The sequence below is a fragment of the Triticum urartu genome, chromosome 2 (genome assembly GCF_003073215.2).
Source record: "Triticum urartu cultivar G1812 chromosome 2, Tu2.1, whole genome shotgun sequence".
Taxonomy (NCBI): Eukaryota; Viridiplantae; Streptophyta; class Magnoliopsida; order Poales; family Poaceae; genus Triticum; species Triticum urartu.
Genome location: NC_053023.1, coordinates 317,645,553 through 317,717,134, shown reverse-complemented (window position 1 = coordinate 317,717,134; position 71,582 = coordinate 317,645,553). Strand labels below are relative to the sequence as shown.

At 47.3% G+C, this 71,582-nt stretch overlaps 2 protein-coding genes and 1 non-coding gene across 9 annotated transcripts; 1 reads left to right on the top strand and 2 right to left on the bottom strand.

Annotated features, from left to right (window-relative positions):
* Positions 1-35,196: 35,196 nt before the first annotated feature.
* LOC125537150 (probable carboxylesterase 15) lies at positions 35,197-37,289 on the bottom strand. Of its 2 annotated transcripts, XR_007295645.1 has the most exons (2): positions 36,013-37,289; positions 35,197-35,266 (listed from the first exon to the last, which is right to left on the bottom strand). XR_007295645.1 is itself a non-coding variant. In XM_048700455.1 (1 exon), exon 1 carries the CDS (start codon positions 37,234-37,236, stop codon positions 36,103-36,105), a length of 1,134 nt encoding a protein of 377 aa, XP_048556412.1. In that variant the 5' UTR covers positions 37,237-37,289; the 3' UTR covers positions 35,938-36,102. The 2 variants fall into 2 exon arrangements, 1 of the variants encoding a protein (XP_048556412.1); XM_048700455.1 differs by lacking the exon at positions 35,197-35,266 and having other exon boundaries at positions 35,938-37,289.
* Positions 37,290-37,481: 192 nt separating this feature from the next.
* Positions 37,482-56,514, bottom strand: LOC125537149 (D-lactate dehydrogenase [cytochrome], mitochondrial-like). Of its 6 annotated transcripts, XM_048700450.1 has the most exons (19): positions 56,237-56,514; positions 56,028-56,121; positions 55,775-55,875; positions 55,631-55,679; positions 53,022-53,114; positions 52,657-52,771; positions 51,871-51,931; positions 51,663-51,699; positions 51,519-51,580; positions 51,239-51,335; positions 50,899-51,123; positions 48,445-48,519; positions 40,534-40,642; positions 39,530-39,639; positions 39,276-39,338; positions 38,705-38,784; positions 38,284-38,462; positions 37,845-38,160; positions 37,482-37,677 (listed from the first exon to the last, which is right to left on the bottom strand). In XM_048700450.1, exons 1-18 carry the CDS (start codon positions 56,455-56,457, stop codon positions 37,862-37,864), a joined length of 2,070 nt encoding a protein of 689 aa, XP_048556407.1. In that variant the 5' UTR covers positions 56,458-56,514; the 3' UTR covers positions 37,482-37,677; positions 37,845-37,861. The 6 variants fall into 6 exon arrangements, with proteins under 6 accessions (XP_048556407.1, XP_048556406.1, XP_048556408.1 ...); XM_048700449.1 differs by having other exon boundaries at positions 37,482-38,160; XM_048700451.1 differs by having other exon boundaries at positions 37,482-38,160; positions 38,288-38,462.
* An 81-nt stretch (positions 56,515-56,595) lies between these two features.
* Positions 56,596-56,667, top strand: TRNAG-UCC. The gene has a single exon. It is a non-coding gene; the product is annotated as a tRNA-Gly (tRNA).
* The last annotated feature ends 14,915 nt before the right edge of the window (positions 56,668-71,582 follow it).

Below are 71,582 nucleotides of genomic sequence, written 5' to 3'. Positions count from 1 at the left end.
TCAACACAATTGCTGAAAGTCTTTGGCCCGTTAGCAAGGAACTGGTTGAGTGTAGCAGAGTGATTCTGATTGTTGCCTTGGTTCCCTTGGTTGCGCTCTTGGAGAATTTGCATGATCAACTGTGTGTTTGCATTGGTAGCGGCCATCACAGCTTGCCATGCCTCCGGAGGAGGTGGAGGTGGTGGCGGATCTTGATTCTGATTCTGACTGGTGCTCTTAGCGGGAGCCATCCTGAAGAGGTTGACCACCGTTAGCACATAGACAGATAAAATGAAGCTGAATCCAACGGAATGAAAATTGCAACATATAGTCTTCACATCTGAACAAAATGAACGAATGCATTCCTCTTGAAATGGTCACATATCCTTAAATTAAGAATCCACGTAGAATTAAGGTAGAGAAATAAATCAACAAGGTACAGATCAAGAACGAATAATTGGTAAGAAATCCCAATCTCAAACCAACATCCGTGGAAGAAGAACTAGAGCTACGAGAATTCCCACCTATGAAACTCCCGAACCTTTCCGGTTATGCAATTAGGTGTTGGGGATACAGGGGAAGCATAATATCTCACCCAATTCTAGCAAATCCTACATCCAGCTGTATCCATCCTTCAACACATAACCGAGAAAAACTTCGGAAACCATCTACCTCAACCTTCAAAAAGCATCCGTTATACAAGTTATGGCGATACTCCCAAACCACCGCCCCAGTACTAGGTGGCGTCGAGGTTATCTCACCAACGAACTGCATAAAAGAGATTTTCGATGTCGGCGTACTAAACTCAGGTATTCCAGAACTGCAACGATAAAATTATGACGACAACACCTCAGAGCTCAACTCACCGGGACACTTCCACAAAACCCCTGACAGGAGGCACCAAGACAATGTTCTCATCATAAAACCATCGGAACGATTCCAAGATACCCGCGTGATCCTAAAAAAAAATTAGTGAAATTTGAGAAGAGAAGAGTCAAAACTCTACGTCAGGATGCCTTACCAGAGCGATGAGGAGACTGGGAAGTAAAAAGAATTCCTAACTCTCCGATATATAATTCCTAAATGACTCAAAACATTTTTCTAGACACAACTCGGCTGCTAAAAACGATCAAGCAATGGGGCTCCTAAGGTTGGGGAAGGCTCTGATTACCAACTTGTCACACCCTCGATGCGACTATAGCTCCCACGTGTCGAGGCACCCTCGATGCGACTATAGCTCCCACGTGTCGAGGCACGACTTAGAGACATAATCGCATTGAAGGCATATGTCGCAAGTAAGGTAATCTTCACAACATCCCATGTAAATAATAAAGGGGAGATAACATAGTTGGCTTACACTCGCCACGACATCAATCAAGGACATAAATAACATTACATCATCCAAACACTCATGGCCCGACTACGGCGCCAAAATAAAAGATAACCCAACATGCGACACGGTCCCAATCCCCCAACTGGGCACCACTACTGATCATCAGGAAAGGAAACATAGTAACATTGAGAGTCCTCGTCGAACTCCCACTTGAGCTCAAGCGCGTCACCTGGAGCGGAATCATCAGGCCCTGCATCTGGTGTAATAGTAATCTGTGAGCCACAGGGACTCAGCAATCTCGCACCCTCGCGATCAAGACTATTTAAGCTTATAGGTAAGGCAAGGTAAAATATGTGGAGCTGCAGCAAGCGACTAGCATATATGGTGGCTAACCTATTCGCAAAAGAGAGCGAGAAGAGGAGGCAAAGCGCGAGCGAGAAACTAGAGACAACCTGCGCAAGCATTACTCCAACACCGTGTCCACTTCCCGGACTCCGCCGAGAAGCCATCACGGTAACACACTCAGTTGATTCATTTTAATTAAGTTAAGGTTCAAGTTATCTACAACCGGACATTAACAAATTCCCATCTGCCCATAACCGCGGGCACGGCTTTCGAAAGTTCAAATCCCTGCAGGGGAGTCCCAACTTAGCCCATGACAAGCTCTCACGGTCAACGAAGGAATAGACCTCCTCCCAAGACGTTCCGATCAGACTCGGTATCTCGGTTCTCAAGACACTTCGACAGGTTAAAACAAGACCAGCAACACCGCCCGAATGTGCCGACAAATCCCGATAGGAGCTGCACATATCTCTCTCAGGGCACACTCAGATTGAAACTTCCGGTAGGCCAGCCCAGAGTTGCCCCTGGTAGCCACCGGCGCTCGGTGGACCAACACTCAGAGGAGCACTGGCCCTGGGGGGGGTTAAAATAAAGATGACCCTCGGCTCCGGAAACCCAAGGGAAAAAGGCTAGGTGGCAAATGGTAAAACCAAGGTTGGGCATTGCTGGAAAAGCTTTAATCAAGGCGAACTATCAAGGGGTTCCCATTATAACCCAACCGCGTAAGGAACGCAAAATCCGGGAACATAACACCGATATGACGGAAACTAGGGCGGCAAGAGTGGAACAAAACACTAGGCGAGAGGCCGAGCCTTCCACCCTTTACCAAGTATATAGATGCATTAAGATAACAAGATAATATAATGATATCCCAACAAGTAAATAATGTTCCAACAAGGAACGGTCTCCAATCTTCACCTGCAACTAGCAACGCTATAAGAGGGGCTGAGCAAAGCGGTAACATAGCCAATCAACGGTTTGCTAGGACATGGTGGGTTAGAGGTTTGACATGGCAATTTGGGAGGCTTGAAAGCAAGTGGTAAGCATCGTAGCATTGGCATAGCAAAAGAGCGAGAAAATCTAGCATAGCAAAGATGATAGTGATTTCGAGGGTATGATCATCTTGCCTGCAAAGTTGTCAGAGTTGACTAGATCCTCGAAAGCAAACTCAACGGGCTCCTCGTTAGCGAACTCGTCTCCCGGCTCTACCCAAACAAGAGAAACAAACAACAAGGGCACAATCAACCACGTGCAAGGATCAACCAATATGATGATGCGATGCGGGATGCATATGCAAGATGTGACAGGAAAAGCAAGATCCTGGCCTCAACTTGGAAATCCAAGTGTGCCACTAGAAATATGAGATGAAATCGCTTGAAAACGATATAAGGAACGTCAGAATCGGAGTTACGGTTTGGAAATGGCAAGCAAAACAAATATGACACCGGTCTGCGATTTACAGCAAGTAACCATCTAAATGCAATGAGATGAACATGCTATAGCACCCAAACATGACAAAAAAATACATGGTAGGGATGGACTCAAGATGCTTAACAAAAGTCTAGCACTGAGCTACGGCCAAATCATCCATTAACAGGTTCAAACAAGCATGGCAAAAATGCATATGGCAAACAGATCTCAGACTTAGTGAAATTAACACTTGTCTGGAATTTCAGATCAGGTAGCCCTCTTCGGAGCAACAAAACTACATGCTACAGGACCTGAACATGGCAAAGTAAAGCATGGCATGGAGCTACTCAAAGAGCTTAACAAAAGTCCCTTAGTGACCTTGAGCCAAAAGGGATCAGAAAATACAATTGCAAGCATGTGAACATGGCAAAAACATAATCAGATCACAGACTTAGTGAAAACTGGAGCATGCTGAAAACAGATATCAAGTAGGCATGTTTACGAGCTCGATGCACTCACTACGGAGCAAGTCATGACAAGCTAAGCATACACCCATCAAGAACACACAAAATTCAAGCTAGACATGGCAAGAACAATAGCATAGCATGCACGGATCAACTACAACATCATCGGCAAAATTGCAAACAAGTTGACAATCTGCCCAGATTCACAAAGTAGCAAAAGTAGAGCTCGATTGACTCAAGCTAGGGTGCTCCATAATTGCAAACAAAGACATGGATGGATAGAGCACTACAAGATTAACAAAACATCCTTACTGATCATCCTCAAAAGAGGCACGGATCACTAGGAAACAACATGAACATATGGCCATATGAAATAAACAGATCAAGGACTTAGTGGAATTGCTAAGTCCCTGAAATCAGCACTACCAAGTGCCTCACTTCGCAAGCTTGTGCTAGTCACCACACACATCACAAAAATACATGGGTTGCACCTCTGGAAAGATGGCAAAACCCTTAACAAAACATATGTAGAGCTCATGGGCATATCATGCACACAATAATCATGGCAAAAATGACAAATATGCAAATGGAGTAGCAGATCTGACAATTATCTCAAGTAGCCCTCTTCTAACAGCATTTCGGGCATCAAGATGAACTCAAATGAAAATGATGCAATGGAAGAAATGATGTACTCTCTGAGATGAACATTTTGATATGCTACATGCCCAAAACGGAGATACGGATGCAAAGTTACGATGCGATGAACATAGAGCACATGGACGGATGCAAAGTTAAGATGCGATGAACAGGAGCACATGGATTAGGGTTAGGGATAAAAAGTCAACCGAGAGGGAGTTCCAGATCTGGATCCGGCCCGGAACACTGTAGCGGCTCGGCTCCCGTGGAACGACGGCGCCGGAGTTGGAGGTCGCCGGCGAGGTGGAAGCCCCGATCCGGCGAGGGGGACGCTGGATCCCGTGCGGCAGGACGGCACCGGCGCGGGGCGGCGGTCGAGGTGGCCGGCGACGAGCTCGAGCAGGGCGGCGGGCGGCTCGGCTTGCTCCGGCGTCGAGCTTGGCGGCGCGGGGCGGCGGCTGCTCACCGGAGCGCGAAGGAACGGGGCGGCGCGGGCGGCTGCGCGGAGGAGGACGAAGGCGGGCGGCGGCGCGGTGGACTGGGCCTCGGGGGCCGGCTGCGGGCCTCCCGGGCCGGAGCGGTGGGCGGCGGCGCAGGGCCACGTGGCTGCTCCTGAGTGGTAGCGGCGATGTGTCCGGCGGCCCGCGGACGTGTCCGACCGCGCGGAGAGGAGCGGGGCTAGGGTTAGGGGTGGAATGACCCGAAAATTTCGGGGGAGATGCTATTTTATAGGTAGAGGGAGCTAGGAGAGTCCAAATGAGGTGTGGTTTTCGGCCACGTGATCGTGATCGAACGCTCTAGATGATGGAGCAGGTTTAGGTGGGTTTTGGGCCAAATTGGAAGGGTGTTGGGCTGCAACACACACGAGGCCTTTTCGGTCCCTCGGTTAACCATTGGAGTATCCAACGAAGTCCAAATGATACGAAACTTGACAGGCGGTCTACCGATAGTAAACCAAGGCCGCTTGGCAAGTCTCGGTCCAATACGGAAATGTTTAATCCCCACACACGAAAGAAAGCTAGAAATGACCACCGGAGGAGAACGAAACGCCGGAATGCAAAACGGACAACGGGGAAAATGCTCAAATGCATGAGATGAACACGTATGCAAATGCAATGCACATGATGACATGATATGAGATGCATGACAACGATAACAACACACGGAGACAAAAACCCGAACCCGAGAAAATAAAATAACTTAAGGCCGGAAACGGCAAGAGTTGGAGTACAAATTGGGAAAGTTACATCCGGGGTGTTACAACAAGTTCGCTAGCATCGGGGAAGTTGGGCCAAGACAGGAGCTATACACGTGAAGAGATTTTTTGGTTGGAAGTGCTAGTATTATGTGGAGGACCGGAGGTTCAGTTGCGTACATTGGGGCATCACGTGCAAAGCTCGGATAATTTTTCACGGAGTCAGCCATACAAAGAACTATGGCACCATCGGTGTAACACCCCGGATGTAACTTTCCCAATTTGTACTCCAACTCTTGCCGTTTTCGGCGTTAAGTTATATTTATTTCCTCGGGTTTGGGTTCTTTGTCTCCGTGTGTTGTTGTCATTGTCATGCATCTCATATCATGTCATCATGTGCATTGCATCTGCATACGTGTTCGTCTCATGCATTCGAGCATTTTCCCCGTTGTCCATTTTGCATTCCGGCGCTTCGTTCTCCTTCGGTGGGCATTTCTAGCTTTCTTTCGTGTGTGAGGATTAAACATTTCCGGATTGGATCGAGACTTGCCAAGCGGCCTTGGTTTACTACCGGTAGACCGCCTGTCAAGTTTCGTACCATTTGGACTTCGTTTGATACTCCAACGGTTAACCGAGGGACCGAAAAGGCCTCGTGTGTGTTGCAGCCCAACACCCCTCCAATTTGGCCCAAAACCCACCAAACTCTGCTCCATCATCTAGAGCGTTCGATCACGATCGCGTGGCCGAAAACCGCACCTCATTTGGACTCTCCTAGCTCCCTCTATGCCTATTTAAAGACCCCTCCGAATCCGGATCTTCCTCTCCCCCTGAAACCCTAATTTCCCCTCGCGTGCCCGGACACGTCCGGCTGTCACCGGACAAAGTCGCCGCCACCCGCCCACGCCTATCAGGCGCCGCCACGTGGCACAGCAGCCGCCGCCGTCGCTCCGGCCTGGGAGGCCTAGCCGGGGCCCGCGAGGCCCATCTCCTCCGCGCCGCTGCCCGATCCCGCCGAGTCGCCCGCCGCCAGCCGCCGCCTCCCCGCCGGCGCGTGCCGCCGCACCCGGGCCGTCGCGGTCGCCGCCGCTCCGCCGCCACCTCGGCCCGGCCGCCCGCCGCCTTCGCGCTCCGCCGCCGCCGCCGACGCCGCCAAGTCCGGCCGGCCTCGCCTCTCCCTCACCTCCCCGCCGCCTTTTCGAGCTCGCCGGAGCCGCCGCCGCCTCGCCGAAGCTCCTCGGTTCGCGTGCCGATCCAGATCTGGGGCGAACCCTAGATCTCGGGGTGATTTTTTCTACTAAGTCCCGAAATTCTCAGTCCATATGCACATGTTCGTAGCCTCGTAACTTTGCATCCGTAGCTCCGATTCATGCATTTAGCATATCAAAATGTTCATCTCAGAGAGTACATCATTTCATTCCTTTGCATCATTTTCATTTGAGTTCATCTTGATGCCCGAAATGCTGTTAGAAGAGGGCTACTTGAGTTAATTGTCAGATTTGCTACTCCGTTTAGGTTTTTGTCATTTTTGCCATGATTAATGTGTGCATGATATGCCCTGATGCTCTACATGTGTTTTTTTAAGAGTTTTGTCATCTTTCCAGAGGTGCAACCCATGTATTTTTAGGATGTGTGTGGTGACTAGTGCAAGCTTGCAAAGTGGTGCACTTGCTAATTCTGTTTTCAGGGACTTAGTAATTTCACTAAGTCCTGGAGCTGTTTATCTCATGATGCCTTATGTTCATATTGTTTCCTAGTGATCCGTGCCTCTTTTGAGGATGATCAGTAAGGATGTTTTGTTAATATTGTAGTTCTATATACATCCATGTCTTTGTTTGCAATTACGGAGCACCCTAGCTTGAGTCAATCGAGCTCTACTTTTGCTACTTTGTGAATCTGGGCAGATTGTCAACTTGTTTGCAATTTTGCCGATGATGTTGTAGTTGATCCGTGCATGCTATGCCATTGTTCTTGCCATGTCTAGCTTGCATTTTGTGCCTTCTTGATGGTTGTATGCTTGTATTGCCATGACTTGCACCGTAGTAAGTGCATCGAGCTCGTAAACATGCCTACTTGAGTTATATTTCAGCATGTGTCAGTTTTTCACTAAGTCTGAAAACTGATTATATTTTTGCTATGTTCGCGTGCTTGCAATTGTATTTTCTGATCCCTTTTGGCTCAAGGTCACTAAGGGACTTTTGTTAAGCTCTTTCAGTATCTCCATGCCATGCTTTAATTTGCCATGTTCAGATCCTGTAGCATGTAGTTTTGCTGCTCCGAAGAGGGCTACCTGATCTGAAATTCCAGACAAGTGTTAATTTCACTAAGTCTGAGATCTGTTTGTCATATGCATTTTTACCATGCTTGTTTGAACCTGTTAATGGATGAATTGGCCGTAGCTCAGTGCTAGACTTTTGTTAAGCATCTTGTGTGCATCCCTGCCATGTATTTTGTTGTCATGTTTGGGTGCTGTAGCATGTTCTTTTCGTTGCATTTAGATGCCTACTTGCTGTAAATCGCAGACCGGTGCCATTTTTGAATCGCTTGCCATTTCCAAACCGTAACTCCGATTCCGGCGTTCTTTATATCGTTTTCCAGCAATTTCATCTCATATTTCCAGTGGCACACTTGGATTTCCAAGTTGAGGCCAGGTTCATGCATTTCCTATCATATCTTGCATTTTGCATCCCGCATCGCATCCCGCATAGCATATCATCTTTGCATTGTGTTGTTTGAGTTTGCACGTGGTTGATTGTGTCCTTGTTGCCTGTTTTTCTTGTTTGGGTAGAGCCGGGAAACGAGTTCGCTAACGAGGAGCCCGTTGAGTTTGCTTTCGAGGATCTAGTCAACTCTGACAACTGTGCAGGCAAGATGATCATACCCTCGAAATCACTACTATCTTTGCTATGCTAGTTTGCTCGCTATTTTTCTATGCCATTGCTACGATGCCTACCACTTGCTTTCAAGCCTCCCAAATTGTCATGTCAAACCTTCTAACCCACCATTGTCCTAGCAAACCGTTGATTGGCTATCTTACTGCTTTGCTCAGCCCCTCTTATAGCTTTGCTAGTTGCAGGTGAAGATTGAAGTTTGTTCCTTGTTGGAACATGGAGATTGTTCCTTATTGGAACATCGTTTATTTACTTGTTGGGATATCATTATATTGCTATGTTATCTTAATGCATCTATATACTTGGTAAAGGGTGGAAGGCTCGGCCTCTCGCCTAGTGTTTTGTTCCACTCTTGCCGCCCTAGTTTCCGTCATATCGGTGTTATGTTCCCGGATTTTGCATTCCTTACGCGGTTGGGTTATACTGGGAACCCCTTGATAGTTCGCCTTGATTAAAGCTTTTCCAGCAATGTCCAACCTTGGTTTTACCATTTTCCACCTAGCCCTTTTCTTTCCCTTGGGTTCTGCAGACTCAAGGGTCATCATTATTTTAACCCCCCCCCCCCCCCCCGGGCAGTGCTCCTCTGAGTGTTGGTCCACCTGTCAGCTACCGGTGGCCACCAGGGGCAACTCTGGGCTGGCCTACCCGTACCTAGGACAATCTGAGTGTGCCCTGAGAAAGAGATATGTGCAGCTCCTATCGGGATTTGTCGGCACATTCGGGCGGTGTTGCTGGTCTTGTTTTAACCTGTCGAAGTGTCTTCAATTACCGAGATACCGAGTCTGATCGGAACGTCTTGGGAGGAGGTCTATTCCTTCGTTGACCGTGAGAGCTTGTCATGGGCTAAGTTGGGACTCCCCTGCAGGGATTTGAACTTTCGAAAGCCGTGCCCGTGGTTATGGGCAGATGGGAATTTGTTAATGTCCGGTTGTAGATAACTTGAACCTTAACTTAACTAAAATGAATCAACTGAGTGTGTTACCGTGATGGCCTCTTCTCGGCGGAGTCCGGGAAGTGGGACACGGTGTTGGAGTAATGTTTGCGCAGGTTGCTCTCTAGTTTCACGCTCGCGCTTTGCCTCCTCTTCTCGCTCTCTTTTGCGAATAAGTTAGCCACCATACTTGCTAGTCGCTTGCTGCAGCTCCACTTATATTTACCTTGCCTTACCTACAAGCTTAAATAGTCTTGATCGCGAGGGTGCGAGATTGCTGAGTCCCTGTGGCTCACAGATTACTATTACCCCAGATGCAGGGCCTGATGATTCCGCTCCAGCACACGCGTATGAGCTCAAGTGGGAGTTCGACGAAGACTCTCAACGTTACTATGTTTCCTTTCCCGATGATCAGTAGTGGTGCCCAGTTGGGGGTGATTGGGACCGTTGTCGCATGTTGGGTTCTCTTTTTATTTTGGTGCCGTAGTCGGGCCATGAGTGTTTGGATGATGTAATGTTAATTATGTACTTGATTGACGTGGCGAGTGTAAGCCAACTATGTTATCTCCCCTTTATTATTTATATTACATGGGATGTTGTGAAGATTGCCTAACTTGCGACATATGCCTTCAATGCGATTATGCCTCTAAGTTGTGCCTCGACACGTGGGAGATATAGTCGCATCGAGGGTGTTACAATCGGGTACCAGGTTTGAGGTGGAGAAGTTCAACGGAACTGGAAGCTTTGGGTTATGGCAGACAAGGGTGAAAGATTTGTTGGCACAATAGGGATGCTTGAAGGCGTTGTTGCAGGATGCCAAGCCAGCTAAGATGGAGGCTGATGACTGGGAGGAGTTACAGTTGAAAGCAGCCGGGACTATACGGTTGTGTCTGTCAGACCAGGTTATTTATCATGTGATGGATGAGAATTCGCCGAAGAAGATCTGGGAGAAGCTGGAAAGTCAGTTTATGTCCAAGACTGCGACGACCAAGGTGTATCTAAAGCAAAAGTTGTATGGGATGAGGATGCAGGAGGGGTCAGATCTTGTGGAGTATATGAACGCCTTTAAGCAAGTCGTGACGGATCTAGCACGCTTGGGTGCGACGGTTGACGACGAGGATAGGGCAATTCTGCTTCTTTGTTCGTTGCCATCATCCTATGACCATTTGATCACTACTTTGACACACGGCAAGGAGACCGTCAAGAATGAGGATATTACTACAGCATTGCTATCTTATGATATGAGAAAGAAGAACGCGGTGGAAGTCTCTCATGGTGAAGGTTTGCTAGTCAAGGGTGAGCAGTGACGGAAGGGATATGAGGCTGGGAAGAACAAGAAAAATAAAAAGAATATACAGTGTCACAAGTGTAAGCAGTGGGGACATATGAGAAAGGACTGTCCAGAACTCAATGGTGGGGCCAGTGCTAATAAGGCAACTCATGGTGATGACTCAGACAGCAGTAGTGATGTTCTCATAGTATCAGACAGGCGGTCAACCAAAGGTGAAGCGTGGATGTTGGATTCGGCTTGCTCTTTTCATGCGACACCCAACAGGGAGTGGTTCTCTTCGTACAAGTTTGGTGAGTTTGGTTTAGCCTATGTGGGCGATGACACAGGTTATCGTGTTGCTGGAGTAGGTGACATCAAAATCAAGATGTTTGACGGAGTTGAGCGGATGCTTCGGGGAGTCAGGCATGTGCCGGGGCTAAGGAGGAATCTAATTTCGCTTGGTGTTCTTCATGATGGTGGTATGGTATTCCGTTGTGATCGGGATAGGAAGACCATGAGAATCATGGAAGATGAGGTGACCGTGATGATTGGAGAGAGGACAGCTTCGCATCTTTACAAGTTGCAAGGAAGCACTATTGCAGGTGGAGTCACGGAAGACTAGAGTTGCTGGAGTAGCAGCGGGGTTGGTATGAGGCACCCCACGTTGTAACCCATGCCAACATAATAGCACAGGCGCGCAAGGGGGAGCCGGCGGCGTGTGCCGGCGCCCGGGTGGCTGGGTGCGGTATTGTGACGGTGTCACGGGGAGGAACGCCCGTAGTCAAGCCTCGGGGATGTAGCCATATCGGTGAACCTCGTTAACAAATCTTGGTGTCGTACTCGTGTGATTGCTTGGTCCTCGGATGATCGACGGAGTGCCTCGGATTTATTCTAACAGGTAGCCCCACGTTATCCTGGCCATGACCTAGATAGGTAACCACCATAGCCGCCATCAATCCTAGAGCTCCTCGCATGTCATCGCTGCCGCCGGCTATGGTGGCAAGGATCAACGGGGAGAGGAAACAAGGAGTATGTCGTTGGCCAGAATGCCGACGAGGAGGCATCATGGACGTGATCCGACAAGGTGCTAATTATTCATGACGCCATGGCCGTGATCAGGCACGAATTCTTCACGGGTGTTGTGGTCGTGATCCGCCGAGGTCGACGAGGGACGGAAGAGCACACACGTGTCGATGATCGTGAGCGCGACCATTAGTGATCCCAATTATCTCAGCATACTGATCTCCTCACCGCCGTCGCTCTCCCCATCCGTGCAACACCACTCACGACAAGATTGGCACCTTTATTCCATGGTGACATGGAGACATCCCTCTGCACAGTGCCCTTGTTTGAGTTGGCGTCGTCTCTTATGCTTCTTGCCATCTACACCACCGGTTTCTTGACGTATGTACATCCGAAGTGGGAATGTGGTGCCTCATTGTCACAGATGCAATGCTTCAGCATGTGTATTAGGATTCCTAGTGCCTATGTACACATGTCAATGTGTGACATGATTCCAACTTGTGTATAATATGGTTTCAAGTATTTACAGGATTGCTTCCTTCTTTTTAAACAACCATGGCATTGACAATGCTTCGGTACTAGTATTTTAGTCCGGCTTTGACAATTATAAACCACTAGTCAATGTGTACGTGCAATGCACATTAATTTGGAAGTATATTAAGTGTATGCGGATATTAAATATGATATTATTTGCGTGTTATTATGTGATTAGCACTATATTTGACATGAAATTAACTACACGCTAAACGTGTTGAGCGCTCGACATTGAAGCGGTCTAGGTCGTTGGATTGACATGATTTGATGGCCGAGATTAATTGGATCAGCCCATTTGAGTCTTTTTATATTGGTATAGATATAGATATAGATGTTTCCGATGTCTCACCAAAACATAAAATGCATCAATATCGTAAGTGTCATGCTTGAACCATCAATAAATTGTGCTTCGCAATACAAGAACATGAGAATCGTGATGCATGGTTTGTAATGTTGGAAGCACGTTTATATTACCATGGAAACAAGTATGAAATGAAAGGAGGGATGTGTGATTATATGGACCTGGGGTGAATATCCAGATCATATACAGCAGCGTGATCAAAGTAAGTTTGCGATTATTTGAAGCATATTTCTATAGAATTGAAGCAAATTTTCATTGCATCAGAATCACCTTTGATCACGCCCAAGTAATTAATTAATTTCCTTAAAATATGCAACAATTTGTTTCCATAAAATCAGCACCTAAGAGTGATTGCCTGAACCTAGCACCCAAATGCATGGTAAGCCCACGTACGCTGATTGATTTGTAGTTTGGAAAGTCCTACGCAGATGGACAGCATGCAGCCTTGCTGCATCCACCATTCATTCAAGATTGCATCCAACGGCCTATGACCGGTCTGATAAGAAGCAAAAAAAACAGTAGTCTGATGCCTAGGTGCTCCCAAAATATTAACATCTACAATATTGAAGTTATACAATATGAAAACTGAATTCATGACACATCTAATGATATTGATTCTGTATAGTAAATGTTGATATTTTTTTATAAAGTTGGTCAAACTTTACAAAGTTTGACTTCAGACAAATTTTATATGCAGTATAAAAATGACCGGAGGGAGTAAGGTCTCGCCCTCCATGTTCCCTGTGACATGAGTTGTATTCTTTGGAAAAAAACTTGACCCCTGTGTTTACATTACAGATTAGAAAAACTGCAGGAGAAGAAGCGAAGGCAGAAGGAGGCTAATTGTCCAAATTAGCACTGAAACTGCAGCGGCACAAATTAGCTCCGGTTCTCTCTCATGGGTTTAATTATGAATGGTACTCTAAATGCGTATACAGTTCCTTTTTTATGGATCCTCTTTGCGGGGTCTGCTCGACCGCTTCCTGCGACGGCCCGTAAATTAGTAATTTGCATTTCAATTTCGGGCATGAAAATACATTTCTTTACTTCTTTATTTTCTTTGAAGGCATTGCATACATAATAATTCATCAAATCTTTACTAGAATAGCATGACCAAAGAAAATAAGAACCACAATTAGGCATTTTAGAAGGTATCCAACTTCCATAACTGCTCCCGCTAGCTGGACCAACATCTTCTCCATGCATTCATTATTGATCTGCGGATTCTTGATATTGCATTCTTCATTCTTCTTTTTTGATTTTAAAGAAGTAGACGTTGCTTCCCCTCTAATGTAACGCCCCAAGACCGGAGCTGCAGATGCCTTCCAGGGTTTCCGGGTTTCGTTGTGTGTTTTGTTTCGTCTGTTGCATTCATCTTTGCATCGTGTGCATTGCATCATGTCATCATGCCATCATGTCATTTCTTTTCTTAACTCAACTAAATAAACCGTATGGATCTTCGATCCATTTAAACCGAGGGAATTCACATGGTGATTCTCTTTACAACATATCCTCTCGATATTTAGAGAGCTATAGTAATTATTCCATTTATTTGGAATTAACCATAACACACTTGCAAATATCCCATGCCTTTGTTATCTCAATTCTTGGTCTCCAAACTTTGCCCATAAATTCTTTCGTCATTTTCCGGAGCTCCACAAAATCCGAACATTTTTGGACCTTCCTAACCCTCACTTCCTATTCAACCATTTGATTTTAAATCAAATGAGTTTGAATTTTTTAAAACTTTAAAAATGCCCAGTCCATTTTTGCTAGTCCGGGAATATTATCCGCATGCCCAAATTCTTAATCTAACCTTCTCTTCTCTCTTTTCCTTTCTTTTTTTCTATTATTTAAAAGAAAGGAAATAGCAGAGAGAAAAGAGAGACCAGCAGGCCGGCCTCTAGGGTCCATCCCTAGGCCCAACCAGCCGCCGGCCACCCTAGGTCAACTCCTGGGCCAGCTCCAAGGCCAAAGCCCACCTAAGCATCCTAACCCTAGCCCGCACCATCGCTCCTCCTCACTCTCCCCTCGTTCGTCTTGTCCCTCCCGAGCGCCGTCACGCAGGGAGAGGGCAGCGCCAACCCCTCTCCCGATCCACCTCTCTCCCCCCCGTTTCCCTCGCGCCTCTTGACGCCGTCCAGGCCAGGGCTCCCTCGCCACCGGAGCGGAGCTGCTCCTCATGCCAGGAGCCCTGCACGCCCGACGCCGGCCTCTGCCAGCGCCTTCTCCATGGCGCCACCGCCGGCGAGCCCTGCCAGTTCCTTCGGCCTCACCGCCCTCTCCTTCACCTCCTCGCGCCCGCGCCTCCTCCTCCCTCCGTTCGGCTTCAAGCTCGCCGCCTCCCTGCCATGGCGTCCGTGTTATATCGTCGCGCCGGCGACCACGATCAGCATCGTGCCTCTGCCGTCGCCGCACCACGTTCCTGCTCCAACGCCATCTGCCTCCCCCTCGCTGTTTTGCCAGCCATGGCCCCTCTGCAACCCGCACGTCGCCCCGGCAAGTCTGCCGCCTTCTCCTTTTTCGGGTTCCTTTCCAGCGCCGCTCGACACTGCTCTACCCTGCACGTGACCCTGCGGCTCGAGCTCCTGTGGTCTTCTGTGTTGGGGTTTGCTCCCGAGCTCCACCGTCAAACCCCGCCTCCTGCCTCCATCGAAGGCCGACACGTCAAGCTCGACCCCGAATAGGGAATAACGCCAAGTACCAGACGCGGGGACCGTCAAGTTCGTCACCGCCGTCAAGTGAACGAGACCGGCAAGTTCGAAGACCCCAAGTACCTCTTCGAAACGACCGAGTACCACTACCGTCGACCCTCGAAGACCCGTGGACGTCAAGTTCCGTGTCGTTGACCCCGAACCTCTACGAAAACGTGTACGACTACTTCCGTGGCCGAAGACCCGTGTACAACTACCGTCGCCGAAGGCCGTCGAGTGAACGTCTACCCACATCGTGTATTTGACCAAGTTCGATGACGACCTCCGAAGAACTCGGATTCACCAAGTTCCACTACCGTCGCCTTCGGAAACCTCGGATGCGTCAAGTACCTTTAAAACGACGTGTACCACTACCGGCGAGGACCAATTGTACCACTACTTCTTCTACCATCGCGGAACGACTACTTCCCGACGAACTCGAACCGTCCGTTTGCACGCTTTGAAGGTATAACCCGAGACGACGCCCGTGAACGAATGTTGTGTGATGTATGAGATGCCGTTTGCACCGTGTCCGAATTGTCACTCGTTTCCATGCCACTAACCCGTGGGAACCCGGTAGTCGGGAGCACCCCACCATCTCTAGCATGTTTCGCACATCCGCACGCTTCCTTTTGCACCGGTATCTCCATGAGCTACCGGAACCGATATGTTGCCGTGGCATCATTTTCGGATTCGTTGCCGTGGCACCCCTTTCTTCCACCACGGTGACAAATGCTTCATAACATGCTCATGTCAACATTTTCATAAAATTGCTTAAAACTTGCATATGTCATTCGCATCAATAACAACATTTAAAATTATATTGTTGTTTCATAATTTGCTAAATGCATATGGGGATTTACCGGATTTGTTGTTTGTTATATCCGGCCCCATTTAAATTGTTTAGATGTATAGTTTTGTTATGCTTCACCTCTTGCCATGCTAACAACATTTAATATTGTTGGGTACATAAACGAGAGAGAACTAAATAGATGTGGTGTTCTGTCAATATGCAACTCCGTTGCATATTGAGCTCCACTTAATTTGTAGGGTTTGTGCACTTTGCCATGCCATGCCTCATTAAACCGGACATGCATCATACTTGGTTGTGCATCATGCCTGTTATGTGGTGGTTGTTTACTATGTTGTTGCTTCTTTCCGGTGTTGCTTCTTCGGGTTGGTTCCGTAACGTCGCGTTTGTGAGGAACCGTTCGACTACGTCCGTTTGTCTTCTTCATGGACTCGTTCTTCTTCCTTGCGGGATTTCAGGCAGATGACCATACCCTCGAAATCACTTCTATCTTTGCTTGCTAGTTGCTCGCTCTTTTGCTATGCCTATGCTGCGATACCGACCACTTGCTTATCATGCCTCCCATATTGTTAAACCAAGCCTCTAACCCACCTTGTCCTAGCAAACCGTTGTTTGTCTATGTTACCGCTTTGCTCAGCCCCTTTTATAGCGTTGTTAGTTGCAGGTGAAGATTGAAGCTTGTTAGATGTTGGAACATGGATATTTTGTTGGGATATCACGATATATCTTATTTAATTAATGCATCTATATACTTGGTAAAGGGTGGAAGGCTCGCCTTATGCCTGGTGTTTTGTCCACTCTTGCCACCCTAGTTTCCGTCATATCGGTGTTATGTTCCCGGATTTTTGCGTTCCTTACGTAGATGGGTTATGATGGGAACCCCTTGACAGTTCACCTTGAATAAAACTCCTCCAGCAAGGCCCAACATTGGTTTTACCATTCGCCACCTAGCCTCTTTCCTTGGGTTAGGCCAGCCCAAGGGTCATCTTTATTTTAACCCCCCCCGGGCCAGTGCTTGTCTAAGTGTTGGTCCGAAATGGGCAGCCTGCGGGGCCACCTCGGGGAAACTTGAGGGCTGGTTTTACTCGTAGCTTGACCTATCCGGTGTTGCCCTGATAACGAGATATGTGCAGCTCCCATCAGGATGTCGGCGCATCGGGCGGTTTTGTTGGACTTGTTTTACCATTGTCGAGGATGTCTTGTAGAACCGGGATACCGAATCTGATCGGAATGTCTCGGGAGGAGGTCTATTCCTTCGTTGACCGTGAGAGCTTGTCATGGGCTAAGTTGGGACACCCCTACAGGGATTTGAACTTTCGAAAGCCGTGCCCGCGGTTATGGGCAGATGGGAATTTGTTAATGTCTGGTTATAGAAAACCTGAACTTGACCTTAACTAAAATGAATCAACTGCGTGTGTAACCGTGATGGTCTCTTTCCGGCGGAGTCCGGGAAGTGAACACGGTGTTAGAGTTATGCTTGACGTAGGTTGTTCTAGGATCACTTCTTGATCATAGTTTCACGATCGTGCTTTGCCTCCTCTTCTCGCTCTCTTTTGCAAACAGGTTAGCCACCAGATATGGTAGTCGCTTGCTGCAGCTCCACTTCATACCTTTACCTTACCCATAAGCTTAAATAGTCTTGATCGCGAGGGTGCGAGATTGCTGAGTCCCCGTGACTCACAGGTACTTCCAAAACCAGCTTGCAGGTGCCGATGAGTCCGTGCAGATGACGCAACCAAGCTCAAGGAGGACGATGAAGATCTTGTCTTTTGTGCTGTTTCGTTCTAGTTGATCAGTAGTGGAGCCCTGTTGGGGTCGATCGGGGACCTTTGTCGCTTTTGGGGTTCTTCTTTTATTTTGGTTCCGTAGTCAGACCTTGATTGTATTGGATGTTGTAATGCTTTATTCATATATTTGTGTGAAGTGGCGATTGTAAGCCAACTATGTATTTATTTCCCTTATGTATTACATGGGTTGTGTGAAGATTACCTCACTTGCGACATTGCTTTCAATGCGGTTATGCCTCTAAGTCTTGCTTCGACGCATGGGAGATATAGCCGCATCGAGGGCGTGACAAGTTGGTATCAGAGCCTTCCCCGACCTTAGGAGCCCCCATTGCTTGATCGTTTTTAGCAGCCAAGTTGTGTCTAGAACATGTTTTGAGTCATTTAGGAATTATATATCGGAGAGTTTAGGAATTCTTTTTACTTCCCAGACTCCTCATCGCTCTGGTAAGGCATCCTGATGTAGAGTTTTGACTCTTCTCTTCTCAAATTTCACTAAAAAAATTTAGGATCACGCGGGTATCTTGAAATCATTCCGATGGTTTTATGATGAGAACATTGTCTTGGTGCCTCCTGTCAGGGGTTTTGTGGAAGTGTCCCGGGGAGTTGAGCTCTGAGGTGTTGTCATCATAATTTTATCGTTGCAATTCTGGAATACCTGAGTTTAGTACGCCGACATCGAAAATCTCTTTTATGCAGTTCGTTGGTGAGATAACCTCGACGCCACCCAGTACTGGGGCGGGAGTTCGGGAGTATCGCCATAACTTGTATAACGGATGCTTTTCGAAGGTTGAGGTAGATGATTTCCGAAGGTTTCTTGGTTATGTGTTGAAGGATGGATATAGCTGGATGTAGGATTTGCTAGTTTGGGTGAGATATTATGCTTCCCCTGTATCCCCAACACTTGATTGCATAACCAGAAAATTTTGGGAGTTTCATAGGTGGGAATTCAAGTAGCTCTTAGGATATCTTTCTGACGGATATATGATATGAAATTGGGGTTCGACGTCTAGTGGTCCGCCTATTCACGGTCGATTTTACAGTGATCTCGTTGTGTCTTAAAGAGTCCTTGGCTATGCCGACTCAGGGACGCTTCGTATGTCATGTGCACTGCCTTGTACATGATGATGCTGTACAATCGAGCCCGTGTAGGCCCCACCACGAAAACTTCGGACGAAATCTCTATCATATGTTTGTTCCGGCTTATTCTGCAAGCCAATCCTTTGTTTTTGTTTTGAGTTGTGGTATTCGAGTTGCTTCAAAGTCAAATGTTGATTCCATATCTTTCTAAGTGGTGTTCTCATATTCCTATGTGAATACTAATCCTTCTCGTTTATTGAGATTGTCATGTCAATTCTTCTCACCGGCGTGTCTCTCTTCAAGTGGATCCGTTCATTTTCCACATCCGCAAGATTCAATCTCAGTTTTCTCAACGGTGTTCATTACTTCCGTCTCCAAGTTGCCTTTGTTTTTCCCACCCTCCCTCCCTTTGTTTTCTTCAAGGACTCAGATTTCTTAATCAAGTATCTTTTTATTCGTGTGAAGTCTCTCCATTCTTTTCGTCAATGTTCTTATCCGGTGATTCTCAAGAAGATACTAACGGAGCTTCAAGTTATCATTATTCGTTCTTTTTCTTCTCCGGTGGAACCAATTCAAGCCTTGTTGATCATATCATTTCCTCGTTTCAAATACCTTCTCTTGCCGGTGCACCTCATATTCAGTCATTTCTCGCTATTCAATTGTTCCGGAGTGCTCAAGATATCTCGAAGATTCGTGTTTCCCACTCTACTGATGTGTCCCGATGTTTCGATGAGATGGTGGCTATCGTTTTCTGTGGGAGTCGACCTTGATGATCCGACTACGAACATGCGAGACGTCGCGCCTTAGCAATCGCTAAACCAACTTCCGAGGGTTATTGACCACGCCGGAGCACGATCAACCTGACCACGAGGGTCTGTTTCCTGCGAGCAAACGAAGAACAAGCAAGAAACTGAGATTGCAATCGGGATATTGCGAATATAAGATGAAATCTTTATTGATCAAGGTGGGGTTCTGTGACGTCTTGGTCTGGTCGTTGGACACAAACGAAGTACGTGAAGTTGCAGCTATGGCGAACGTTTAATCTAAACAAAACCCAAAGTCTAAACTACGCCCTAAGGGCTGTATATATGGAGGAAGAGGGGGGAATTTCGTAGCCCTTGAGGGTGGGGTCCGAAACCAACCCTAACTCTTGTTTCCCCACACATACGGACTCTAAAAATAGCCTATACTTAACTATTTCGAAATTACATGAGCCTGGCCCATTAATAAGGTGACGCAGCACCTAGAATAGCCTATGGACGAATATTATGAAGTGGCATCTTGTATATTTCGTCCAAGGCTTCATGCACTCCTTATGGCGGCTTCAAAGTCCTGAAATCATCACTTGTAACTCTGTTCTTGATCCCCTTGCGCATGCCATCAACTCCATGTGTGTTCTTGCTCCAATGTTCATCCTTCTCCAAGCTAGGCCCTTCATTTGTAAGCAAAACAAATGTATCCAATTTAGGCAGCATCATAATCTCATGAACATTAGAATCATTACCAAGAAACGAAACTACCTGGTAATTTAATTGGCGTGCGCGAGCTCTAGTAATTGGTCCAGTATATGTAACAGTAGGAGCTGTGGGTGTAACAATGGTATTGATGTCCTCATCATCCTCCCCTTCTTGAAATGAAGTCGTCCTCGACGGAAGCGCATCTTCCTCACCCAAATAAGGCTTCAAATCTGCAATGTTAAAAGTGGGACTAACCCCAAAATCTACAGGTAGCTCAAGTTTATATGCATTATCATTTATTTTCTCTAACACCTTAAAAGGACCATCAGCACGTGGCATTAGCTTTGATTTGCGCAGATTAGGAAATCTATCTTTACGCAAATGTAACCAAACAAGATCTCCAGGCGCAAACACAACATGTTTTCTACCCTTATCTCCAGCAAGTTTATATTTAGCATTCATACGCTCAATGGTTTCCTTAGTTAACTCATGCATTTTTAAAATCAATTCAGAACGTTCTTTAGCATCAAAATTAACCTTCTCTGAAGATGGAAGAGGCAACAAATCAATAGGTGCACGAGGTAGGAAACCATACACAATTTCAAAAGGGCACATCTTAGTAGTAGAATGCAATGAACGATTATAAGCAAATTCAATATGAGGCAAGCATTCTTCCCACATTTTCTTGTTATTCTTCAAAACAGCCCTAAGCATAGTAGACAATGTTCGATTGACTACTTCAGTTTGTCCATCAGTTTGGGGGTGACAAGTAGTACTAAAAAGCAGCTTAGTCCCCAACTTAGCCCATAAACATCTCCAAAAGTGGCTAAGAAATTTAGTATCACGATCTGAAACAATAGTATTTGGCACACCATGTAAGCGAATAATTTCACGAAAGAACAAATCAGCAACATTAACAGCATCATCACTTTTATGACATGGTATAAAGTGTGCCATTTTCGAGAACCTATCCACGACAACAAATATGCTATCCCTCCCCTTCTTTGTTCGAGGTAAACCTAAAACAAAGTCCATAGATATATCCTCCCAAGGAACACTAGGTACAGGCAAAGGCATATATAAACCATGAGGATTGAGTCGTGACTTAGCTCTTTGACATGTAGTGCAGCGAGCAACAAAACGCTCAACATCCCGTCTCATCTTTGGCCAAAAGAAATGTGTAGCAAGTATATCCTCCGTCTTCTTGACGCCAAAGTGTCCCATTAATCCTCCTCCATGCGCCTCCTGCAACAACAAAAGACAAACGGAGCTAGCTGAAATGCATAGCTTGTTAGCACAAAACACAAATCCATCGTTAAGAACGAACTTGTTCCAAGTTCTCCCTTCCTTACAATTCTGCAATACATCTTTAAATTCAGCATCATGAACATATTGATCTTTGATGGTCTCCAAACCAAATATTTTAAAGTCAAGTTGTGAAAGCATAGTATAATGACGAGACAAGGCATCAGCAATAACATTTTCTTTACCCTTCTTGTGTTTAATGACATAAGGGAAAGTCTCAATGAATTCAACCCATTTAGCATGTCTACGGTTCAGTTTTGCTTGACTTTTAATGTGTTTCAAAGATTCATGATCAGAATGTATAACAAATTCCTTGGGCCATAAATAGTGTTGCCATGTTTTCTAAGGTCCGAACAAGAGCATATAATTCTTTATCATAAGTAGAATAGTTCAGACTAGGCCCACTCAATTTTTCAGAAAAGTATGCAACAGGTTTTCCATCTTGTAATAACACACCTCCTAATCCAATTCCACTAGCATCACATTCAAGCTCAAAAGTCTTATTGAAATTAGGAAGTTGGAGTAAAGGAGCATGTGTCAACTTATCTTTCAATACCGTGAAGGCTTCTTCCTGTGCGGTACCCCAAACAAAAGGCACATCCTTCTTTGTAAGCTCATTGAGAGGTGCAGCAATGGTGCTGAAATCTCTCACAAAACGCCTATAGAAACCAGCGAGGCCAAGGAAACTCCTCACTTGTGTGACCGTTTTGGGCTGCGGCCAACTCTCAATAGCTTCAATCTTGGCTTTATCAACTTCAATTCCCTGTGGAGTAACAACATTGCCAAGAAAAGATACTCGGTCGGTGCAAAAGGTGCACTTTCCAAGGTTTCCAAACAAACGTGCATCATGTAGAGCAATAAAAACAGCACGTAAATGTTCCAAATGTTCCTCCAAAGATTTGCTATAAATCAATATGTCATCAAAGTAAACTACCACAAATCGTCCAATGAAAGCACGTAAAACTTCGTTCATTAACCTCATGAAAGTACTAGGTGCATTAGTTAACCCAAAAGGCATGACTAACCACTCATATAATCCAAACTTAGTTTTAAATGCTGTTTTCCATTCATCACCCAACTTCATACGAATTTGATGGTATCCACTACGCAAATCAACTTTGGAGAATATTGTAGAGCCACTCAATTCATCAAGCATATCATCTAGCCTAGGAATAGGATGACGATAACGAATAGTAATATTATTAATGCCTCTACAATCAACGCACATACGCGACGTACCATCCTTTTTCGGCACTAAAATGATAGGAACAGCACCAGGACTAAGGGATTCGCGTATATAACCTTTGTCGAGCAGTTCTTGTACTTGACGCATAATCTCCTTCGTCTCCTCTGGATTGGTACGGTATGGTGCACGGTTGGGTAGCGAAGCACCGGGAATTAAGTCAATTTGATGCTCAATCCCTCGAATAGGTGGTAATCCCGGTGGCACGTCTTGTGGAAAGACATCAGCGAACTCCTGCAAAATGTTAGTGACAGCAGGGGGCAAAGAGGAAGGCACGTCCTCGAATGAAAATAATGCCTCTTTGCACACAAAAGCATAGCAAACAGATTTGCTAAAATCTAGCTCATCAATATCAGATTTGGTGGCAAGTAAACATGCACTTTTCAATTTATTTTCAGAAACAACAGTAGATGGTTTATTATTAGGCTTCATTTGGTGCTCAAATTCTTTTGCCACAATCTGATTTTCACTCTTATTTGTCTCCTGTTTTGCTTTATTAGCTCTATTAATATCATCTTTCAAAATGGAATCAGGAGTCATAGGAAGCAAAGTAATATTTTTATCGTTATGAACAAGAGTATACTGATTGTTTCTACCATGGTGTACAGAATTTTTATCAAATTGCCATGGTCTACCAAGTAATAAGGAACATGCTTGCATAGGTACCACATCACAATCAACATAATCAGCATATGTAGAGATACTAAAATGCACACAAACAGTACGTGTTACCTTAACCTTGCCGCTGTTGTTGAACCATTGGATGTAGTAAGGATGTGGATGTGGTCTTGTGGTGAGAGATAGCTTCTCCACCATCTCCATGCTAGCCAAGTTATTGCAGCTCCCTCCATCTATGATCACGCGAACAGAACATTCCTTCACAACTCCCTTTGTATGGAACAAATTATGCCTCTGATTTTGCTCAGCTTGTGTAACCTGCACACTCAAAACACGTTGAGCAACTAAACATTCATACCTGTCAGCATCTTCAGGAGCCATGTATTGCGTCTCATGATCAGAACCGTCTCCACCGTGTTCTTCACGTGTAATAAGAGCCAAAGTCTCCTCATCATAGTCACTAGCGGACTCATACCCACCATCCTCAGTAACAATCATCACACGCTTAGATGGGCATTCTCTCGCATAATGACCTCCAGCCTTGCAACGTCGACAAATAATATCATGTGTTTGCCCCGTTGATGCCATGGATAAAGAAGAGCTCTTTGCAGGCCCAGAAGGTGTGCTCTTGGCAGATAGTGGTGATTGTGCCTGCTTTATTGTATCACGGTTGGAGGTGGCAGCCGACGGAGGCGCCGGTGTAGCAGAACGTGTGGAAGTAGATGATGCACGTGGTGTCCATGATGAAGGTCGACCTGCAGAAAAGTTAGTCCGCGCCAATGCCTGTCGATCCTGCACTTCACGTTTAGCTTTACAAGCAAGATGGAATAAACGAGTGATATTAGTATACTCCTTATACTCTAGAATCGTCTGAATCTCTCTATTTAATCCACCCATAAAACGTGCAAGCATAGCTTCATTCTCCTCAACAATACCACATCTAATCATGCCAGTTTGTAATTCCTGATAATATTCTTCTACAGAATTTTTCCCTGTCTTAAGCGCTGCAATTTTTGAAGTAATTCACGTTGATAATATGGTGGAACCCAACGAGTACGCATGGCAGTTTTCAAAGCAGCCCAAGTAGCCGGAATAGGATATAATCTACAATGCTCAGACCACCAAACACATGCAAAACTAGTGAAAGCACAAACAGCAGCAGGAACACGTCTCTCCTCGGAATATTGTAAACATGTAAATCGTTGTTCAGTTTCTAACTCCCAAGTAAGATATATATCAGGAACATATCTACCCTCAAATGGTGGAATATTCAATTTTAGTTTAGGGAGATGGTCATGATCTCGTACCTGAGGGTGAGCCCTACCATTGCCATTATTTGCATGTGGACGACCTGGTGGTTGCTGTGCTGGTGGTGGCACGTAGTTATGATTTTGATCAACCTCATCCTCATAATCTCCCACATAATCATCCTCCTCCACATCAGCAGTAGGAGCCACAGAAGTATCAACAGCAGCACCAGCAGTTTGGCCCGACTGAAGAGGGACACGGCTCGCTCGGCGGAGGGCTGTTTCCCGACGTGGAGGTAGTCGGTGTTGTTGCTGTTGTTGCAGAGGTGCGGCAGGAGCAGCCGGTGGTGGTGGTGGAAAACGCGAAAGCAATTCAGCAAACTTGTTATCGAGCTTTGTTTCAAACGTCTTCTCCATGCCATCTATCTTCTCCATGGCCTCTTCAAATCTGTTTATCACATCTTGCACCTGTACACTCATCATTTGCTGAAACGTATCATGAAGCTCCTTGTTCGTCAAATTCTCCCAGTCAGTCTCGTCGGCTTGTGATCCTGGCATGGTTAGCAGCAATAGAAACACACAAGAAGATGATCCTACAGACTACTAACAAGTGGTGGTGGTGGCGGGTGTCACAAATCCGTCAAGCAAATCTCAAATTCATACCAGTTCTTACCCAGCAGCAGGCGGTGATCGGCAACCGTTGTAGTCAAAACTCTCAAAAGCTTGGATAGAGCGATTGCCAGGGAGAGTCAAACGCACGACGTAGATGTATGTGGAGCTGGGAAGGCTTATAGTATGGTAGCAAAAAGGGTCAGCAATAATCAATTCAGAGATGCAAAGTTGAATAAACGTTCAACGATGGTACTGTGCTGGTCCTAGGCTAGACCGTGCTAGAGACGCGAGCCTAGAACACTAACAAAATCACGGCGCTGCACGTAAATAAGGGAAAAGCACACTCTGGAACTCTTTTTTTTCGCTCTTTTTTTTGCGCTCCTTTTTTTGCGCTCCTCTTTTTTTTTTGCGCTCCTTTTTTTTGCGCTCCTCTTTTTTTTGTGAAAAATCACTATAATGGCGAGTGTCTCAAAACTCTTCCCTCGTCAAACTGATAGGATGGGCACGAAATTTTTTTTTCACTTTTTTTTCAGAAATCAGGGCAGCGATGACGAAGAAGTGCGACAAAAAATCACTATGATGGCACGTGGCTCAAAAGACTCAGAAAAGCCTAAAATAGGATAGGGAAAAAAATTGCCCGTGAAAATTTTGGCCTAAAAACTGCCCGGGGGTCTCCAGACTCTTTTTTTTTCCGAGACCTACGCAGGCAAGGAAACACGAATCAGAATTTAGATTGATCTCAAGAACAAACCTAATATGAGAAGAACTCGGATTGGTGGTGGATATATGGTTGTGGTATATGGCAGCGGTGGTGGTATATGGTAGCGGTGGTGGTATATGGATACGGATTGGTGGTGGTATATGGATATGGATTCAGAGCGGTGGCGGATAAGCAAAAGTGGTAGATGGCAAGGCGATGATGATGGTGCGGCGGCGGCGTGACAACTTATGACCAGAACTCGAAACTCTAAAGACTAGACTCTAAGACCAGCAACTTGACACGACGATGCAACCGCAAATTCAACAAAGCAAAAACCCTAAAAAGATTATGCAAAGGCTCAGATTGGTTCGGATATGATGAACTAACCCTAATTTTTTTTTCTGGCTTTTTCGTGGACTGTAGGTATGAAGAACAGACTCGATCTAATCTACGAAAAACTGTAAAATCTCACCGAGCAACCTGGAAATCTGATACCACTTGATAGAGGCTAAGGTGTCCCGATGTTTCAATGAGATGGTGGCTATCGTTTTCTGTGGGAGTCGACCTTGACGATCCGACTACGAACGTGCGAGACGTCGCGCCTTAGCAATCGCTAAACCAACTTCCGAGGGTTATTGACCACGCCAGAGCACGATCAACCTGACCACGAGGGTCTGTTTCCTGCGAGCAAACGAAGAACAAGCAAGAAACTGAGATTGCAATCGGGATATTGCGAATATAAGATGAAAGCTTTATTGATCAAGGTGGGGTTCTGTGACGTCTTGGTCTGGTCGTTGGACACAAACGAAGTACGCGAAGTTGCAGCTATGGCGAACGTTTAATCTAAACAAAACCCAAAGTCTAAACTACGCCCTAAGGGTTGTATATATGGAGGAAGAGGGGGAAATTTTGTGGCCCTTGAGGGTGGGGTCCGAAACCAACCCTAACTCTTGTTTCCCCACACATACGGACTCTAGAAATAGCCTATACTTAAGTATTTCGAAATTACATGGGCCTGGCCCATTAATAAGGTGACGCAGCACCTAGAATAGCCTATGGACGAATATTATGAAGTGGCATCTTGTATATTTCGTCCAAGGCTTCATGCACTCCTTATGGCGGCTTCAAAGTCCTGAAATCATCACTTGTAACTCCGTTCTTGATCCCCTTGCGCATGCCATCAACTCCATGCGTGTTCTTGCTCCAATGTTCATCCTTCTCCAAGCTAGGCCCTTCATTTGTAAGCAAAACAAATGTATCCAATTTAGGCAGCATCATAATCTCATGAACATTAGAATCATTACCAAGAAACGAAAGTACCTGGTAATTTAATTGGCGTGCGCGAGCTCTAGTAATTGGTCCAGTATATGTAACAGTAGGGACTGTGGGTGTAACAATGGTATTGATGTCCTCATCATCTACATTCGTTCAATCTCTTTCGAGGATGTTATCTCATTCAAGCCATTTATTTCAACCGGTGAAATCTCTCTTTTAAATCGTTCTACGGTGTTTCTTTTGAGTGGGCCCTAACCCACAGGTTTTTTTCCCAGGATCTTACCTGACTCTTCTAATTCTCCCGGAGATATCCGTAAAATTCTTTTCGAAGTTTGACGTAAGAATGAACTGTCATCAGTCAAATGTTTTTTGCCAAGATCTTTCAAATTCTTTTCATCATTGGTTCAACCTTTCCAATTTTAATTCCGGAGTACCTCACTAATTCATGGTGGTGTTTCAGTCGTCATTCTCAGATTTTGAAGACCGAAGAAGAATTTCTTTTAAATCTTGCCCCATTCTCTGCCATCCTCTCATAGTTGTTTTGATTGTGAGAATTCTTTTCACCTATCCGGAGCAATTCAAGAGTCTTCTCAGTGTGTTATCCGGAGTCCACCAATTCAGTTTTATTCATTCTCAGCTGTCAGTTATCATTCTCCAATCTTACCGGTGCATCATTCAATATTCTCTAATCAGTTCATGATCTCTTCATTCTCATGTATCTAAATCCTAGCAAGAATCTTCGTTCATTTGCTAATTCTTCCCGGTGTTCCTTTATTTTTTCTTCGTCCATTTTAAATTCTTGCGGTGGTTCTTCCAAGATTCTTCTTCCTTCGTTTATCATATCAATGCATTCGTGCTTTCCAAATTCTACCGGTGGATCGTTGAAGACCTTCTCAAGTTGAGCTATATCTAACTTCATCCTTGCTACGAGAATAGTAGTATGTCAAATCCACTGCTTGTCATCAATTTAAATTGGTGAAGGATAAGCATAACATAATTCTTATTCTTGTTCATCCAAGTGATTAATTCCTTAGTCCGAAGGTTCATTGAAAAATTCTCGGTTTCTTTGTTTCATCTTCTATTTTTCCCGGAGTTCCAACCTTTTTCAACTACTTCACCACGGAGATTCATTTAAATCGGTACAAGGATTCACCTTGTGTTTTCAACTTCTCTTTCTTTTCGTTTGATCAGTCTTTTATTACCGGAGTTCTTCGAGAGTTTCTTCATGGTGTCTCATCAAGGAGTTAATTCATTCTCAAAGTGTTCATCGAGATTCTTTTCAGAGGAGTTCAAGCTTTCTTCTTGCAATCCGGAGTGCAATTCCTTCTACCGTATCAGTTGAGGGTGTGTTATGTCATTCTTGATAATTTGAGTTCATGTCTCATGATTCACATGTTGTTAAGAATGAGGTATTTAAAACCCATCAATCGCGTCATGGGAGTTATCTTGGGTTATAGTTCACCTAAAGCCTTCCCTAAGGATTGTTGCTATTATGGTGCTCATAAATGACTCAAGTTCGTTTATCCTCCCGGTGAAATAGCTTCTCGTCTCCTTGTAATATAAATCCAATCAAATCTTTTCCATGAGTGGCAGGTTGTCACCTCATAATTTGAGATGTACTCCATAAGACCATATCAAGCTTATTCTTTTCGTTGTTGGCTTTCCAATAACTCCGTTCGACCCTTCTCCTAAGGATGCCTTCTCAAGCTCTTTTGTGGCAGAAGTTGGCATTTTCTTCTCAATTCTTCTATTTCAATTATCTATCTTCTATTCTTCCGTTCCGGAGGCATTGTGATGTTGCTCACCTCAGTCCATCTTCTCGGACTGTCAGGACCATGTTTTGATCATGCTTATCCTTTTAACCGGAGTATTGTGTCCCTTTGCTCAAGCTCTTTCATTTTATCAAGTTTTTCATCTCTTTTAAACCGGAGTGCTGTCCAAGATCTTTCTTACCCATTGTGCCATTCTTTCAATAGTTCCGGAGGCAGTGTATTGTTGTTTTCATCAAGTATCCCCTAATCTTGTCAAATTCATGTTCAGTTCCTTCCATTTTCACTCGAAGTGCTGCCCAAATTATACCATTCTTTTCCCCTCTATCTTGTTTTAACCGGAGTGTCATACGAATTTGTTCTTCCTTGTTCCTCTTCCCTACCGGAGTGCTTTCAACTTTGTTCTACTTCGTTGCATTCTTACTTTCAAGTTGTTCAACTTCTGAAGGTTCTTTGGTTTCACTCGCTTGTCAAAGGAGCAACTTAGTTTTACCTCTTCTCTTCCTCTTCTTTTCCCTCCGGTGCCATCCTAAATCTCGGGACAAGATCCTCTCGTAGTGGTGGAGTGTTGTAACGCCCCAAGACCGGAGCTGCAGATGCCTTCCAGGGTTTCCAGGTTTCGTTGTGTGTTTTGTTTCGTCTGTTGCATTCATCTTTGCATCGTGTGCATTGCATCATGTCATCATGCCATCATGTCATTTCTTTTCTTAACTCAACTAAATAAACCGTATGGATCTTCGATCCATTTAAACCGAGGGAATTCACATGGTGATTCTCTTTACAACATATCCTCTCGATATTTAGAGAGCTATAGTAATTATTCCATTTATTTGGAATTAACCATAACACACTTGAAAATATCCCATGCCTTTTTTATCTCAATTCTTGGTCTCCAAACTTTGCCCATAAATTCTTTCGTCATTTTCCGGAGCTCCAACAAAAATCCGAACATTTTTTGGACCTTCCTAACCCTCACTTCCTTTTCACACCATTTGATTTTAAATCGAATGAGTTTGAATTTAAAACTTTAAAAATGCCCACTCCATTTTTCTTGGAACATGCGCATTTTTGCTAGTCCGGGAATATTATCCGCATGCCCAAATTCTTACTCTAACCTTCTCTTCTCTCTTTTCCTTTCTTTTTTCTGTTATTTAAAAGAAAGGAAATAGCAGAGAGAGGAGAGAGACCAGCAGGCCGGCCTCTAGGGTCCATCCCTAGGCCCAACCAGCCGCCGGCCTCCCTAGGTTAACTCCTGGGCCGGCTCCAAGGCCAAAGCCCACCTAAGCATCCTAACCCTAGCCCGCACCATCGCTCCTCCTCACTCTCCCCTCGTTCGTCTTGTCCCTCCCGAGCGCCATCACGCAGGGAGAGGGCAGCGCCAACCCCTCTCCCGATCCACCTCTCTCCCCCCCCCCCCCCTTTCCCCCCCCCCCCCCCCTCCCCCCCGTTTCCCTCGCGCCTCTTGACGCCGTCCAGGCCAGGGCTCCCTCGCCACCGGAGCGGAGCTGCTCCTCATGCCAGGAGCCCTGCACGCCCGACACCGCCCTGCCGGCGACCTTCTCCATGGCGCCACCGCCGGCGAGCCCTGCCAGTTCCTTCGGCCTCACCGCCCTCTCCTTCACCTCCTCGCGCCCGCGCCTCCTCCTCCCTCCGTTCGGCTTCAAGCTCGCCGCCTCCCTGCCATGGCGTCCGTGTTATATCGTCGCGCCGGCGACCACGACCAACATCGTGCCTCTGCCGTCGCCGCACCACGTTCCTGCTCCGACGCCATCTGCCTCCCCCTCGCTGTTTCGCCAGCCATGGCCGCCTCTGCACCCGCACGTCGCCCCCGGCAAGCTCTGCCCGCCCTTCTCCTTTTTCGGGTTCGTTTCCAGCGCCGCTCGACCCTGCTCCCGCTTCCTGCACGTGACCCTGCGGCCTCGAGCTCCTGTGGTCTTCTGTGTTGGGGTTTGCTCCCGAGCTCCACCGTCAAACCCCGCTCCTGCCTCCATCGAAGGCCGACACGTCAAGCTCGACCCTGAATAGGGAATAACGCCAAGTACCAGGACGACGGGGACCGTCAAGTTCGTCCACCGCCGTCAAGTGAACGAGACCGGTAAGTCCGAAGACCCCAAGTACCTCTTCGAAACGACCGAGTACCACTACCGTCGACCCTCGAAGACCTCGTGGACGTCAAGTTCCGTGTCGTTGACCCTGAACCTCTATGAAAATGTGTACGACTACTTCCGTGGCCGAAGACCCGTGTACAACTACCATCTCCGAAGACGTCGAGTGAACGTCTACCCACATCGTGTATTTGACCAAGTTCGATGACGACCTCCGAGAAACTCGGATTCACCAAGTTCCACTACCGTCGCCTTCGGAAACCTCGGATGCGTCAAGTACCTCTTTAAAATGAACGTGTACCACTACCGGCAAGGACCAATTGTACCACTACTTCTTCTACCATCACGGAATGACTACTTCCCTCGACGAACTCGAACCGTCCTGTTTGCACGCTTTGAAGGTATAACCCGAGACGACGCCCGTGAACGAATGTTGTGTGATGTATGAGATGCACCGTTTGCACCGTGTCCGATTTGTCACTCGTTTTCCATGCCACTAACTCGTGGGAACCCGGTAGTCGGGATCACCCCACCATCTCTAGCATGTTTCGCACATCCGCACGCTTCCTTTTGCACCTGTATCTCCATGAGCTACCGGAACCGATATGTTGCCGTGGCATCATTTTCGGATTCGTTGCCGTGGCACCCCTTTATTCCACCACGGTGACAAATGCTTCATAACATGCTCATGTCAACATTTTCATAAAATTGCTTAAAACTTGCATATGTCATTCGCATCATAATAACAACATTTAAAATGATTATATTTGTTGTTTCCATCAATTTGCTAAATGCATATGGGGATTTACCGGATTTGTTGTTTGTTATATCCGGCCCCATTTAAATTGTTTAGATGGTATAGTTTTGTTATGTTTCACCTCTTGCCATGCTAACAACATTTAATATTGTTGGGTACATAAACGAGATTCGAACTAAATAATTGGTGTGGTGTTCCGTCAATATGCAACCCGTTGCATACTGTGCTCCACTTAATTTGTAGGGTTGCTTGTGCACTTTGCCATGCATGCCTCATTAAACCGGACATGCATCATACTTGGTTGTGCATCATGCTGTGTTGATGTGGTGGTTGTTTACTATGTTGTCTGCTTCTTTCCGGTGTGCTTCTTCGGGTTGTTTCCGGTAACGTCGCGTTTGTGAGGAACCGTTCGACTACGTCCATTTGTCTGCTTCATGGACTCGTTCTTCTTCCTTGCGGGATTTCAGGCAAGATGATCATACCCTCGAAATCACTTCTATCTTTGCTTGCTTAGTTGCTCGCTCTTTTGCTATGCGTATGCTGCGATACCTACCACTTGCTTATCATGCCTCCTATATTGTTGAACAAAGCCTCTAACCCACCTTGTCCTAGCAAACCGTTGATTGGCTATGTTACCGCTTTGCTCAGCCCTCTTATAGCGTTGTTAGTTGCAGGTGAAGATTGAAGTTTTGTTCCTCGTTGGAACATGGAGATGTTGTTCCTTGTTGGAACATGTTTACTTGTTGGGATATCACAATATATCTTATTTAATTAATGCATCTATATACTTGGTAAAGGGTGGAAGGCTCGGCCTTATGCCTGGTGTTTTGTTCCACTCTTGTCGCCCTAGTTTCCGTCATATCGGTGTTATGTTCCCGGATTTTGCGTTCCTTACGCGGTTGGGTTATAATGGGAACCCCTTGACAGTTCGCTTTGAATAAAACTCCTCCAGCAAGGCCCAACCTTGGTTTTACCATTCGCCACCTAGCCTCTTTTTCCCTTGGGTTAAGCCAGCCCAAGGGTCATCTTTATTTTAACCCCCCCCCCCCCGGGCCAGTGCTTGTCTAAGTGTTGGTCCAAAATGGGCAGCCTGCGGGGCCACCTCGGGGAAACTTGAGGGCTGGTTTTACTCGTAGCTTGACCTATCCGGTGTTGCCCTGATAACGAGATATGTGCAGCTCCCATCAGGATGTCGGCACATCGGGCGGTTTTGCTAGACTTGTTTTACCATTGTCGAGGATGTCTTGTAGAACCGGGATACCGAGTCTGATCGGAATGTCTCGGGAGGAGGTCTATTCCTTCGTTGACCATGAGAGCTTGTCATGGGCTAAGTTGGGACACCCCCGCAGGGATTTGAACTTTCGAAAGCCGTGCCCGCGGTTATGGGCAGATGGGAATTTGTTAATGTCCGGTTGTAGAAAACCTGAACTTGACCTTAATTAAAATGAATCAACTGCGTGTGTAACCGTGATGGTCTCTTTCCAGCGGAGTCCAGGAAGTGAACACGGTGTTGGAGTTATGCTTGACGTAGGTTGTTCTAGGATCACTTCTTGATCATAGTTTCACGATCGTGCTTTGCCTCCTCTTCTCACTCTCTTTTGCAAACAGGTTAGCCACCAGATATGCTAGTCGCTTGCTGCAGCTCCACTTCATACCTTTACCTTACCCATAAGCTTAAATAGTCTTGATCGCGAGGGTGCGAGATTGCTGAGTCCCCGTGACTCACAGGTACTTCCAAAACCAGCTTGCAGGTGTCGATGAGTCCGTGCAGATGACGTAACCAAGCTCAAGGAGGAGCTTGATGAAGATCTTGTCTTTTGTGCTGTTTCGTTCTAGTTGATCAGTAGTGGAGCCCAGTTGGGGTCAATCGGGGACCCTTGTCGCTTTTGGGGTTCTTCTTTTATTTTGGTTCCGTAGTCGGACCTTGATTGTATTGGATGTTGTAATGCTTTATTCATGTATTTGTGTGAAGTGGCGATTGTAAGCCAACTATGTATCTCTTTCCCTTATGTATTACATGGGTTGTGTGAAGATTACCTCACTTGCGACATTGCTTTCAATGTGGTTATGCCTCTAAGTCGTGCTTCGACACGTGAGAGATATAGCCGCATCGAGGGCGTGACATCTAATTTCTTCTCTAATTGCACATGCAGCCGCATCATTAGCCTCAATTCTACCAACTAGTGCACGGACGTCTATTAAGTTTCTTTCTATCAATAAGTTGATGTATTTTTCTTCCCAAAACCAAAATAAGCATCCGTCTTCGTGCACGCATGACCATCTCAATAAGCTATTGAAATTGAACCGAATAGGTTGACAAAGCCGAATGAAAACAAGAACATACCTCGTCGTTCTCGCATTTGAAGAATACCCATCCGGGGTGTTTCGACGTGCTAAATGTTAGCTGCACCACTTTCTGCATGCAGTCGTCGCACTGTATGAGCGGCGTCGGCGAGCCGGCTAGCCGCTGCGCGAGCGCCGAGCCCGGGCGACAACCGGCCGACTACTTGCTAGCAAACCAACGATGACGGCTAGAGGACGGACTAGTACCTGCATGCGGCGCTAGGGCTTTGTCGGGGCTGTGCGGGGTGCTCCCCGACCAATCCATGGCTTGGTGTAGCCACCGGTGGCCGAAAACGCCAAATCCGGGGGCCAAGGCAAACAGTCGCCGATCTGCAACTATCCGGTCGCACGAGGTAGGAGGAAGTGGTAGAGGACAATCTCGGGCGAATCTCGGGCGTGTGGCGGCCCGTCGGTGTGATCCCGCCAGCTGGTATGGCCGGAATTGTGGGCGGCGGTGGGTGGGGGAAAAGCGCGGGCTGAAATGCCTCCCCCCCCAACCGCTATCGCTATATACAGGGCACCGACGGGGCGAGGGGGAGTACCCGCGTTTTCGCGGGTTGGGGCGGGACTTTTGCCGCGCCCCGCAAAAAAATTTACGGGTCGAACGCGTTTGCGGTATCTGATCGGGCAGCATTTTCCGTGCGGACCCGTATTTTGACAGTTATTTTACAGGTCAGGGCATTATACGGGGTCCGCTAAAGATGCTCTAGCAACATGAAACCTGTGTGGCGTTGCACCATCTTGTGTCCAGGTTGTATGCTCTAGTTGGTAGATTGTAAACTTTGTTGCATTTTGACCTAAGTATTTGAATCATGGCAGAGCCAGTCAACTAGTTGTCCTTTTAGTTCTCCAGATGCTTAATTATCTCCAGCCTAATTTTTGTTCTGTTTTGCTTGGAACAGTGATGCCGCATGTTCAGTGTTGTGGTGATGTAGGTTTGCTTCTCCGGTGTTTAGCCGTATGTTCCAGTAAATCTTGTGTAATCTCTCGATCTACAGCTTTGAAAGCAAACATGAGTACATTCCATGGGTCTTTGAGAAAATCTGAAACAAGACGATATATTTGTTCCGTGTGGGAGCTTATCTTTTGCCTCGGTGTAATTTCAGGCAAAAACTATAAATTTGACATGTAGATAAAAAGAATTCACAAAGTAAATTGTTGTTAGAAAAAATTCACTCCGCTGACCTTTTTGTGTAGCGCCCGACAGCCAGGCGCCACACTACACTGTGCAGCGCCTGATTGACAGACACTACACGTCTAATCTGTATCACACCTTGAAATGCCTGAAAATTTTTAAGTCAGCGTGCAACGCCTAAGAATTAAACGCTACACTATATAGTGCAGCGCTAGAGTCTAGGCGCTGCACTAACAGCTATACAAGGGACAAAGCAAAACCTTGTACGGACGCACTACACGCAACCGACGGATCACCAAACCACGTGCATGCATGCCGTGTGCGTGCATGCGTGGCCACAGCCTCGTAGGGCCTACAGCAACGTACTGCATGCATGAGCGTCGTGTGCTTGTTTGGATCTTTCGTGCTGCTTAATGCGAATCTTTTTACTAATTAACTGGACATCAGTGTAGCGCCTAGGTGCTAGACGCTGCACTGTATAATGTAGCATCTAGCCCTTAGACGTTGCACATTAACTTAGAATTTTCAGGCAGTTTAGGTTTGAACGCTGGTTAGGTGTATAGCGTCTGTCAGTCAGGCGTTGCACTGTGTAGTGTGATGCCTTGTTGTTGGGCGCTACATGAAAGGGTCAGTGGAGTAAAAAAATTTCAAGAACAGTTTATTTTGTGAATTCTTTTTGTCTACAGGTCAAATTTATCATTTTTGCCGCAATTTCATGAGTTTTGGTATTGCAATGCCATCTGTAGACTTGGTAAAGCAGCAGAAAGACATAGACTGAGGAGTCGGAGGCGATGGAACGGATCTAGTCGAAGCGCCCGTCGGTGTCGATGAAGCGCTTGAGCGCGCGCATGAGCTCCGCAGACGCGGCGGACCATGGGTCGATGGTGAAGAAGCCGTGCTGCTGCCCCTCGAACTCCCTCACCCCCACCGGCTTCCCCATCGCCCGCAGCCTCGCGGCGTAGTCCACGGCCCTGTCACGGAGGATGTCGCGGCCTCCGACCACCACCAGCGTCGGGGCCAGCTCCACCGCCTCCAGCGCCGGGCTGTCCGGCCCGAACGGGTTGGAGGCCGGGTGGTCGACCGTGGCGCCGGGAGGCAGCGAGAGGCGCCAGTAGCGGTCGTTGAGCGGGCGGTTGAGGAACGCGTCGTCGGGGCACTCCGCCTCGGACCTCGTCCGTTCCGTGCCGCCGAAGAAGGGCATGAGTTGGACGTAGCCCCTGACGCGTACGTTGCCCAGCTCAGAGCGCCCGGCCGCGGAGCCGAAACGCACGGCCAGGTGGTGGGCAATGGTGCCTCCCGCGGAGTCACCAGAGATAAACACCCGAGTAAAGTCGGCGGCCTCGGTCAGCCATGTGTCACCGGCGGGGCCGGCCTGCGAAGCAAACCAGAGGAGGGCGGCGGCGCCGTCGTCGATGGCCGCGGGGAGGCGGTTCTCGGGGGCGAGGCGGTAGTCCGGGGCGACCACGACGGCGCCGAGCTCGGCGGCGAGGCGGAGGCAGTAGTTCTGGCAGTTGGGCCAGGTGCGCGAGCCGATGCAGAAGCCGCCGCCGTGGTAGTAGAAGAAGACCGGTAGGAGCTGGTTCCGCTGGCACGGCCTGTAGAGCCGGAGTCCCAGCCCGCGGGGCGCGTCGAACTCGGCGTCCTTCCACTCCACGGTGCCGTCGTCCCGCACCGGCGTGGCGAAGCTCGGCCCATCCCTGCGCACCACGGCCCCGTCGCTGTACACCAACAGCACGCCCCGGCAGTCGTCCACGACGACGGGCGCGGCAGAGTCCTCGGAAGCCATTATAGCAGTGAACCGTGGTGAGATGGGACTTGCCAGGTGCGAGGTGATGATATAGACCCGGTTCAGTGGAGTACGCGACGTGTGCGCTGCACCAGGTGGAGTTGTGTGTTTGTCGTCGTCATCTCGGCCGGCCGTGCTGGTGCAGGCCATCGACGGGGTCCGGCGGCCGGCACTAGGGGACAAGGCTTTGCCGTCACGCAATAAATACAGCGTCCATAGGTGGAGCTTGTAATACAAGTATTCCCTCAATTCACATATACTCCTACAAGATGTTGTAACTTTTTTGAATTAGATGTACACGTTTCATTTCAGTTTGTGTTTGGTACATATTCGAAATATCCAAAGCATCTCATATTTATGAACGGAGGGAATATATGACTGTTACAAGAAGAGTATAGAGCAAGAACGCTATTTTGTGAAACCAGGATGTAAACCACTCCCTCGTGTTTTGGAGGTATGTTAATATGTGAAGCAGGCCCAGTAAACGGTGCCATGCATGTATACTACTATTGGTACAAATAACACCAAGAGATAACAACGTCCTGGTCCTTTTATTCAGGCCCAGTTCTTTTGCCAGAATCTGGGGATTCTCCCAGAATCTGACCCCTACCCAGCTTCTCCTAGAATCTTTGAGCCCCATTTGTTTTACAACCCTGTCTAATTAAACCCTAACTAGATAGGATTGTGAAACAAATGGGGCTCAAAGATTCTAGGAGAAGCTGGGTAGGGGTCGGATTCTGGGAGAATCCCTAGATTCTGGCAAAAGAACTGGGCCTCAGTATGGCCGGGCCGGGCCGGGTACTGTAAGTTGTAACTTGTAACTCATGAAGTATGTGTTGGTGTCCTCGGGTAAGGCTGTAACAGATCCAAATGTTTCATGGACGTATTCAGTGGCGGCACCACGACAAACTTGAACAACCGAACCCACTGCCATGGAATCAGGCACTTGGTTGGTCAGATGCAGACGTGGGGTGGGATGAGCTTTCCTGGATTCATGATGTTGTTGGGATCCAGCGCGGCCTTTATCCTTTTCATCGTCCTCAGTGACTCCATCCCCAGCTCCTTCTCCAGGTACTGCCAATGCACACACCAAAGCACTTGTCACTTGTCACACTCATGGGTGCTGACTTGTTGATGACTCATGTGGAAATTCGAAACAAATCACGGCCTTGATAAGATAAAGAGGTCATAGGTCACCTGCCTTCATTTTCCCTGTGCCAACACCATGCTCTCCTGTGCATGTACCTTCCATGGACAGAGCAGTATGAACCATGAAATGGTTTAGTCTCTCTGCTTCCCTTCGCTCTTCCTCCTGGCTTGGATCAAATAGGATAATTGTGTGGAAATTTCCGTCACCGGCATGGGCGATAACCAAACTGAAAACATGCACAAGTCAGAGAGAAGGTCCTCCTGGATAATTAAAAGGATAGCATACTGTACTGTCATGCTGGAGCTGCGGTAAGAATCGCATGCTACTTCATCAAGAGTTCGAATTTTCAAACTGCCCTGCTCTCCTATAAATACAAATCTAATACAAAAGAGATGGCCATGGCTTTCCTAGCTACAACAGATAACAAAGTGGGAAAAACCTAGGTACTGCGTAAGGGAGAATATGTACCAAGTCAATGGTGACGCATCAAGTAGTTGCTTAGATACAGATATGCATTCTGCAAGTCTAGACAATGGAACACAAACGTCCTGCATGAACAACAATTGGGGCGGCATTAGAATTTACAAGACTTGATGCAGTTCATCCACTGAAAACCGACAGATAATAAGGCTACAATAATCATAATGACCATTGGCCGATCTCTGTGAGCAGATGAGATTAAAAAAATTATGAAGCTGACAAGATCTGCATTTACCACCAAGGGACAAAAAAGCCATATGTTGATTCAAACAAAGAGAAGAGAGCGGCACCAGTTACCCTTTAGGCCTTTACATAACTGATAAGATATTCCGTTGCTATTCGCTAAGTACCCTATACTTGAATGTGAACTAAAATTGGATCACATTCCATATTTTTGCCAAATGATGATTACATTGGGGCATGTTGACAAATGCCAAGATTCACAACTAAGGAGGTAAACATAATGGTATATGATGCATGCCACTAGAGACTAGCTATCTCTAACCAACCAAAAAGGTGATGATTATAGTGATATCAAATACTGAGCAAGCAATCAAACCGTTATCATAGCTTCATGATCAGGTTTCATGGCAAACCCAGCCCAAAGTGCCTCCTTCCTGATCTGCACATAGAGGAAAATGCCATTAAAATATGCTTCAAGACCAAATATCCTATATATCACAGTACTACTATTCTCCAGAAACCAGGGAACATAATGTCGTACTGTATGACACTGGTATTGCATGGCCTGTGCACAATCATGCGGCACAACGAAACATCTGTAGATTAGCTCTACAAGTTCAGATGACTGACCTTCCACAGTTCCTCTTTAGCATTCGGCTCCTCCACAAAAACAAAATCAGAACCATGGTGCTCTGCAGCAATCTTTTGAACCAACAGTGTTTGTTCAAGTGCATATGCTTCTGAATAGTTGCAATGGAAAGAGATTAACAAAGAAAAGGAAGATCAGCCAGTTCTTGATGTGTAAGCTGAAGGAATGTTTGCAGCTTAAGAAGAGCTTTTAAGTGACTTGTCCAAGCAAGTGAACAACCAACAGAAGACGATAGTAAATTACTGAATATGTGTTAATTACATCCCCAAGATAAGGAACAGCTGTAGACCACAAGCATGAGCTATGGTATCACTTCTGAAAATTGTCTAGAGTCTACTAAAAAGTAGTGTGCACAAAGTGAATTTAGTTTTAATAGAGAGATCGCAAGAGGTATATGTACACCAGAAAGTAGAAACTACTCCCTCCGTCCCATAATATAAGATGCTATTACAACCAATATATGAGTACATTGGTTGTAATAACATCTTATATTATAGGACGGAGGGAGTATATGCTAAGTTATAACCTAGAATACAAAAACAATATATTGATGGTATAGTAGATAGTGTCATTCTTTACCCGTTATTGTCAATCACACAACATCAAATTCACAAACTATTAGTATTATAGATACAAAATTAAGACCATGGAAATGAATCTGTCAGTTATGTCAATATGCCTGCAAAATCTAAGCAATTTTTATGTTTATGTTCCTCTTTGTAGTATTATCTTCTTTTTAATGTAGTGAAATCTTCTTGGGGTGTGTATTTGGGTGGTTGCATGCATAAAACTTCGCAGTTTGAACCGTTGTGGCAACTTGCATAATTCCTTGTACATATCATGTGACTCTGATCATCAATCTAGATACTGATTTAAGGAATGTGCACATATTTCAAATTTATCTAGATTGTACTACTAGAACTCAGGACTGCCACCATAGATGCATAATACAATATAAATGGCATAAAAGTGCAAGTTAGGTTACCTGTCCCTATGAATTCAAACATCAAGGTCGGCACTTCAGGCAAGCTTTTACCGTTTGCCATGTTTATTGCCCTTATCTGAACCTCATCTAACAATTCCACTCTCGAGACCTAATCAAGCAGAAAAAGATAGTATCAGTAACTAACTAGCCAACAAGTAACAACAACCTTACTAAATTTTGGTTACCCACTGATACATCTCAACAAATGTAACTTCTACTCAAGCACTTCAACTGAAGTCAAGCTAACACCCACAATAGTCCACAAAAAACATCGAACACCACCATTGACGGCCACTTAATGTGCAATGGACAAATTATGTCACATGAACAAATTGTTAGAATAAATCCGAGGCATACCATCGATCATCCGAGGACCAAGCAATCACACGAGCACGACACCGAAATTTGTTAACGAGGTTCACCGATATGGCTACATCCCCGGGGCCTGACTATGGGCGCTCCTCCCCATGACACCGCTACAATACCGCACCCGGTCGCCCTGGACGCCGGCACATGCCGCCGGCTTCCCCTGCGTTCCTGTGCTATTATGTTGGCATAGGTTACATCGTGTGTCTACCCTCGCTATATATGAGGCCTAGGATACAAGTGTCCTACTAGGACATGACTCCATGTCTTATCTAAACACAATACAACTACAAGTCCACCTGTAACCTACTTTGTACACTATATTCGACACAACTCTAACAAACTCCACCTTGGCGAATATTCTCCACCACCTTGAATTCGTCCATGTGTCAAACTTCCATGTACATTGGACTTGAGCTTATCCCATGAGCACCGCTGCTACTTCAAAGACTCCATATGACTCCACCTGCAACTTGTAGTCCCTTCTTTTCTTGACCACAGTCAACACTCGAGCAAAATTAAGTTCCTTGTTACTCTAGAGTTTGTGCTCCCAACTTCTAGAGTATCCATCGAATGCCATCACGCACTGATCACTAACCTGCATGAAAGTGAACAACTAACATATTGAGTGTCACACATAAAAGTTACCTGAACTCAACATCACCACCCTTCCTTGACCGTCTGTCTGAAACTTGAAAGAATTTCACCGTTGCTTGTAGTCATCCCGAGTCAAATTCACAGTTGTCTCACCACATGCATGACCACAAGAGCCCTGACCCGTCTCCATGTCCCATGCATACCGCATGTCACGCCGCTATTACCACGTCGAGCCTCTCCCCGGTCGAGTCTCAAAGGTCGCAAACCCACACTGCTCAACCCCCACTGCAGAGTACCATCGATCATCACCGACCGATGACGAGTTTCACGCTTCCATCAGACCACTGGGCTCCAGTCCGAACCACACGTCACCCACTTTTTCCCGTTGAAATAGGCTTCGATTCTCTGGAGGTGAACATTGAGCTCCATGGGAGTCTCAACAATGCGCTCATCGGTAAGAGCAGCACGAGTAAGAAGATCCTGTATATACTTTTCCTGGGATATAAAAAAGCCATCAGAGGTAGAAGAGACTTCAATCCCAAGAAAGTAGCGAAGAGGTCCAAGATCGGACATAAGAAACCGCTCACTAAGACGGGCCTTTACAAAGGCAATATACTCGGGGTCGTCGCCAGTGATGATCATGTCATCAACATAGAGAAGAAGAAGAGTCCGACCACGTGGAGAAAGGTGGACAAACAATGCTGGATCATGAGCACTCGCTGAAAAACCAGCGGCAGTTACCACAGAGGCAAAACGCTCAAACCAGGCACGGGGGGCTTGCTTAAGGCCATAGAGAGAGCGACGAAGACGGCATACCATGCCATCAGGAACAGAATACCCAGGTGGTGGCTGCATGTATACCTCCTCACGCAGCTCACCGTTAAGAAAAGCATTCTTAACATCAAGCTGAGATACAGACCAGTGGCATGCAGAAGCCACGGCAAGAAGTGTACGAATAGTGGTCATATGGGCCACAGGAGCAAAAGTCTCGTCGTAATCACGACCATGCTCCTGCTGAAAACCACGAGCCACAAGACGAGCTTTGTAAGGCTCAAGAGAACCATCGGAGCGAGTCTTAACCTTATAGACCCACTTACAAGTGATGGGACGGACACCTGGAGGAAGAGAAACAAGATCCCATGTACCAGTGCGTTCAAGAGCAGCAATCTCCTCTGCCATCGCAAACTGCCATTCAGGATGAACAACAGCCTGACGACAAGAAGTCGGCTCAAGAACAGCAGCACTAGCGGTTGAAAAACCAAGGCGATCAACATGCGAAAGCGGACGAGGACGTAAGCCATAGGTAGGCTGAGATGAGAAGGACGGCACATCAGCAGACGCATCCACATTACGTGAACGACGAGTGTAATACTGAGGAAAAGATGAAAGAATACGAGGAGAAATAGCCGAGGTAGAATCAGGAGGTGGAGACGAAGAAATCACCGGGGATGAAGGTGCAGAATCCGGTGACATGCGAGGTGAGGAAATCGTGGGAGATGGCGGCGACAAATCGGCAAGATCTGGAGAAGTAGAGTGAGCAGGACGGAGAGACAAGGGCTCAACTGGAGTGATAGGTGTGTCAGGAAAAGTGAGGAAAGAGATATCCTCCACTGAAAAGGTCGAGGAAGATGGACGCGGGTAGAAGGGACGAGACTCATCAAAAGTCACATCACGAGAAATACGCATCCGACGACCGATGGGATCCCAACAACGATAGCCCTTATGCTCATCATTATAGCCTAAGAAAACACACTCAACAGACTGAGCGGTCAATTTGGTGCGTTCGCGAGGGGCAAGAAGAACATAGCAAACACAACCAAACAAGCGAAGCATCGAATAATCAGGAGAATGATCAAAGAGACGCTCGAAAGGAACACCACCCTGGAGAGCAGCGGACGGCTGAAGGTTGATGAGATAGGTGGAGGTGAAGATAGCCTCGGCCCAAAAATGAGGTGGAAGAGAAGTGGCGATCATCAACGCACGAGCCGTCTCAAGAAGGTGGCGATGCTTTCGCTCAGCCACGCCATTCTGAGCATGAGCACCAGGACAAGAGAACTGAGGAAGAGTGCCCTGCTCAGCAAGAACACCACGCAACATCTTGGAAATATACTCGCCAGGGGAGTCAGCACGGAACACACAAATAGGCGAAGAGAACTGAGTGTGAACCATGGCAGCAAAACGCTTATAGATGGAAAGAACCTCACTGCGAGAAGTCATAAAATAAAGCCAAGTGTAACGAGAGAAATCATCTATAAAAATAATATAGTATCGATGGCCCCCTTTCGAAGCGAAGGGTGCCGGACCCCATACATCAGAATGGACTAAATCAAAAGGACGCTGAGACACCGACTCACTAGTAGGATAAGGTAACTGAATCTGTTTGCCGAGTCTACAACCCTGACACTCTAAAGAGACATCTCCTGAGACAGACCCCAGAAGACCTCGACGAACTAATGACGACAAGCGAGACCCACAAAGATGACCAAGTCGATGATGCCACTGCTGGAAGGAGCCGGTAGCTGAAGCGACAGAAGCGGATGGACTGGCGATAGTGGTGGCAGCGGAAGGAACATGAAGCCAGTCTAGCTCCCAAAGACCCTGAGAGTCACAGCGGCGAGGGCCAGCCCCAACCAAAGTGTGCGTTCGACGATCCTGAACGGAACAAGAGTCAACGTCAAGGATGACGCGACAACCAGAATCAGTAAGTTGACCAGCAGAAAAAAGATTCATGGTAAGTCGAGGAACATGAGCAACATCAGGAACAGAGTAAGAAGGTGTGATAAGAGTGCCTCGACTAGCAACAGAAAGAGGAGTACCATCAGCAGTGAGTACATGAACAGGAAAATCAAGCGATTTAAGAGAGGACAAATGTGAAGAATGAGAAGACATATGAAAAGAAGCTCCGGAGTCCAGAACCCACGAGGATGTACCTAACTGTGTAGAGGGTGGTTGCTCGGTGCGGGAAGCATCAGCCACAGAAGCTGCAGTGCCCGTCGAAGGAGAACCTGAAGCAGCAAGCAGACGCTTAAGTCGCAGAATATCCTGCTCAGTCAAGGCGGTGGCTGAAGATGTCGAAGTAGAAGAAGAAGTCCCTGAAGCTGATGATCGCGCCTTACGCAGGTGTTTCTTCTTCTGGAAGCACTGATACTCAACATGACCATCCATATTGCAGTAGCCGCAGTGAGGACGAGACCGACCCTGGCCGCCCGTAGGAGTAGGTAAGAGCGGAGGAGCACTGGAGCGGGATGGGGTCGGTGCAGCAGGCGACATAATAGGAACTCGAGCAGCGAGCACAGAGGGAACCTCAAGTAGACCAGCACCACGTAGGCGAGTCTCCTCAGCACAAATCTCAGAAAGCGCTTCCATGAGGGAGATACGACCACGAGCAAACAACTGAGCACGCCGGGGCTCAAACTCCTTACGGAGCCGAGATAAGAACTCGTAGACACGATGAAACTCCAAATCAGCCCGCACAGCCTGGCAACACTGACAAGTACGACAACCAGCAGTGCGGAGAGAATCAAGCTGACGCCAGATAGCAGAACTCTGTGCATAGAAATCGTCAACACTGGAGTCACCCTGCTAAAGAGCATGTTCCTGCCGGACCACAGACAGATATAAGGCATCACCAGAGGGCTGATAGCGCTGACGAAGACGGGTCCACATCTCAGATACGGTAGGGAGCCCCAAGTACTCAGAGGCAAACTGAGGCAGAACACTAGCAGTGAGAACAGTTGCGGCACGGGCATCCTGATCAAGCCACTGAGTGTAAGCAGAAAGAGCCTCATGATAAGTCTGAAGAGCCTCCTCATAAGTCGAAACCTGCTCATCATAAGCATGTATGGCAGTGTCATCTGCAAGCTTAGCTGCATCCTTCGCAACTTGATCAGCATCGGCAGCAATAACCGGTGGCGTCGGCGGAGTAGGGGCCACAGGTGCAACCGGACAAGGCGGACAACGGACCTCGCCAGAAAGAACGCCCCAAAGACGAATGCCACGCATATGAATGCGCATGAAACCAACAAACTCGATGTAGTTAGTGCCATCAAAGATCACTGGACAGCGAAGAACTGCGACATAGCCTGACAGTGTAGACATTTTTTTTCGTCAACAAGCAGGCGACAGCAGCTTTCGGTCGTGAGGTAGCGTACGAAGACACAACCAGCAGCAGAACGACGGAGATCAGCGGCAGAATCCGGCAAGGGCGGCGAAAATCGGTAGCTGGTGGCCGCCGCTCCAGAGCAGAAGGCGATCCAGAGGGTTGGTGGCAGGGCGATCTGGTGGCTGGAGCGAACCAGGAGTGCACGAGCGCGATCGATCCAGAGGGTTGGTGGCGGGGCGATCTGGTGACTGGAGCGATCGATCGGGAGAGGCCCGGGCGAGCGCGATCGGGAGAGGCCCGACTGCGGGGCGATGGCGACCAGAGGCCCAAGGCCCGACTGCGGGGCGGGGCAGAGCGATCAGTTCGATCGGGAGACCTGGCGAGGGAACGGAAGACGGCGGCTCAACGCGATCGGATCGATCGGGAGGGACAGAGGAAGACCGCGGGGCGAGGCGGGCAGATGAAAACCCAGCGGCCGGCGGCAGGAACGGATCAATGGCACGAGTTGCAGCATGCAAAAAATTGACCTAGCTCTAATACCATGTTAGGAAATATGCAACTTGTATTTCCAGGAGGCCATAGGCCAGTGTATATATACATGTACAGGTGTGGAATATATGCAGGAAACCCCTTATACAATAGGGTAAATACGAAAGGTTACATGGCTATATATATATTGTAAAACAGTAAAACTCAGCCACCAACGCCCCTCCACAGCGATTTGACGTTCTGGACCATCCGATCTACTGTTTAACGCTGAAGATCGTTCGGCCCTCGTGGGCCTTTTTAGCCGTCGCCCTACCCCGTTATCGGGCCGCTGCTCCGAGGATCGACTTGGGAGCCTTCTCGTGAACCGTCAAATTTTTACACCGAGCGCCGCGAGGCTCGATCGTCCCGACTTCCTGTCATCCCGATCGGCCCAGGTTCTTCATCATCTGCTGCCCTGAAACCGGCGGCGGCTCCAGTCCAGGTCGACGGTATTCCTCCAGTAACAGTCCATCGTAAGCGCAACCCTACGTTTTGATTTCACCTCCCTATGTCCTCGAAGTTCATAGTGCTAACCCCAGCTGTTCTTATTGGTGATTGTCCATGAATCATGGATGCGGCGACAATGAGAGAGAGAGCTTTGGCTGTAGCCAAGGCGGGCGATCAGTAGGAGGAGGCCATGTGAACGGCTCAAGAGTGACGCTGCAGCATCAAGCAGCTACGTACGTCTTACCGACGCAAGATAACGCGGCGGCATCTCGCTGGTGCGAGGAGGAGGTGGAGGCGACCGCTGCACCAGAATCCTCGTCAGCGCAAGAGTGACATACATATCTCCTCCTTTGCGGCTGTGGCGGCAGCACACACCGCCGCTGTGTCACTACAATCTTTCATTCTCCCTAATTGGGTTTGACGCACACTCCTCCATGTCTTCGTATCTATGGAACTGATTTTCTATTCCTTCTTACAGGGTTGCAGTGCTTGTTCATTGGAGTTTTCCTGTACGAATTTCTCAAGGGGTGTGCTTCAAACCCAATTAAAAAACAGTAAACCTCAGCCAGCTATGCGATCATGGCGGGCAGACAGGTGCGACTATTCACAAATTATTGCCCTTTGTTCATCTTTGTTCTCTCTATTATTACTGTGAGTTTAGTGCTGCATTCCATGCGATTTGTTTGGTTTTTATTTCAGCCAGGCACTTGCGTTTTGCCTGCTCCCTTTCCTTCTCTTTGTTTCGGATTTCATATAATCTGTCTCTGGCATAAGCTGAACCTATGAAGATTAGTTTCTTTGGTACGGCTTGGGTATGTAAGACCGAATAACTCTTATGCCTATGTTCTTTCCTTTGCTACTGCTATCAACATTTTATAATTGTTCTACCTAAAGAACTTAATTAGTCTAAAATGAACTTAATTAGTCTAAAATGAGTAGGCATGGCCGCATGGGTTAAATATGCTTGATGGGTCGAATCATGATAAAATGGCCTGGGTCAATATTAGTACGGGTCTGTTTGGGTAATTATGAGCATGAATAATTTTAATTTTGGCTTACGTAGAAAATTATTTAGTTTTAATCTGTTTTAATACCAGATGAAATTGCCATTCAGTTTGCGAGGATATTTTATTTGCCAAGTTTGACGTCTACTTCATCATGTGCGTTGAATGTCATTGTCATAACACAAAAGAACGCATGATACGGTCATAGGCGATGGCTTCTCAAAGTAGGCAAATATGATGTCTTACCTTCTCCAATGTTAAAATGATATATTAACAACTTTGGCATTTCACAGAAGGGAGTGCTATCCTAGATTGTTAAGATGAACTGGGCTAATATTGTGTTTCTTGAATAATTAATTCATTGTGTCAACCATCATAATGCATACCTCTATACTTTCTCAATATGGGCGGGCGCGGCAACGCGCGTCTTCATGATCTAGTATGATACTCTAACAGCTACATCCCTGGGGCCTGACTATGGGCGCTCCTCCCCATGACACCGCTACAATACCGCACCCGGTCGCCCTGGACGCCGCCACATGCCGCCGGCTTCCCCTGCGTTCCTGTGCTATTATGTTGGCATAGGTTACAATACTTCATGTGTCTACCCTCGCTATATATGAGAGGCCTAGGATACAAGTGTCCTACTAGGACACGACTCCATATCCTATCTAAACACAATACAAACTACAAGTCCAACTGTAACCTACTTTGTACACTATATTCGACACAACTCTTAACACAAATACGAGCATGGAGATATGAACATTCAGTCCATATGGAAAGGATGTCGATTATTTCATATCTGACTTACAATTTTTTCAAATGTCATAGCAATGAAAGAAAAACGGAAGGATACGGACAAACCTGTATGCCAGAATGCATTGATGCAATAGCAACATCAGCAGCATCCTTAACCGTTTGAAAATTGCACATGGCAACCTGAATATAGAGAGCATTTAGGAGGAATGAGTTCATAGGTAAAATGAAGACGCAGAAAGAACTACAAAAAAAGGTCGACAAAGCTAGATGAATAAGGTGGCATCCTATGCATGTCCATTACTCTTTCAAAACTTCTAACATTGAAAATGGTACATGGTTTGCTACTAGCAATGGCAAAACAAGATGAATGTTGTGGCGACGTGAATACTGGTGCATTGTAAGAATAGCCGTGTTGCGGTTTATATGTTATAACTTGCAGGATTGCGGACCGCCTTCCCATGTGGAGGGCATCCCACGCGAAGGTGGGTCGCCTCACCTAGGGGTTGGTGTTCCGGACCTTAGCAGGGCCGCGACCAGCCTAAGGATCAGGATGTGCACTGAACTCCTCCGCCCTGGGAGAGGCCTCGACCTGTAATTCTCCCGCGATGAGTGTGAGGTGTTCGCCACAATGGGCCGCATCCACCAGGATGGTGGTTGGTGGCGGAACCTCAGCCTTATTCTGGGAGGATCGCTGGCTCGATGGCCATGCCATTTTCTGAGATTGCGCCTGAGCTCCTAACGTTGGTCTTGAGTGCATCAGGAAGCGCCGGACCGTCAGCGATGCCTTGGTTGGCCGCCGTTGGATCTCGGATATCAGAGGGGCCTGAGCCCGTTGGCACTCTGGCAGTATATCGAGGTCTGGTGGTTGGTGTGCCAATGCAGCTTACCACCTTGCCGGATGTCCTCCAATAGCGCTGGACCCTGGACTCGCAATACTCCTCCAAGAGCTGCTACGACATCTTGTTCTAGGGGGGGGGGGGGGGGGGGGGGGGGGGCAGCCGGTTCAAGTTCGTGGAAGCTTAACTGAATGACTTGGGCCCCACCTAGGGTCAAGTTCTTCGTGTGGCTTGCCTGCCAGGAACTTTGTTGGGCTGCTGAGAGCCTGGCACGCCGAGGCCTTCAGCATGCACCGTGTTGCGTGCTTTATGATCAGTCGGAGGAACAATGGCTCATCTCCTCACTGTTTGTTCCTTCTCGCACGTGGTGTGGCACGAGGTTCTTTCCTGGTTGCGTTCGACGGCAAGACACCCAATGCGGAGGACGACTACGTGGATTGGTGGCATTGAATGGGCCACTCGGTCCCAGCTGTTAAGCTTCATACGCTAGCCAACCCAACCAAAAGTCAAAACTGATGGAAAGAGCTAGGCAATCCACATATACACTTCAACACCCCCTCTCACGTGTGACGCGGGAAGTCAACACGTGAATAGACTCAGAGGTATGACTCAAGAGGCCTATACGTGGACACAGAGGGGGCAGCAACAATTTTTGGATAAATCGCAAAAGCCAGGACTTGAACTCAAGACCTTAGGCTGCGATACCATGTTATGAAAGCGCGAGCTGGCCAGAGGAAGATGGCGGCATCGCGAAATCGGATCAGCACGACTTGCACGTGCTAAAAAAATAACCTAATCTCTGATAGCATATTAAGCTTCATGCGCTAGCCAACACAACCAAAAGGCCGAACTGATGGAAAGGGCTAGGCAATCCACATGTACACTTCAACACCAGCCTCTCCTCAGACTCAGAAGGGCACATCCCCGGCCATCATGTTGGTGGCACGGTGCATCTGGAAGCATCGCAACGCATTATCTTCGACAACGCTCCCCTTAGCTTGCCTTCCCTCGTTGGTAAGATCCAAGAGGAAGCCAGACAATGGGTGTCGGCGGGCGTGAGAGGCCTTCAGGTTGTGCTACGGGGCTGAGGTGGAGCCTAGGGACGACGGCGGTGTGTTGTAACTCTGAGTGTGACCTTCTTTGGGCTTGTACAAACTCTTTCCTTCTACCAATGCATCAAAATGCAAAGCTTTTGTGTTTTCCCGGAAAAAAACACTTCCCAAATTTTATATCATAGAACATTAAGCCAATAAACATTTTGTTAGGAACATAGGGAGAACATCACATAGAAATGTTCCGAATAATGTAATTATCGAGTGCAGGATAAGATAGACTATTAAAAGAAAATATCTTGTGTTCATACAAAAGTTGTTTCCATTCCTAAGATGCAAGATAGGAGTTAAGTCATAGTAATACTGATGAGGAACAATAGATGAGGAAAATGAAAATATAATCATATGTCAAATCTGTTTGGCTACTTCTAGATACTTCTGTTGTGGTCTAGTATTTCTTTTCTTTTCTTTACCCTACCTGCTGTTTCTAGAGCTCTCTAGTTATAAGGAGCTGTGAGTAGAATGGTGAATCCTAAATAACAGCTATAAGTAGAAGTATGTGAAGGCTTCCCAAAGCCCTATAAATAGAGGTCCTCACCTCTACTTTGTACCCAGACTACCCACTACCTATAATAGAACTTGTTGTTCTTATCTAAGATCTTGGAGTAGACCTTGTGCCCTAGGAGTTCTGGATTGAACTCTTGCTGCCCTATCGGCCTACATTCGCCTCTAGAGCGATATCTAGCACAGCACGTTGAAGCTGTTCCTTCAACACTTGTGCTGTACACGTTGTAGCAGCAAGGTGGAGTTGCTCCTCCACAACCTTTGTGCTGCTTCAAATACGGCATGAAGAATGGTGTTTCTCCACAGGATGTGCTACATAAAGAGTGTATATCCTAAACAGAGAAACAGATTAGTTGTTAAAACTTAACAATCAAGTATACAAAGTGCAGTAAGAATTGTTAGCAAAACATTATTTCGACAGCGAATAAATCAAAACAGAAGACCTACCACGGAATGAGATGGAAGCTTTTGAAGTCGTAAAGTCACTTCTGTAATTACCCCTAAAGTCCCTTCACTTCCAATGATCAACCGAGTTAGGTCATATCTGATATTCAACATGGTGGAAAGTAAAAAAAGTTGTCAATACTAATGGCAGCAACAGATGTATAACTTCATATATATAATATGTAGACATTATGGGAAAAGCAAGCAGCACAGCACAACTAAGATTCACTCCCGAAGAAATGAAGCCTTTTAATCTTAAGAAACAGGAGCAGTTCTTGTATACCCAGCTGCACTCTTTCGAGCCCGAGAACCGGTCTTGACAACGTCGCCATCTGGTAGAACAGCCTGATGTACCATAAAAGATCACTACTTGTATGCTTAGTCAAATGTACAGTATATGGGGAAATAATGAGGATAGCAAAAGGACCTGAAGATTGATAACATTGTCCCGCATAGTTCCATACCTACAAACTAAGAAGCAAATTCATCAAAGCCATCTAACATAAGTATCATAAGAATACAACAGATAAACAGGTGAATCGTGCACGTAATGGTTGTCCTTCCTCTTTGTGCGGATGGGGTTACAGATGCACTGTAGAAGCCAAAAAGTGGCCTGAAATTATATGGAGAATTACCTCACGGCTAATGAACCAGAACATCGTGTAGCGCACATTCCACCAATAGTGGCTCCAGGTCCTGTAAATCAGACCAATGTAGATAAGCTACGCCACTAAACTAGTGCAAAAGCAAGCAACCGCTGATGCTATTTTAGTGGACCCAGAAAGATGATCGAACTTCAGTGCAACTATTGAGTACTACAAACATGCATAATTATCTCCCTAGGACAGAAGGTACATAACACCTAAATGTCTGGAGGGTGCAATTACACTGTTCAACTGCAGTCGAGTTGCATTAAATATAATTTATTAAGTTATGTCAATCTGGATTTTGCACCTAAATGTCTGGAAGATGCAATTACACTACAGAAGTCAGTTGCAAACAAAGCTGCTGTTCAACTGTAGTCGAGTTACACTGAATATGAAAGGGCAAAGGACATAGGAACAAAGGGCATGATGAAAGGGTTTTTTTTTTGACAAGATTGATCTGTTTGGATCTTGCTCCATGATGGCCTTTTTATTGATTTTGATGATTGAATAATTTCATATCAGGTTATGTCAATCTGGATTTTACATGGTCGGTTGAAAAGGTAAAAAAAAAGGACAGACCCAGTGCTAGAAGCTCCCATACCAGGTGGGGTCTGGGGAAGGATACGTGGCAAGCCTTACCCCTGCGCAGAGCAATGCAGAGAGACTGCGTCGAACCCAGGACTTCTTGGCACAAGTGGGGAATACTTCACTTCGTCGGTTGAAAAGGTAAATGGACAGAAAAAACTGGAAGGGGAAAGGAAACAAGGAGCTTGCCTGGGTCAAGAGGGAAAAAGAGACCATGGGGTTTCAGGTATTCATTCAGCTCAATCCATCCAACTCCTGGTTCAACTACAACATCCATATCCTCAACATGCAGAGATTTGATTTTCTGCAATGAATTTGTGATACATTAAAATATACAGTATGAAATTAACAGATCGTATCCTGCATGTATATAGCTCACTGCTAAGAAAGTGCTTGCCTGCTTGGTATAACAAAATATAGTAAAATAGATGAGCCAAGTACTCTAGCACTTTTTAGGCATTAGAGTAAGATTTCGATTTATTCATACCGAGTTCATCTACATCATTGTTAATGTTATGATTACATGGCTGTTGATCATAAATCTTAATATTTACCTTCATTGAAGACATGTCAATGCAAACACCACCATGAGGTGCCAACGTATGTCCCTCAATTGATGTAGCCCCACCATATGGTACAATTGGCACCTGATTCCAAAAGAAAGAAAGAAAGAAAGAAACACCACTTAGTGTTACTGAAATGGAAAGTACCAACTCCTTCCACAAACTCCCGAAGAAAACCCATAAAGAAGCTAAATAACTCCTAGACCAAGAATATAACATGCTGTTTGAAAATCAATTACTAATTCTCAAAACAGGGTCATATGACATCCTACTAAAAGTTATCTAAGAACGCAAAATGGGAGTCGTGTAAACCAAAAATGCAAATACAACAACCTCCATTATCGACAACTAGCTGGAGCACAAAATAACTTCTCTCTGCAGGTGAAAAAAGCTATTTCCCCCGTGTCGTCTCTCCGAGGCAGCTCAGGCGGGCACCCTACGCCGCCGCCACCGAATCTCCAGCAACCTCCCCTCGCCGCACCGGCAAACAACGATGAGCAAAGCCTGCCGATGGCAGCGGAACTCATTCAGCCACCCCCCCCCACCCCCCCACACACACACACATCCTCCAAAGCCTGCAGTCCCGCTTCTAGCTTCGTCCTCCCTCTCCCGCATCACCGCCCCGTGGGGGTCACCGGCTTGCCGCTGCGCTCGGACCTCGCCGGATCTGGGATTGCGCCTCCGCGCCCCTTCCTCAGCCGCACGCCATCGTCAAATCCGCTGGGACGGGGTCAGACTCGTCCGGCTGTTGTGGCTTCACGTCGCACGCGAAGGCCTGCGCAAATCACCCACGTCCCCGATTCATCTGCCACCTTGCGCATACGTGCAGGACGCTCGACCACCGTTGGTTAGCCTCCGTCCCCGTCCTCATCCGCCTCCAATGTCCTTCCGTGATGGTCGCCCGGTACTGCCGCAGTGTCGGCGGCCAACGCAGGGTCTAGTTTTGGCATACGCCATACCACTATGGATCTGGACAGCATCCACCCAACCCCCCCCCCCCCCCCCCCCCCCCCCCCCCCCCCCCCCCCCCCCCCCGCGCGCATCCACCGTGCCTCCTCCCATCAGATCCAATCACACATCCACCTCCGTCTTCACCTGGCCCGGATTCTCCATCCTTGCACCGGCTGGCGCTTGTTGGTTCCCCACGACAGCCTTGCTGCTCTCTGCCTTGTTATGTTGTGATCCAAATTCAAATTCAATTATAAAGATAAAGACTAACTTCTGACGAGCGAGCGGAGCGAGGCCCGTCGCCAGGAGGCTTAGGCCGAAGTGGAGCGTAGCGAAGTCTGAAGGTGGAGGGGTTTTTCCCCTTCGTGTTGGAGGGGTTTTCAACGTTAAAATATTGTCTCCTATGTTGATTTCGTTCTTCGTCGTTTGATTTGCATGTCGTATCTCTAGCATGCCTCGTGTTGTGCAGCTGGTGGTTGCCCTCCGGTCCTGCCGTGTCAGAGGTGTGGAGGAGTTTGGAGGTTGTGAGGAGGCCAAAGAAATCTGCCCGGCGGCCGCCGGTTGACTACGGCGGCACCTGCAAGCGCCGCGTTCCACCTTGGTGGCGTGTCAGACCTCATCCTCCTCGGCGGCTCGCGCGGCAACGACAACAGTGATGCATTCACACCGTTTCGCATGTTGGTGGCGCTGTCTTCATCTCCTATCTGTCGTCCGGTGAACTTCTTGGTATTCTCATGAGCTATCTCCAACATCTCCAGACTCTGCCGTTGGGTAGATCCTCTTATCGTCTCTTTCATTGTTGTGTGTGCCCTTCCTATACACTCCACCTTGGGCGATAACCACCCTCCTGTGGGGATGATTTCATTAACAGCATTCTCTTCGATCATGTCACTTCACCATCAAAGTTATTACTCGACACGTCCATGGGAATGAGACCCTCCCTTCCGGCGGTGAACTCGCGGCTCCCCCTCGTGCATGCTTGTCGAGTCAGATCCTTTCCTGTGGTCATCTTTACTCCTTCCTGGGCAATGACAACCCTTCCCGAGTGTCGGATGGCTCGGTCTTGGTAATGACACAACTCCTTGATGTGGCCACCCGTGGTCTACCCCTGTCAGTGGTTCCGGTGCTGTCTTGGTGGTGCTTCCACGTGCGTTCCTGTAAGTTTGTTGTTGTGCTGTCTCCGGGCATGATCTGCTGCCTTGATAGCCTCTCTCTGCTGCTAGTGCACCATTTATGTTGTTATGCCTTAGATTGTGCTGCATCACAACCATCTATATTATCCTGATGTTTAGGTGGTTGATCCTTGCTCTGTGTTGTAACTTGTACTTGGTGTTTTTTTGGGTGTTTTCCATGTTCTTGCCTCCATGAGATGTGTTGCCCCTGGGGCTGTTAAGGTTTCGATCCGGTTTCCAACATAAACTGGATCATGGTTTTCGACCCATTTCCCACGTAAACTGGCCCATTTCTTTTGAATTGAGATAAATATACAGGTGGGGGTTGGAATTCAAAAAAAAAAACAGCTAGGTGGCTCAATCATGGAAATTGTTGTTGTGGAAACCAGAAGTACAGGATACAGAATCCAAATCAGTAACTCTTGCAAAACAGGGAGCATATGATGTTCCTTTAGGCTAATGAATGGAAGAGATCCATACCTTGTACTTATTACAAGTCATCACAATCTTCCGTACCTCATACTGGGACCTGCAAATCAGTAATGGAGGCATTACAATACATGGAACAAGCTTGGCATATACACCCACAAAACGCAATTATCAGTGTGTGCCGGGTGAGATCACTTTGGGAAGACGACGACGTCGGGCACGTTGACTGCCTTGTGGAAGCTATTCTGCGGCGTCCCGTGGAAGCTCCTCTCCTCGTAATCCACCGTCAGGTTCTCCTGCAAAACAGCAACCCACCTAGTCAGTGAGCATGTCGTGGGTTGAATTAATCAACGGACAGCAAAAACAACAAACACAAGTTACGCAGCATCGCCGCCCGCAGGCACTAGGGCAAGCCGGCAATGGCAGCGCGGAACTCGAATTCACTTACCCCGAGGAAGGATGCGAGCTCTTCTATGAACTGCTGTGGCACGCGCTTGCGCTCCCCACGCACCACCAGCTCGGTGCTGTCTTTCCCGCCGACCCTGGGCCAAATCAACAGACAAGCACAGGGCGCTGTCAGCTCAGCAGTCAACGATGCGAGAAGTGACGTAACCGTCGATCGAGCGACTGGTTTGGATCGGATGGGCATGCACGCACCGGTGGTCGGGGGCGGCATCGCAGAGAGCGACGGAACCGGTGATTCCGCCTGCGGCTGCGGCGGCGAGGAAGGAGAGGAAGGCAGGAAGGCCGCGGTTGGAATTGGGGGAGGACGGGTCCCGGGGCTGCGGGAGGGGCTGGGTGGAGAGAGGGAGGCGGAGGGCGGACAAGGGGAGGAGCACGCGGCGGGGCCGGGAGAGGCGGAAGAGGGAAGCGGCCATGGATGGCGGCAGGCCGGATGAGAGGCGGAAGACCACGTGCTCGTCAGGATGGGGGGGGGGGGGGGGGGGCATCGATTCACTGGTGTTGGGGAACACATTACTATCCTTATACGTAACAGAAGAAGCACCATCACCCAAGCGTCTGTAGTCCAACGGTTAGGATAATTGCCTTCCAAGCAATAGACCCGGGTTCGACTCCCGGCAGACGCATTTTCCATTATATTGTTTATTTTCTCCGAGACATCCAAGCTCAGACAACGGTAGGTCCGTAAGCGAAAAATCCATAACTACTCCCTCTGTTTTTCATTACTCTACGTCTAAGTTTTTCCCTTTTTTCCAAATGCTCTGCATGCTAGCCTTTTTTTCGTTTCGTTCCAAGTTTGCCCCTGCCTTTTGTCTTTCAATGCAACAAATGTTTGTACTACTAGCCAACCTGTTACGTGCCATAACAATTAGTGAAGCAGGTAGTGCGCATGCATGAGCGGACAAACAGCCAATGCTTGTACTACTAGCCAACCTGTTGCGTGCCACAACAATTAGTGGAGCAGGTAGTGCGCATGCATGAGCGGGCAAGCAGCCAATGCTTGTACTACTAGCCAACCTGTTGCGTGGTATAACAATTAGTGGAGCAGGTGATGCGCATGCATGAGCGGGCAAACTACTGTTGGGTTCGGGGCTCGCCAGACCCTTAATAGACGCATTTTCCATTATATTGTTTATTTTCTCCGAGACATCCAAGCTCAGACAACGGTAGGTCCGTAAGCGAAAAATCCATAACTACTCCCTCTGTTTTTCATTACTCTACGTCTAAGTTTTTCCCTTTTTTCCAAATGCTCTGCATGCTAGCCTTTTTTTCGTTTCGTTCCAAGTTTGCCCCTGCCTTTTGTCTTTCAATGCAACAAATGTTTGTACTACTAGCCAACCTGTTACGTGCCATAACAATTAGTGAAGCAGGTAGTGCGCATGCATGAGCGGACAAACAGCCAATGCTTGTACTACTAGCCAACCTGTTGCGTGCCACAACAATTAGTGGAGCAGGTAGTGCGCATGCATGAGCGGGCAAGCAGCCAATGCTTGTACTACTAGCCAACCTGTTGCGTGGTATAACAATTAGTGGAGCAGGTGATGCGCATGCATGAGCGGGCAAACTACTGTTGGGTTCGGGGCTCGCCAGACCCTTAATAGACGCATTTTCCATTATATTGTTTTTTTCTCCGGGACATCCCCTAGAGTCGGACAGGTGCGCAGCTTCCACGAGTTTGCTGTCCTTTTTTTTCTCATGACACCCCAAGCTCAGACAACGGTAGGTCCGTAAGCGAAAAAATCCATACTATTCCCTCTGTTTTTCATTACTCTACGTCTAAGTTTTTCCCATTTTTTCCAAATGCTCTGTATGCTAGTCTTTTTTTCGTCTCGTTCCAAGTTTGCCCCTGCCTTTTGTCTTTCAATGCAACAAATTTTTGTACTACTAGCCAACCTGTTACGTGGCATAACAATTAGTGAAGCAGGTAGTGCGCATGCATGAGCGGACAAACAGCCAATGCTTGTACTACTAGCCAACCTGTTGCGTGCCACAACAATTAGTGGAGCAGGTAGTGCGCATGCATGAGCGGGCAAGCAGCCAATGCTTGTACTACTAGCCAACCTGTTGCGTGGTATAACAATTAGTGGAGCAGGTGATGCGCATGCATGAGCGGGCAAACTACTGTTGGGTTCGGGGCTCGCCAGACCCTTAATAGACGCATTTTCCATTATATTGTTTTTTTCTCCGGGACATCCCCTAGAGTCGGACAGGTGCGCAGCTTCCACGAGTTTGCTGTCCTTTTTTTTCTCATGACACCCCAAGCTCAGACAACGGTAGGTCCGTAAGCGAAAAAATCCATACTATTCCCTCTGTTTTTCATTACTCTACGTCTAAGTTTTTCCCATTTTTTCCAAATGCTCTGTATGCTAGTCTTTTTTTCGTCTCGTTCCAAGTTTGCCCCTGCCTTTTGTCTTTCAATGCAACAAATTTTTGTACTACTAGCCAACCTGTTACGTGGCATAACAATTAGTGAAGCAGGTAGTGCGCATGCATGAGCGGACAAACAGCCAATGCTTGTACTACTAGCCAACCCGACAGAAACCGAGGAAGAGGAAACTACAAGAGTGAAGACTAGTAGAGTCTCGTCTTTTGTCATTCTTTGCTCCTTTTTCACTCAATGATCAAAAGGTCCAATAGTGTATGTATATTGGCCTTTTTTAGACAATTATACGTTCTAGAAGTTAATTCTAATTGATCAAAAAAAATACGTTACGAGCTTGTACACAGGCTTCTAAAGCCACTCGATTAGCTGCTGCACCAGGTGCATTTCCCCAAGGATGTCCTAAAGTTCCTCCGCCAAATTGTAATACAGAATCGTCCCCAAAGATTTCGGTCAGAGAATTAGTTTCTTCAGATTCTGACGTAACAAACAATTTTTATGAGACATAAGAACCCCCATAAAAATATTTTTTACTTTACTGGACTTTTGAACTTAGTACACTAACAGGTCAAATTTTAGATTTTTAAGATTTTTATTTTAATAAGTAAAACAAGTCAGTTAATTCATTAAGGTGCTTTTGTATAATTAGGAATTAATTATAAATAGGTATTCCGTTTCATCTAGGAAAAGAACCGAAAAATATTCCTTGACTTGAATAAAATCTGGAGTTGTGTTGTATAAGTGAGCATGAATTTCCCAAAATTCCTAAAATAAAAGGAAAAAACTTTCCACTTTCCTAAACTAAGGACGGGAAATAAGAAGGTGAGCATATCTTCTAAATTAATAATACTCAACTCAGCCCTTCCTAGGTGGAGCAAGTAGTGCGCATGCATGAGCGGGAAAGCAGCCAATGCTTGTACTACTAGCCAACCTGTTGCGTGGCATAACAATTAGTGGAGCAGGTAATGCGCATGCATGAGCGGGCAAGCTGCTGTTGGGTTCGGGGCTCGCCAGACCCTTGATAGATTCGAACCTTGGGATGCGTGCGAAGAATTCAATCTCCCCAGTCTGCCAACTCATCGATCCTACGGCCTAACTCGAAGAACTGGAATGAAAAGGGACACATCAGTTTACCCAGGTTCGGGCCACCTTGCGGTGTAATACCCTACTGCTTTGTGGTGGATTAGCCTCGAGGTGGACTGAGGATGAACCGATACAGAGGAAGAACAACCTCACGAGGTGTGTTCTTGTGTTGGTGTGAGTTGGTGTGGGTGCGGATCACCTCTCCCCTCCCCTATGGTGGTGGCTAGTCTATCTGTATAGTGGCCTTGGTCCTCTTCCCCCAAAATGAAGGCGGGAAGGAATCCCACAACGGCCAAGTTTGAAGGAAAACAACTAGTACATATTATCTTGGCGAAAGGTGATCTTCGCCTGCAAAGCTTCTGGCCGTGGCGTCATGGTGGGCTCGGCGATGACCTTCGTCCTGCCATCCTGGCGGTCTCAGTCTTGTAGCATGGAAATGGAAACATTTGGCTGATTCCTCAGGACTCCGCGCATGCGCTTGCCTCTTTAGAACCAAAGAGGAAACCTGTTGTACTGCACCCGCTGGCTCCCGTCCAGCCTTGATCGTCATGGCTTGTGTCACCTTAACCTCACGAGGTGGGCGCCTGCATAGAAATCTCCGCTCGTCAGGAGCTGGCCTAGGGTGGCCGCTCCCTCCGGAGGTCTTGGCGTCGTCCGCCTCACGAGGGTCTTGTGTCGTTGATGTCGAAGGCGGGTCGTACCAGGCCGCCGATGTAGCCACGTCGTGGGCCGCACGCAGGCAAGTCTGGGTACCCTGGTTCCCAAAACGTTGACAGTAGCCCCCGGGCCCAAGGCGCGCTAGGACTTGGCTTCGAGGCGAAGCGCCGCGGGCCCCAACCGCATGCGGACCCGGTCGACGCGTGGCGCTTGATGGGATGTGGGCGTCTCCGCTTCCCCATGCTGCCTCGGCAACCATTCCGGGCTGACAAAAAGGCTGGCGCCTGCCGCTGAGTCTTCATTGCCTTCTCTTCGTGTTGCTCCAGATCCCCTTCTCTCCCTGCTCAGAGCGCCTCCAGATCCTTCGAACCCCTCCCGAGCTCGCCACCGATGTCAACCGAGAAGGCGAAGCCCGCTGCTTCCTCCGCACGTTCCGCCGCCTCGCCCGAACCTGCCCTCAGTGTGTCCACCATCACTGAGGAGAAGCACCTCGCCGTCGTGCTACCGCTGACGGCGAGCAATGGCAACGATGGAGGGAGACGGAGCTTTGGGTTGGCTCCACCAAGTGAGACACCCTGGCGAGGTCCTTCTATCCCTTCTTTCTACACAGCGTCTTCGCAGGGCTCGTCCCCCTTTCTCCGATTTCTTCTTCGCGGTTCTGGACCATTACTAGATCCACACCCTTCATCTCCATCCCAACTCCATCCTCCTCCTGTCGATATTCATCTTCTACTATGAGGCGCTCGTGGGTGTGGCGCCCTCTGTTGCGTCGTTCCGTCACTTCTTCTATCTCCGGATGCGCGTCACAACCCAATGCGTCGGGTGCGTTTGCTGAAAGATCGCGGATGTCGCCTAGAGGGGGGTGAATAGGCGCTTTTAAAATAATTACGGTTTAGGCTTGAACAAATGCGGAATAAACCTAGCGGTTAATTTGTCAAGCACAAAACCTACAACAACTAGGCTCACCTATGTGCACCAACAACTTATGCTAAGCAAGATAAACTACTAGGTGATAGCAAGATATATGACAAGAAACAATATGGCTATCACAAAGTAAAGTGCATAAGTAAAGAGCTCGGGTAAGAGATAACCGAGGCACGCGGAGACGACGATGTATCCCGAAGTTCACACCCTTGCGGATGCTAATCTCCGTTTGGAGCGGTGTGAAGGCACAATGCTCCCCAAGAAGCCACTAGGGCCACCGTAATCTCCTCACGCCCTCGCACAATGCAAGATGCCATGATTCCACTAAGGGACCCTTGAGGGCGGTCACCGAACCCGTACAAATGACAACCCTTGGGGGCGGTCACCGAACCATACACTTTGGCAACCTTTGGGGGCGGTCACCGAAACCCATCAAATTGCTCGAGGCGATCTCCACAACCTAATTGGAGACCCCGACGCTTGCCCGGAGCTTTACACCACAATGATTGAGCTCCGAACACCAACAACCGTCTAGGGCGCCCAAGCACCCAAGAGGAACAAGCTCAAGGGTACCAAGCACCCAAGAGTAATAAGCTTCTCAACTTGTAACTTCCACGTATCACCATGGAGAACTCAAACCGATGCACCAAATGCAATGGCAAGGGCACACGGAGTGCCCAAGTCCTTCTCTCTCAAATCCCACTGAAGCAACTAATGCTAGGGAGGAAAATGAGAGGAAGAACAAGAAAGAGAACACAAACAACTCCAAGATCTAAATCCAAGGGGTTCCCCTTACATAGAGGAGAAAGTGATTGGTGGAAATGTGGATCTAGATCTCCTCTCTCTTTTCCCTCAAAAACTAGCAAGAAACCATGGAGGGATTGAGAGTTAGCAAGCTCGAAGAAGGTCAACAATGGGGGAAGAACACGAGCTCAAAGGATAAGGTTCATTGGGGAAGAAGACCCCTTTTTATAGGAGGGGGAAAATCCAACCGTTATGTGCTCAGCCCGCACACGAGCGGTACTACCGCTCCATGAGCGGTACTACCGCTCAGGCGGAAGAAACAGGGAAAAGGAGAAACAAAACATGAACCTTGGGGCGGTAGTACCGCAGGAGACAGCGGTACTACCGCTGGGTTAAGCGGTACTACCGCTCCCTTCGGCGGTACTACCACGCAGAGCGAAGGGTTGGGAAAGAGGGAACCGGGCGGTACTATCGTGGAGGAAGGGCGATACTGCCGCTAAGGAGCGGTACTGCCGCACTACTGCCGCAGCGAGGTACCGCACAATCCGACACAGAAAAAGACCCATCAAATCGACGCGGTAGGGACCTGGTAAGCCAGCGGTAGTACTGCTGCAGAGTCACCGCCGGTACTACCGCTGCGGAGCGGTACTGCCGCTTGTGACCCCTCAGCGGTACTACCGCTGGGACCCTGACAAAACCACACTCAAGAAAACCAGAACTGCCATAACTTCTGCATATGAGCTCCGAATTGAGCAAACTCAAGCTTGTTGGAAACAAGACGACGAGTAGCATCAAAAAAGCGACTAGTTATAGTAAGAAGAGGCAGGGGAGGTATGCCTAACAAAAAGAGGAGTGAAACCTCCAACCGAGAAGAACCGGCAAAACCTCCAACATCGAAAACATCATAGAAGATGCAAGCGAACTCCGTTTTCGATGAACTCAAGCTTGTCAACAAGATGACCGTAAGCTCTAAGACTCACAAAGAGAACCAAACAAGAACCAAGAAAGATGATGCAAGGATGCAATGGTTTGAGCTCTCAATGAACAATACGATCAAGCTACTCATTGAGAGCCCCCCTTGATAGTATGGCAATCGATCCTATAACCCGGTCTCCCAACTACCATCATGAGACCGGTAAAATAGAAAACCTATCAAGGGCAAACCTTTGCCTTGCACATGGTCCACTTGAGCTAGATGATGACAATCTTGACTCCCTCAAGTTGGACCACCTTTCTTGATTGTGTTGGCTCGATGAAGACTAGTTGATTGCTCCCCCATACTCCACTATGGGTGAGCCTTTCTTCCGCACATCTTCACAGGTCCATTGTCACCACAAAGGACAACAAGCTTTAAGCATTTGATCTCTTCGTGGTGCTCCACTTGAACTTGCACACCGCAACCTAACCCCACAAAGAACCCTCACGAAGACCATGGGTTAGTACACAAAGCGTAATTGATAATGCTTACCATACCATGGGATCACTTGATCCCTCTCGGTACATCTTCTACGCTTTGTGGGTTGATCATCTTGATTCACTCTTTAACTTAGTCTTGATCAACCTCTCACAAGACCAATCTTTAGGTAATTCCTTGAATAGCACCTTGGTCGACACAAACTCTCCTTGAAACCAACACATGTACTCCAAGAAGAGCCTATGGATAAAACCTTCAAATATAACTCAAGGCAACCATTAGTCCATAGAGATTGTCATCAATTACCAAAACCAAACATGGGGACACCGCATGTTCTCTCATTTGCTTCGGCGCATCCCACGGTAGCAATGCGCTCTCGAGGGCCGGGAAGAAGGTGGACGACTTCCGACGCAAGTGGATCTTCATGGACGCCAAGCGCCTCCATGCTCGGCTGGAGCTGCCGACCGTGATGCCAGCGAAGCTGGACCGGTGGGCTCACAAGAAGATCACCAATCCCTGGGCGGTGCTGGTCCTGGAGAGGATGATGGTGGATCTGGAGGCGGGGAAGCTGATGGGGGCCATGCTTGTCAGGGAGTTCCTGAACCAACGCATGGCTCCGCTCCAGGCGCACTCGTGCCCCTTGTGGGGTCTCAAGGGCGCGGAAGATGATCTCCGGCTGTGCTCGGGAGACCTATCAGACGAGGAGCTAATCAAGGCCTTGCGTACCTTGCTGGAGAAGGACCCGCGCGGCCTCCCGGAGGTCTACCTCCTACTATACCATCGCGATGACGGGGTAGAGGTGGATGCCGCCATGCTGATATGTCTCCAACATATCTATAATTTATGAAGTATTCATGCCAATATATTATCATTCTTGGATGTTTTACAATCATTTTATAGCGACTTTATATCATTTTTGGGACTAACCTATTGACCCAAAGCCCAGTGCCAGTTACTATTTTTTGCTTGTTTTTACATGGCAGAAAATCAATATCAAACGGAGTCCAAACACTGTGAAACTTTTTGTGGATTTTTTATGGGTCAGAAGACTCCCGATGGGCCAAAGCAGCACCTGGGGGTGCCCCGAGGGGGGCACAACCCACCAGGGCGCGCCAGGGCCCCCTGGCGTGCCCAGGTGGGTTGTGCCCACCTCGGTGGCCTCTTGTACCCCTTCTTTGCACTATAAATTCCCAAATATTCCAAAACCCCTTGGGGTTAACCTAGATCAGAAGTTCCGCCGCCGCAGGGCTCTGTAGCCACCGAAAACCAATTTAGAACCGTTCCGGCACCCTGCCGGAGGGGGGAATCATCTCTGGTGGCCATCTTCATCATCCCGACGGACACCACAATGAGGAGGGAGTAGTCCACCCTCAGGGTTGATGGTTTGTACCAGTAGCTATGTGATTAATCTCTCCCTCTCGTGTTCTATATCATGGGCTTTGTTAATATAGTCGGATCATATGATGTTTCTCCCCTCTATACTCTTGTTGTGATGAATTGAATCTTTACCCTTTGAAGTTTTGTCATGTCGGATTGAATGTTCAGATTTGGGAACACATGATGTATGTCTTGCGGTATGTATACTTGAGGTGACAATGGGGTATCTTATTGATTCACTTGACATACGTTATGGCACTCAACTTGCGGATTCCCGCGGTGATATTGGGGTAATCTATGCATAGGGGTTGATGCACATTTTTATTATCTTTTCTCTGATAGAAACTTTGGGGTCTCTTTGTAGTTATTTGTGTGGATTGAGTATTATGAATATGAATATGCTTTGGTGTTATTCTATTACGAACTCTAGGATACACTGGTAGAAAAAGGGCCTATAGTCCCGGTTCGTAAGGGCCTTTAGTCCCGGTTCCGGAACCGGGACTAAAGTGTCGGTACTAATACCTCCCCCCTTTAGTCCCGGTTCAATCCAGAACCGGGACTAAAGGCCCTCCACGTGGGTAGTGCGCAGAGCCCAGTCAGGAGACCCTTTGGTCCCGGTTGGTGGCACCAACCGGGACCAATAGGCATCCACGCGTCAACATTTCTGTGGCTGGGGTTTTTTTTTGAAAGGGGGGTGGGGTTGGGGGTTTTGGGGGGTTAATTTAGGTGTTTCATATATTGTGTTAGCTAGCTATAATTAATAGAGAGAAGTGTCCTCTCTTATGTCCGTGCTTGGTCGATGCTACGTACTATACATACGTATAGAGAGGACTAGACACGCTGGCTAGCTAGTAAGCAAACGAAGGAAACAGAAGATCGTCATGAACATATATGCATACAGAGAGAAGTGATATCGACCACCTCTCCTTCTCCGAGAGATTGGTCGAACAACAAGTTCTCGTATATCTATCTGACACTACCGGCTACATATATACAATAATTATCTCTTACAAATATAATCATACGGACTCAGGGTCCACATAGAATTCTCCGTCTTCAGGGATCACGTGGTCAAGAAAGAATGCCGCCAATTCCTCTTGAATTGCTCGCATGCGAGCTGGTGCTAGGAGTTCATCCCGCTTCCGAAACATCTAATTTGAAGAAGGGGGTCAATACATATATATATATATATATATATATATATATGAATGAATGAAACTCAACACAAATGATGGTAATAAAATAAAATTGCGAATGTTGTTATTTATGTACTTCATATTGTTCATTAGAGTACCCGCCCCGCTCACAGGTCGTGTGGCGGATGGACTCGCAGATGTAGTATCCACAGAAATCATTCCCTTGTTCCTGCCACAACCACTTTACAAGAAATAGAGGTCAATCAAACTGATAAGCAAGAATGCTAAATGGGATTGATGAAACTAGCGCTTGAATCACTAGGAGATGCGCGGAACATGCTACTATAGTACTTACTTTCGGGTGTCTAAATTCCAGCTCCTTCGGCAGTCCCGGAACTGTTTTGGTGAATTTTCTCCAAACCCTCCCGGACAAAGAAAACAATTACTTGATATTAGGAAATGAACAAAGTTGCTGATATGGTGGATAATGATCGATTTAACTTACTTCTGGAGTATTTGAGTCATGTTTGCATAGTCCTGGGGATCTTTTCGTTTAGAGTCTAAGACGGTTACTACTCCCTTCTCAAGCTTAATCTCTAGGAGAATATAGTGAAAACTGCACACACATGCATAACTCATCAATTACATTACCATAACCTTGACTAATATATAAGGGAAACCGAATACGCACAAGACAGTAACACTCACCTGAAGTTGTAAGGAAAGAGTATTATATCTTTGTTTTGATTTATTACGAACGATCGTAGCAAGTTGGCCTCGGTAGCTGCGGCATGAAGTTTAACCTCAGTTGCATCTATGAGATATGTGTTAATGAACCCAATATCACCGACTTGTCTTTTCTTCAATTCGGCGATCTTCAATCTGCATAATATAGTGAGGATGATTATAAATACATGCAATGAAAGAGCTAAGCTATATAGAGAAACTTAATGACAAAAGTAGTACTACTTACAGACAGTAGCAGGCGACCGTTGTTTTATCGAGGGCCAATTGATTGAAAAACTGATAGAACTCCTCAAATGGAACAGGCAACAGATCAATTCCAACAAGGTCATGCTCCTTTTTAACTTTCACATACAAAGTACTCCTCCCCCTAGAGTCTCTGCAGATTTTCAAGTACCAATCATGCAATCTTCGCATCATCGTTGATAGAGAACTTTCATCTTTGACGAGAGGCTTCCCGTACTCGTATCTTTGTATCTGCACGTCCATGGGTTCATAATGTACTTCGTCGGGCAGGTAATCTGCAAGATTGCTATAACCGGGCACCATCCTCAGATCATTAGCGACGTTGTGGCTAGGCACCTTGAGCGGGGGGCACGATTGCTTCGCTTGTTCGCCGAGCTGGGCAATTTGTTTCCCAGCTCGTCGTTCTTTCAGCCTTTGATCACTGACAGTACTTCCCAACCGCTCCGCTTCGGCAAATTCCTTTCCAATAATGCGTTCATAGTTTCCTTTCGGCGGATCAGACTTCGATGGTTTTGTCAGGGCAGCCAGAGTGCGCTTCACTTTCACCCGATCTACCTTCTCCTCCGGAGGTGGATGTTTCTTTGCTTTCACCCCTTCAAAGAAGTTCCTCACTTCTTCTCGCGGGATCTCGGCGTTCTCCTCCAGGGTCCTCTCATATGGTAACTTCTCTGGAGTCTTCAGAGAAGGACCGAATCTGTATGTCCTCCCGCCTCTGGTTGTACTGCTAGACGCCGACCGAGCAGACGTAGCAGTTGTCTTCTTTACTTGCTTAAGAGGCGGAGGAGAAGGACTACGACGCGCCGGAGCAGCTGGAGCGGCGGCAGGTCTCTTCCGCCCTTGCTGACGAGGCGGAGAAGGAGGAGGCTGGCTGCTCGGGTGCGTCGGCGCAGGCGGAGAAGGAGGCGGAGTGCCGCCACGCGCCGGAGAAGGAGCCGGCCGAGGGCCCTGATCGTCACTCGCCGAAGGAGGAGGCGGTGGAGGCGGAGTGCCCTGACTCGCCGGAGGAGGAGGAGGAGGCGGTGGCGTCCAGTTCAGAAGGTTGATGAGCTCCTTCCGCCATAGGCATGGAGTCTTCAGAGCAGACCCCAGCCGAGTCTCCCCTTCACCGGTAGGGTGGTCAAGCTGGAGGTCCTCAAATCCCTCTGTTATCTCATCCACCATCACCCTAGCATATCCTTCTGGAATCGGCCGGCAGTGAAAAGTTGCCGGGTTCAGTAGGATAAACAGAGCCAACAGCCGCCTTGACCTTCAAATTCATCCATTGCGTCATAAGGTGGCAATTTTGAGACTCCGTTATAGCATCCACGGGATAGCTGGCAGGAGCCGTCAAGGCATGCTCCGGCTGAAGCAGCTCGGTGGAAGCCACGCTGCTTCTGCGCTGAGATGGCGGGGTAGCTTCGGGGGAGGCTTCGGCAGTACATTTGCTGCGATTTGCTTCTTGTTCCTCTATCGCGTCTACCCTTGCTTGCAGCGCCTGCATTTGGGTCTGCTGCACTTTTTTCCTCCTCTCATGGGATTTGTAACCGCCTGCGTCTGGAAACCCAACCTTCCACGGAATGGAGCCTGGCGTGCCTCGTGTCCGTCCAGGGTGCTCAGGATTCCCGAGGGCCATTGTGAGCTCGTCGTTCTCTCTGTCTGGAAAGAATGTCCCTTCCTACGCTGCTTCGATATACTGCTTAAGCTTACTGACTGGTATGTCCATTTGATCGTTCGTCCAAATGCACTTCCCTGTTACAGGGTCCAGGGTTCCGCCAGCCCCAAAGAACCAAGTCCGGCAACAGTCTGGCCAGTTAATTGTCTCTGGTTCGATCCCTTTATGAACCAGATCATTCTCAGTCTTGGACCACTTAGGCAGGGCTACGAGGTAGCCACCTGACCCCGTGCGATGGTGAAGCTTCTTCTTCGCAGCATTTTGCTTGTTTGTCGCCGACATCTTCTGACTCTTTTCCGATGTCTTGTGGGCCACAAATGCGGGTCAGTGATCTCTGATCTTCTCATATCTGCCCTTGAATTCTGGTGTCTCATTATTTTCGACAAACTTATTCAGCTCTTTCTTCCACCTCCTGAATAGTTCTGCCATCCTCTTCAGAGCAAAAGACTTGATTAATTTCTCTTTAACTGGGTTCTCTGGATTATCCTCAGGCGGTAGGGTGAAATTTGACTTCAGCTCAGTCCAAAGATCATTTTTCTGCATATCATTGACATAAGAGACCTCAGGGTCTTCTGTAGCCGGCTTAAACCATTACTGGATGCTTATCGGGATCTTGTCCCTAACCAGAACCCCGCACTGAGCAACAAATGCGCTCTTTGTCCAGAGGGGTTCAATAGGTTGGCCGTCGGGCGCGATTGCTATGATCTCAAACTTTTCATCCGAGCTCAACTTTTTCTTCGGGCCTCGTCTCTTTACCGAAGTTGTGCTCGAACCGGAGGGCTAGAAAAAAGAACAAAGACTTAATTAATATGTGTACATACCAAAACAATGAATGCATCAATCAGCTAGTCAGCATAGGCTTAACTAATATATATACCTGGCCGGACTCGGTTCGGTCACCGGAGCCGTCATCACGATCTCCTTCTTGCACCGGCATTGGGTCACCGGAGCCGTCCTCATGTTCTTCTTCTTGCACCAGCATTAGGTCACCATAGCCACCTTGTTCACCCTCTCCTTCCAGACCATCGGTTTCGTTGAGAAACAACAAGATGGCATCACTTCCTTCTGCGATTATGTCCCTCAACAACGCTTCTTTTGTTGATTCGTCTAGGGTGGTGTCCATAGTTTCTACAAATATTTACAACATGGCAATTATTATTCAAACATGACAGATGGATATATTAGTGCCAAACGTAGAACTAGCTACCTAATCATAGTAAGCTATCGGGAGGGGGTATATATCGACAACGATGACACTACATCTATGTCCCTCAACGACCCTCGTTCCCGATAAAAAAAAGAGGAAGAAGAAGAAAAAAAAGAGGAGAAGAAAGAATAGAGGAGAAGAACCCTGGAACCCTCGACCCCTAGACGACCCTCTTCTTCCTCTCATGTTCGAGAGGATCGCCGAGGGGTCGGGAGGTTGCCTAGTGTCAAAGGATTCAACAAAACCATGTCTTCATCATTAGGCGAAAGTAACATGTGCATGATGGTACGAAGCTCTTCAAAGTTGTTCTGGAACGGAGTCCCAGATAGGATAATTCGCTTTTTGGTACAAAGTTCTGAAAGCACAAGTGCTCCCTAGGTGGTTTTGATAATTGATGACAACATATCTCTTGTTGGACTAACATATCAATCAAGCATGTTTCAGATAAGTTCAACAATGGAGTGGCATGGACTAAAGGTTGTGGGAACTCCTTCAAGATGCTAGGGACAAAGGATTGGCTAAAGCTTCAAGCTCAAGACTTCTCATTTTACATTTTAGTGATCCAAGATCACATTGAGTCTTTAGGAAAAACCAATACTATTAAGCAGGGATGAGGTGTTGCTTAATGAGCCTCTTGCTTCATGTGCTTAGTGATATGCTCCAAAACCCTCAGCTATTTTCCCACTTCCACATATGACCTAAACCCTAAGCCAAACTCGGTCCTACCGATTTTTCCTATCCGGCGCCACCGAGTTTCACTTGTCATAAGCCACTGCCAAACCCTAATCAGTTCGGTCCCACCGATGGGATCTCGGTCTCACCGAGATGGGCTTGCAAACTCTCTGTTACCCATTGCAATATTCTTGGTCCCACCGAGATATGCAATCGGTTCCACCGAGTTTGCTTGGCCAAATCTCAGTTTCACTTGTTACCCAAATCGGTCCCACCGAGTTTGAGAAATCGGTCAAACCGAGTTTTGGATTTACCCTAACCCTAGCACATCGGTCTCACCGAGTTGATCCAGTCGGTCCCACCGAAATCTCTAACGGTCACTAGGTTTACATTTTTGGTCCGACCGAGTTTATTGATTCGGTACCACCGAGATTGGAAAACTGTGTGTAACGGTTGGATTTTGTGTGGAGGCTATATATACCCCCTCCACCTCCTTCTCATTCAAAAAGAGCCATCAGAACACACACACCATTCCAACTCATATGTTCTGAGAGAGAACCACCTACTCATGTGTTGAGACCAAGATATTCCATTCCTACCATATGAATCTTGATCTCTAGCCTTCCCAAGTTGCTTTCCACTCAAATCTTCTTTCCACCAAATCCAAATCCTATGAGAGAGAGTTGAGTGTTGGGGAGACTATCATTTGAAGCACAAGAGCAAGGAGTTCATTACCTACACACCATTTGTTACTTCTTGGAGAGTGGTGTCTCCTAGATTGGCTAGGTGTCACTTGGGAGCCTCCGACAAGATTGTGGAGTTGAACCAAGGAGTTTGTAAGAGCAAGGAGATCGCCTACTTCGTGAAGATCTACCGCTAGTGAGGCAAGTCCTGTGTGGGCGATGGCCATGGTGGGATAGACAAGGTTGCTTATTCGTGGACCCTTTGTGGGTGGTTGCTTCTTCGTGGACCCTTCGTGGGTGGAGCCCTGTGTGGACTCGTGCAACCGTTACCCTTGGGTGGAGCCCTGTGTGGACTCGCGCAACCGTTACCCTTCGTGGGTTGAAGTCTCCATCAACGTGGATGTAGGATAGCACCACCTATCCGAACCACGGGAAAAACATCCGTGTCTCCAATTGCGTTTGATCTCTCCAAACTCTTCCCATTACATTCTTGCAAGTTGCATGCTTTACATTCTGCTGCTCATATACTCTTTGCATGCTTGCTTGATATGTATCGTGTGTGTTGAAATTGTGCCTAAAACTCCACTTAAACCGAAAAAGCTTAAAAATTGCAACTTGAGCAT

Excerpts from the sequence above, each read along its gene's own strand:
- LOC125537149 (XM_048700449.1), bottom strand. The coding sequence starts at position 56,457 with ATGGCCGCTTCCCTCTTCCGCCTCTCCCGGCCCCGCCGCGTGCTCCTC. Across the intron at positions 55,680-55,774 it reads GACGTCGTCGTCTTCCCAAA|GTCCCAGTATGAGGTACGGA; the intron begins GTGATCTCACCC and ends ACTGATTTGCAG. Across the intron at positions 39,339-39,529 it reads CTAAAGAGGAACTGTGGAAG|ATCAGGAAGGAGGCACTTTG; the intron begins GTCAGTCATCTG and ends CTCTATGTGCAG.
- LOC125537150 (XM_048700455.1), bottom strand. The coding sequence starts at position 37,236 with ATGGCCTGCACCAGCACGGCCGGCCGAGATGACGACGACAAACACACA.